At 35.7% G+C, this 72,089-nt stretch overlaps 4 protein-coding genes and 2 long non-coding RNA genes across 6 annotated transcripts; 2 read left to right on the forward strand and 4 right to left on the reverse strand.

Annotated features, from left to right (window-relative positions):
- Window positions 1–10,242: 10,242 nt before the first annotated feature.
- LOC104230713 (PRA1 family protein D) lies at window positions 10,243–10,749 on the reverse strand. The gene has a single exon (XM_009783588.2). The coding sequence runs from the start codon at window positions 10,747–10,749 to the stop codon at window positions 10,243–10,245; it is 507 nt and encodes a 168-aa protein (XP_009781890.1).
- A 1,123-nt stretch (window positions 10,750–11,872) lies between these two features.
- Window positions 11,873–24,101, reverse strand: LOC104230711 (phosphatidate cytidylyltransferase 1-like). Its single transcript, XM_009783586.2, has 12 exons — window positions 23,987–24,101; window positions 23,072–23,194; window positions 22,056–22,309; window positions 18,359–18,510; window positions 18,003–18,144; window positions 17,382–17,538; window positions 16,308–16,355; window positions 16,134–16,220; window positions 12,809–12,937; window positions 12,657–12,713; window positions 12,405–12,488; window positions 11,873–12,317 (listed from the first exon to the last, which is right to left on the reverse strand). Exons 2-12 carry the CDS (start codon window positions 23,138–23,140, stop codon window positions 12,228–12,230), a joined length of 1,269 nt encoding a protein of 422 aa, XP_009781888.1. The 5' UTR covers window positions 23,141–23,194; window positions 23,987–24,101; the 3' UTR covers window positions 11,873–12,227.
- A 2,096-nt stretch (window positions 24,102–26,197) lies between these two features.
- On the reverse strand, window positions 26,198–29,786 carry LOC104230710 (uncharacterized). Its single transcript, XR_011402649.1, has 2 exons — window positions 29,599–29,786; window positions 26,198–27,046 (listed from the first exon to the last, which is right to left on the reverse strand). It is a non-coding gene; the product is annotated as an uncharacterized lncRNA (long non-coding RNA).
- Window positions 29,787–33,628: 3,842 nt separating this feature from the next.
- On the forward strand, window positions 33,629–35,887 carry LOC138891174 (uncharacterized). The gene is made up of 3 exons (XM_070174236.1): window positions 33,629–33,745; window positions 34,961–35,393; window positions 35,487–35,887. The coding sequence occupies exons 1-3, from the start codon at window positions 33,629–33,631 to the stop codon at window positions 35,885–35,887; spliced, it is 951 nt and encodes a 316-aa protein (XP_070030337.1).
- A 3-nt stretch (window positions 35,888–35,890) lies between these two features.
- Window positions 35,891–37,088, forward strand: LOC104230714 (uncharacterized). The gene is made up of 2 exons (XM_009783590.1): window positions 35,891–36,076; window positions 36,792–37,088. The coding sequence occupies exons 1-2, from the start codon at window positions 35,891–35,893 to the stop codon at window positions 37,086–37,088; spliced, it is 483 nt and encodes a 160-aa protein (XP_009781892.1).
- A 20,238-nt stretch (window positions 37,089–57,326) lies between these two features.
- LOC104230709 (uncharacterized) lies at window positions 57,327–58,712 on the reverse strand. The gene is made up of 2 exons (XR_011402650.1): window positions 58,544–58,712; window positions 57,327–57,553 (listed from the first exon to the last, which is right to left on the reverse strand). It is a non-coding gene; the product is annotated as an uncharacterized lncRNA (long non-coding RNA).
- Between the last annotated feature and the right edge of the window lie 13,377 nt (window positions 58,713–72,089).

Genomic DNA, 72,089 nt, shown 5'->3' on the forward strand with positions numbered 1-72,089 from the left:
AGCTGATTCATTATTGTCAATACGACTGAGATGCCAAGTGTTCCTTCTAATTTTAAGCTTGAGTAGTACCTTGAAGAGCATTATAAAGATCAAGCCAACAATCTAAGCTACCCGTGAAAGCTCTAGTCAGGATTCCAAGAAACCTTAAGATGATCAATTCCCTCTTGGTGGTCTTGTGCACTGCTGGTAGTTGCGGTGCTTGAGCATTTCCTCAGTTGGATTTTTGTGCCATTGAAGACCCGTGACTTAACCTCATTTTTGAGTTTTCAGTAAGACAAATGTAATGATTACAAACATAATAATATTCTTTTCGATTCCTCCCTGGTGACGTTGAGTAAATAATGTCGGTTCTTGCTTAAACAAGAATGATAATAAGAGTGATGAAGAGAGATAGAAGAGATAGGTGAATATTGTAGGTGTCCATATAATATATTTGGTTGCACTTGAGTTGTGGGATGTGTGAATTTTTATTTTGTTGTTTGATGTTTCTTTTCGATCTATACCTCTGTATTATATAGTGGAAGAATCTACCCTTTACACATGACACGTCAGATTAGTACCAACCCTTATTCTTCTTCTTCTACTTCTTCCCACACATACATTCTTTCATCTCACCAAACCCCTAAAACTTCTTCGTATATCAAATCTACCGGTCTTTAAAGGTGAAAAGGACTAAAACCTCAATCGTTTATGATTTATAAAATATTCTTTTTGATAGATATTTAATTCTCAAATTACATTGCCAGGATCATAAAATAAATTAAAAGCAGAATTTATTGCATATATTAGACAATCATGAATTTCAATATCCCCATACACGTCATAATTAGCTAGGATGACAAAAATTGTCAAACATTTACAAGTTTTTGATCAAAAACTTTCCTAAAGTATATACACAACATTTTATTTATGGTAAGCAATAAGCTCAAAAATTTCAAAGAAATTCTAAAATCATTTCTCAAACCGAGTATCACCTATAATTTCGCTTCAACTCACATACCGGGTAAGTTCTAGACACAAGTATGATACATGGACTACACAAAAGCCTCACCACACATGGCACATGACTCACTAAGGGCGGGCCCATTCAGACTCTCAAACAATGCAATTATTCACGGAGCCACAAGATAATAAGCATTAAGCATAAAGTGAACATAAGTCAAGAAAATGAGACATAGGCGTCACAAAACACACTATCCAACTAAGCAAGGTATCATCAGTAATTTCAAATCATAGGGAAGATACTACACATGTCAAAGCTCTAAATATGCTACTATCAAACAAGTCAAGGACACTTAAGTTCATAATTTTTCCTCCTTTTATTTCCTATACCTTATCCACTCTAAAAATAAAAAGCTACTACTACCCGGTTCAAACTATATCTCATAAAAAGAACCGATGCACAAAGAAAAATCACGGGGGATTATTGCTACCAAAAAAAGACATGTATTGTGTTTTTTCTATTTTTTACTTTTTTTGTTTAGACTTCAAACCCCCAAGAATACTGTCCACAAAATCCATCGTCGAGAAAAGTCTAAATTTCTACTTTTTTCTCCAATTTTCCTTTTTTTTCAAATATTATTTTTTCTTTACATAAAAACTACTACACTAAGAAAGAATACTACAACTAACCTAGGATAGCACGGAAAATCATCCAAACAATCTCCTCACCCCACACTTAAAATTGTGCAATATCCTCAATGCACATTGTAAATAACAAGAGGGTAAAAGAGACTCCCTAATAGGCCAAAGGCCGAAGCAATAGCGGCTCATGAGATACTCAGACTTCCCCAGGCATCGTCCTTTGTGTGGGCACCCCACACTTAGCTCCAACCACATGGTTAACTTTTGCACACTTCCTATGGCTTTGCTCACTATGCTCAAAATCCTATAAAATAACACAACACTACAAAAATAATACAATAAGAAAAAAAATCAAAAAATAAGCAGTAAAGTTGGGTTGCCTCCCAACAAGCGTCTAATTTAAAATCGCGACACGACTTGAACCACTCTTTGCCTCCACCTTGAACTTATGAATTGAACCCCTAATTTGGCTTCAAGCTTTCTGTTATGCTCAAGGGACAGTGAGACAAATTTAATTGGGCCAAGTAACCAATATCGCATTCTACACTTCTTGGCATTCGGATGAGGTATGTAATTCTCTCTCTGGCACGACGAATTCAAGAATGTAAGCACTTTGTTCCTCGTCTATTGGCTCCTCCAAAGGCTCAGATGACTCGTTTCCATGTCATCATCTAAACACAATATTGAAAAATGTATGGAATGAGGACCAATACGCCCTAACTCTAGAATTGTATTACTCTTACATCCTCATATTTACACACACTAGAGTCTCCAACTATAATATTATCTACTTCCTCACATGACTCTAGAGTGTTTTTCTCAACATGGACATCATCAATAAAAGTACGGTCGAATGATTGACTTTCCACTTTTAGATCCTCAATTTGGCGTATAAGCTCCTTTTCAGTTTCACACAACTCAGAAATATTTTGTTGGGCGTTAGACACATTAACCTTTGCAATCAATTGAGCTCCCAAGTCGTGAACAACAGTGCCAATTTTTCGATCTCTTGTCCCAGTTCAGCTCTTCCTTCTATTAAGTCTTTTATCCCATCTGTAATTTTTTCACATTGAGCCTCATATATTTCCAATGTTTCAGCTTGTTCTACCATCCAAGTTTGACTCATAATCTCCTCTTTTTCAAAAACATTCTCTTGCTGGTACTCGCTCTCTTCATTCGATTCTTCCATATTGGCCTTCATTCTTGTGATTGATGCCCTCATTCTTTTCATATCTTTTTGAGTTCATCTTATTGCTCCGCTACTTGCCTCAGAATGTCCCTAATATATGCATCACGTTCCATATCCTGCACTTCATTGTCCCTATCAAACTCACAAACACTGTTAGCAAGATCATAATAAGGGCTTGGAGAAGGATGAAAAAAATTAGGACAATCGTCCCAATGTCCATCTTGACTTCCACACATATTACACACTCGGAAATATTTTGACAAATTTTCTACCAATGGGGTCCTCCACAATATGGACAAGGATCATCAAAGTAAGAATAATCATTATTCAAACAATTTTCATTTCAAGATGTCATGTTAAAATAAAAAAAGAAAAGACTAACTAAATAAGAAAATTTAAAACTTGAACAAAAATCAACTAAAAGCTAAACTTAGATAATCAATAATTAAGTCCCCGATAACGGCGCCAAAAACTTGTTGGGACCAAACACACATGCAAGTATACGTGGTCGTCAAGTAATAAAGTGACTCAAAAATCAGATGTAGAACCCACAGAGACTTAGATTAACCATTAACTAAGCAAACTAAAATCAATTAAATGTCTAAAATAATAAAAACTATTAATTTTCTATTACAACTACTATTGCGAAATTTAAACATGTAACCAAGGCAGATATATATTCTAGGGTTGTGGTCGGTTTATCAATCCTATTGAGTTCGTAATTACACCTGTTAATTCAAATTATCTATGATGGCTAGTTGACTGGATCGTTTATATCAATAGCATGATCCCACAATACTATCCGTCTATCCATAATATATCAACCTTATATTCCTATGGTCTTGAATCTATCATGAACGAATATAATACGGTATTCAACTAAGCAAGACTGTTAGGTATATTCCTATTCTAACCGCGAAATCTTTTCCCGAGCCACGGGTTCAGAAATAAACCCTCTCCAATTCTACTCTAATCTAAACACGTCTTTCCCAAGCATAGCATAGATAGTAAATAGAACTCAACTGTTGGCCAAACAATTAAGTAATTATGCACAGAATTAGAGAAACAACCAAATATGATAACTCGAAGTGATGTAATTAATAAACTTCAATATTCATGACAACCACAACCGTAGAACGTGATGTTTAGCTCCACATAGACATGGTAGCAAAATAACAAATCATCAAGAAAAAGTAAAGATTACTAAGTTTGATGGAAGAAAGATGGAATCTGATGAATTCTAGCCTCTACGGCGGCTATGTGCTCTCCCTCGGTCTAATCCCTTAAAATGATATTTAATGACTATTTATATATTTAGGGAAAAGATCCGAACGAAATAACCAAGTCCAAAACGAAATAGAAGATGAAATAGGCTTTAAAACTCGAAACCCCCTCGCTACATGCCTCACCTCGTGAGGCAAAACGCCTGGTCCACCTCGCCTCAGCCCTTGCGTCGCACGCTCAAATTCGCTCTATGAATCTCGCGTCGCACGCTGTAACGCGAGCAAGATTGCTCGCTACGCCTGATGCTGCTTTGCTTTGTCAATTTGTTGCCTAACATTTTCACGTTCCTTTTCATGTTTTCTTTCTTTTTCCTTTGCAATCATTTCTGTTTGTCTTCATTCATTGTTTAATTACGATATCATAATATTTCCATTATTAAATAATCACAATTCATTTTTGTAGTGCATAAAATATACGTAAAATCTCTACTTTGCTCCCAATTTCATATTCAACGTATCCACACATAAAATAAGCCCAATTAAGCATAAATATAATCTAGTTTAGCATTAAAGCCCCAAAATATGAGATGAGTAATGCATTAAAAATATGTAATTATAGCCAAACATCAAACATCCTTAATGTTTTTAGAGGTGAACAACTCTCATACTTTTGTTAACCACTATTACAAATAGGGGTGTACATAGGTCGGATTGGTTCGGATTTTACCATTATCAAACCAATTGTGTCGGGTAATTAAATCTAAAGACCAAACCAAACCAATAAAATTCGGGTTTTTCACTCTCGGGTTTTCTCCGGTTTTCGGGCTATTCGGGTTTTTGTCCGATAAAATCTTCGTAGAACAAAACATATAACTTGTGCTCAAAATATTTCTTTAATCCTAGTAAGATACAACTATATAAAGTATTTTTCAAGAAAACAATATGAAATATGAGATGTATCATGGCATTATCCTAAAATATTCAACAATAAAGACAATAAAATTATGTAATATAAATATTGCTAATTAAAAAATCATAATAAAAATAAACATAATATTAAAGTACTAAGTCATGCTAAAGTAAGTAGACTAATAAGGAAGTATTAATTACATGACTAAACGCTAAAGAAAAGAAAAAAATAGGTTATGCATTTAAATCTAAATTATTGTAAACAAAAAATAGGTATTCAATACATTCTCATTCGTAGTATTGACTATTGAATTGAATGTCAGCATTCGTATTGATTTGATTTTGGTTTGGGCTTTTGTTAGCATTATTTAATTTACTAATATTAACGGCTATAAAATTTATTGGAATAGTCAAAAGTTCTAAGTCCAATATTACAATAATACCTTAAAAGATAAAATTATGAAAATTTTTAAGATATATTTATAAATTACATCATAATAAATATATTTATATATTAAATATATCAAAATTTTCTATATATATAATGTCGGGTTGGTTTGGTTTCAGTTTGACTTTCTTTAGTTAAAACCACACCAAACCAATTATGGTCGGGTTTTTTTTTTGCCAACACCAAACCAAATCATAATCGAATTTTTTTTCTCGATTTAACTCGGATTATCGAATTGATGCGGTTTGTCGGTTTCCATTGTACACCCCTGTACAAAACTAATGTCCTTTCTAATAACACGAAACAATACAAGGTTAATTATCTTGTAATTGTTCACGTGGTTCACCCTTATTAATTTTTGTTCTCATATGGTTTAATTAAAGGCGAGGATTAAGCGCGTAACACCTGTGGTAAGATGAAAAAGATATAGTCACAGGCTCACATCGATTTATAAAATATCTTTTCAAATAAATGTTTTTCATTTTTCATTAAACCGCCTTGGGAAAGTGAAGAGAGTTGGTTACACTTACGAAATATGAATAATCGAGTCATAAGATATTTATGTTATGAATTACATTATTAACATTGAGTATGAAATAATAAATTACTAACACATTTTATTGTGTGTGATGAACCAACCAAGAATTGACACGTCGACTGTTTCGTGTCATAAGCGCTTTGATTGGCTTACGTGACAAAATTTTGGTACATATACATATCATTGCTTGTATATATTTTTCTCTTTCGCATATGCCTTACTCTTGTATCAATCAAAATGGGATTGTAATAATCAAGGATCATCAGATATTTAGTTTCAAATTACATTGCTAAGAACGTGAACAAATAAATTGATAACAGTATACTTTGCATATACCAACCAATAAAAAAATCCCATGTCAACACTATTTTGTGTCATATGCGTCATAATCATTGGCTTTATTAATGACAACAATTGCAAAGCATATACGAGTTTTTGACAAAAACATCTCTAAAGTATATATACAACTTAAGTTATATCCTTAAAGTATCCCATAAACAATAAACATAATTAATATTTTTAGAAGTGAACAACTCTCATACATTAGTTTAGTCCACCACTCTCACAAAATCAACGTCATTTTAAAAATCAGAAAACTTGCACATGAAAATTCAAAATTAAACGTCCCTCCAAATATCATTATTCTTTATATTTTGGTGGAGAACGGGAGGATGAAGCTTGATAACTTCTAAAAACCGTTACGAATGATTTTCCCTCTAGAGATACTTCATTACTCTAAGTTATGTGTACATTCAAAAAGGATGTTTTCGGACAAGAACTCAAAGATCAATACTTGTAAATTTTTGTTTCCCGTTTACATTCTAATTGAGTCATTTCAATAAAGAAGTATTACTCATCACCCAGTGTTTATATCAAACGAAGCACGCAGGCCGAATCAGGTGGAATTTTGGAAATACGCAAGTCGGGCAGGCTTGGAGTGGCTTACTGAATTGTTTAATGTCATTATTAGGACGAAGAAGATGCCGGAAGAATGGAGGTAGAGTTCAATGGCCCCGTTGTCCAAGAACAAGGGTGATGTCCAGAATTGCACCAAATATAGGGGTATCAAGTTGCCGAGTCACACCATGAAAATTTGGGAGAGGATAGTGGAGAGGAGGGTGAGAAGGAGTGTGTCTATTTCGGAGAATCAGTTCAGATTCATGCCGGGGCGGTCGACTACAAAAGCCTTCGATCTTGTGAGGGGGTTGATGGAGCAGCATAAGGACAAGAAGAAGGACTTGCATATTGTGTTCATTGACCTAGAAAAAACCTGGGACGAAGTACCTAGGAAGGTTCTATGGAGATGGTTGGAGGTTAACGGCATTTCGGTAGCGTACATTAGGTTGATTAAGGGCATGTAGATGGAGCTAAGACTCGGGTGAGGACCGTGGGAGGAGACTCGGATTATTTTCCAGTGGTGATGAGGTTGCATCAGGGATCAGCATTTAGCCCATTTTTATTTGTCTTATCAATGGATGTACTGACGCGATACATTCAAGGGGAGGTGTCTTGGTGTATGTTATTTTCAGATGATATAGTGTCGATTGACAAGACGCGTTGCCAGGTTAATGGTAGGATGGAGGTGTGGCGGCAGACCTTGGGTATAAAGATTTCAAGTAGTGTTGGGACGCATGAAGAAGAAGTGAACGTGAAGCTTGATACACAAGTCATCCTAAGAGAGATAGTTTCAAATATCTTGAGCCTATACTACAGAGTAACAAGAAGATTCACGAGGATGTCGCACATCGTATAGGAGCGGGGTGGTTGAGATGAAGGCTCGCTTCTGGTATTTTGTGTGACAGAAATGGGCCACGTAGTTAGACCGGCCATGTAATATAGAGCCGAGTGTTGGCCAATCAAGAAATCTCATGCCTAGAAGATGAAAGTAGCATAAATGAGGATGTTGAGATGGCTGTGTGGGCATACTAGAAAAGACAACATTAGGAATGAATATATTAGGGACAAAGTGGGTGTGGCACCTATGGAAGATAAGTTATGGGAATCGAGGCTGATATGGTTCAGACATGTGAAGATGAGAGACTCTGATGCCTCCGTTAGGAGGTGCGAGAGGTTGAGAGGAGGGGTAGAGTGAAGCCTAAAAAGAACTGGGTGAGCTAATCAGGCAGGACATGGCTCTGCTCCAATTTACCGAGGACGTGACACTCAATAGAAAGGTGTGAAGGTTGAGAATTAGGGTGGTGGGTAAATAGACAATTTAGAATTTCACCTTGTCTTACCAATAGTAGTACTAGTCAGCCATCCTAGTCCCTTGTTTTTATACGGTGTGTCATTATTTTTAGTAGGATTGGCACTTTTCTAATAGTTTCATATCCCTGGATTTCTATTATTATTCGTTGTATTAGTTGTTTCTATTGTCTTATTAACTTGTTGTTGCTATTGTTTCTCTATTGCTTCATTTTTACTATTCTTAAGCCGAGTTTCATTCGGAAACAACTTCTCTACCTTTATAAGGCAAGGTTAGGTCTGCATACACATTATCCTCTCCAAACCCCCACTTGTGAGATTTCACTGGGTTTGTTGTTATTGTTGTAACAATTTAACCTCAGTAGTTAAAAGCTAAAATGAAGTTTTATCATAGTTAACGCTAAAAAAGTTACAAAATAAGCTAGTATAACAAAAAAAATCAGTACATACACACAAGAATGCCTGTATATATATATATATATATATATATTTTAATATTTCTCTTTTCATACTAATCAAGTCGTTTAACAAAGACGTGCAGTGCATGTATTGTTCCTTAGTCGAATCAAAACTAGATTATTAGCCTGTTCAGCCAAACTTTTGAAAGGTCAGGTAGTCTTGATTAATGACTAATATTTGTTGAAAATTCTTGTATAATCCGTCAAATTAACTCTACAAACATGTCGCAATCACCAAGGTTTTACATTCGTCTTTACCCATTTTAAGCAACTAATATAACAGCGTACAATTTAGCAAATCAGACTTGGTTTTCCGCTATTTTGACTTTGCTCTTTATTCAGAAATCAAAATCATGGTGACAACATAATTAGAGTATAGTTCAGAAGGAAATAATACAGTAATTTGATTCCATTTGCACGGAACTAAGTTACCAGCTAGTGGGCTCAGCAGGTTAACAAACTCAAGGTTCCAACTTCCAAGAAAAATCTCAAAACTACTCTCAGACAAGTACCTTCATTCTAATGGCAATTTCCATTTCAAAATCATATTTTTCTCATAGTTAAGTTCTGCTCAAAAAGAAAGTAATAAAGGATCAAGTCGAGGAGTCATTGCAGCTCACTGAGTTCAAGAAAAACCTTTATTTAACCAATCCAACAGTAGAAAGATGCGAATTAGCAACTGAAAGAAGCAATCTGACCATAAATCATGCGGATTGGACGACCAAATGTAGATCTAAAACCAGTGCATTTAACCTGGGAAAGTTTTTAGCAACAAGCTATAAAAATAAAGAGAATTTATCAGTAGCCTACAGAAGAAGGCTACCTTTAACCATATGGATGATGGAAAACTTTAGATTAAGGCAAAAAGGTCCTCAACACCAGACCATTTTCGTATAAGAATTACCTTACCCATACAGAGCAAGTGAAGATGGGTCGACAAAGAAAGGGATATAAGAGCTCCAGACGTTGCAAATTGAGGTAGAAGGGGTTTTCGAGCAATAAAAGCTAATATGTACTTTTGCACCAAAATTTACTCCAAGACCGCATGGTCTTTTGATCAAAACGCTAGAAACACTTCCAAGTAAGTCACCAATTATTTGCAGTTTCTTCAATACTTCTCTTAAAAGCCTCGGTTGTCACCCCCGTAATCAAAAGACTTATCTTCTTGATACCCGGAGGAGGGGGGGGGGGAGGAGAGAGTCTTTGACGTTCCAAAGTAGGTGGGAATGGATATAGATGCAGAACAGGTCCTTGAAGTTCCCAAACCAAACTTAAATCAGTTCACGCTTTGGCACTATAAAAAATTGAGTTATCAAATAAACAAGCAATAGGAAAGTAGAAACCAAACAGAATCACACCATGCATGTACCTTTTTTAAAACAAGAAACAAACTATCCCACATTGCCTTCATCTTTCATTCTGTACTCCCTCTCAAAACACAAGTCTAAGAACCTATTTTTCTTTAACACAACTAGAGAAGAGTAAAAACATCATTCTCGTTTACCTCTAGCACATAACAAGGAAATTCAACTACATCAAAGAAGTAAAATCCACATTGTTTCACAAATTCAACTCTCCACATTTCTAAAGAATTCACCAAAACCAATTCCATCAATTTAACAATACTAGTTACACTACCCAGCTCAAATTTTCCCCTAAAATTCAAAACAATATTCAATCATGAAAGTTCAAACAATAGTATATTCCCCTCTGGGACTTTCCGAAAGCAAAGCACCATAAGGTGAATCATCCTGATCTTCCGGAGCCCTAAGTGCACCATGAACACACAGAATCACAATCCCAAAGCCAATTGAAACGAAAACATTCGTCCAAATCTTAGCAACCAGAAGCGCAACGACAGTCACCAAACTTAGAAACCCTAACACGAACCTATCATCAACATCGAAGCCAAAAAGCTCCAACGGCTCATTACGGGAGAAGTAGAGATAAATCCAACCGGCGAAGATGATTAGGAACAACACGAGTAAAATTGGCCGGATAATTAGGGTGATTAATAGGATAAAGAGGATGATTAGTACGTAATTACCGGCGAAATAACGGAGGTTTTTGTTGATCCGATATGTTGCGTCGGAGAATGAGATTGGGAGGCTGAGGGCAGCGGTATCGATGAATAACGGCCACGGTCTAACGGTGACGGCGGCAATTGTTCCAGCGTCCGGCGGAGGAGAAGACATTCGGAAGTTTGATCTTCTTCTTTTTTTCGGGTCGGAAAATTCGAAGCTGATTCGATAAATGAGGAATATAAGGTGAAGTAATTGGATTTATAGGTGGAAGGGTGGAACTAAGATTTATAGTTTTTCTACTGCCTTTCGGTTGTACCCAAATATATTGCTAAATATAAATTTGACCCAAACTTTCATTTGCTTCATACCCCTTTTGCTCCTATATAGTTTAATGAGTATTCGAGTCAGGTTGCGTGCATCTCAACTAATTTCATCGGTACTTATTTTACGGTATACTTACTACCTTCCACTAGTAGATGTCCCGAACAACTCTGTCCCCCAAAACTTTGACAAATAGGAAGAGATCACCTAGCATTTTTGTCTTTGCGGGAATTCAAACCCCGAAACCTCGTAATTTTCGACCCACTTCACTGACCATTATGTCATACGCTTGAGGATAATGTGTTCGCTATTATAGTGTACTCTACGTGGGTGATAAGATACATTTGTTCAAGGATTACATTTCTCGTGAGACTATTTTGATTAAATCATTAAGTGTATCCTCTATCATTATATGACTACTAAGTTTAATTTTAGAACAGTAACCACAATTTTGAAAGCCCCCTCAAAATCAAAGTACTTTATCCACTCATTTGCTATATTTCAACTCTTTACGATGACATTGAACAACTTGGTTAGTCATAAATTACTTTAGATCGCTCACAATAATTTTACCGTGAGACAGCACCTCGACAGGGGCGGATCTAGCTTATTACATGTGGGTTCCGTGAACCCAATAGTTTTTTCACATACTCTATATATATTTAAAAATTAATTAAATATCAATACTCATTGTATATTTACTTAAGGTCGCATTAGGAACCCATAAACAATAAATCCCGGATCCGCCTTTGCACACTTATTACATGTGGGTTCGCGTGACCCAACAACTTTTTCAAATCCCCTATATATATATATTAAAAAAACATTAAATATCAATAAATATTTGGTTGTGAACCTAGTTACTTATTGTATATTTAAGTAAGGTTGCTATAGGAACCCATAAACTTTAAATCCTGAATTCGCCTGTATGAGCAAGAGTCACTACTTCCAATTATTTTGAACCAGAACATGGTGAAGTGACAAAGATAGCACCTGAAAAATTGAATATTATGAAGAACAGTTTTCATAAGCTACAAGAAGCAGAACATGGGAGCTGAATGCATCTTTTGAATCAATCAGTTTTCGTAACAATATCTAGCTTTCTGCAGTTCCATAGATGATGCTTCATCTTGCCTATAATTTGATCAATATAGTAGCAACCCACTGAACTACTAAAGAATATAAGGAGAAAAACAAACCAGCAATACAAAATAGAGAGCGACAGAGAGAGAGGAGGAGGAGGAGGCCGGAGGGTGACAGCACTGTACACTGTGCAAAATGTCAACAGCAGCGACGGTAACAAAAAAGAAAACATATACAATATGTGCTCAGGATTCTCCAAACATTTTCTCCTGGATGATTTGCCCAAGTTTCGAATACAGATCTCGCTGCTCATCAAAGCTCAGGTTCATTATTATCTGTATTATATAGAGCAAGTATATCAGCTCCAACAGAAATACTTCAACAAGAAATTACATGGAATTCATGTCACTTGAGCCACGTACCTGATCCAAGACCATCTCAATTGACAAGTTCTGAGGCGCCACAAAAGACTGATGATAGATATATGCAAAAACAGCCATCACCATCTGCGTGAACGTACACATAAGAAATATATCACAAACTGATAGTTTGGATTACAACTAGAAAGCACTACTAACAGGCCAGAGTAGGAGAAGTGAAGGAGAAATCTATCGGTCTATGGAAATACTGATCCTACTAACAAGGTATAGAAAGCGACAGTTCATTTAGTTCACCTGACAATCCATTCTATCTGTGATGCCACCATGTCCAGGTATACTATCACCAAAATCCTACAGCACCAAGAGAGAGAGAAGATGATTGCAACATAATAGCAACGATCCCACTAGGGTAACTAAAAAAACAAGACGAAGTAATAACATTGAACCTTAATCTTGAAGGCTCTCTTAAAGCCGCTAGCAAAAAAGCCTCCAAACGGCGCTATGATTGATGCAAACAAGCCAAGCCACAAGGCATGCCATTGCACAGGCAAAACAGAGATCTCTCTCCAAGGAAACTGCGCCAGTAAGAATTAGTGAAGGGTTATGCCAATGCTGGATCAACTAAAAAAGGATTTGAATTGACTTCAGAAAGCTTAATAATAACACAAGCATAACGAAGAAGAGGCAAATAACAGGAAATCTTTTTTTTTTCAAAAAGATGAATTGCCGGATAATCTCATGTCGAGTGTGTACGACAATCAAAATGAACCACTTGCAGTTGTATACATTCAACGCCTCTCCAAAAATTACTACTATTTCAAGGCTCAACATTTTAAGATTTTTTTTTTGAGATGGTAACATACCCTTGTGGTCCAGTCCTTCCCCAGACCCCACGCATAAAGGGAGCTTAGTGCATCGGGCTGCCTTTTTTTTTTTTTGAGATGGTAACATAAAATCTTAAGAAATTTCAAATCATTCAGAGCATTTGGTTCACATAAAACTAATCTACAGGCTCTGTCATAATATTTTATTAAAAGTTAATATTATAATATTAATTATCACACACCAACATCATGCTAATTACGCTAAATGATAATGTGTACCCACATTAATATTCAAAGTATGTTCAAAAAATTTGACCACCAGTGAGGATGTTCATTGTGGTCAAAATCGTCTAAACTAGTTTTTGCTTCTAAAAATATGACACATGTTTAGTATTCATTCATATACTTCATAGAATTTTTTAAGTTAACAATGTGCACACCACCAACCTTGTTTCAAGCCCTGAACTGATAAAAATTTTAGATCGCAACCTATGTTGCGCGGACTCTCCAAAATGATGCCGCACCCGTGTCGGATCCTCCAAAAATACACTATTTTTGGAGGATCCGACACGCACCCAGTAACATTTCCGGAGAGTCCGAGCAACATAGATCGCAACCTCTTCTGGTTTTTCTTGTAGCCTCTTATATTTTATTTTTTCAACGTTACAAGCTTTTAGATTATTAGATGATTAAAAGTAAAGGTCTCCAAAATAATTATCCATCTGCAACACTCTATCAACAAAATGAACTATCTGCAATGCACCACTCACATTTTTCTCCTTTCCTTTTTTTTTTTTTTTTTGTTGTTGCACCAACCAAATTTTACTAAAGCTAGTTTGCCTCCAATAAATTCACATTTAATTAGCATTCATTTTGATACTCCTATTTTTGATTCTACAGTTTGCCAATAGTAGTAGTTTTATGATCTTCCAGACATTTAGTTGGTTTAGCATACTCTTCCAGAGGAAGGAGTAGCAGTTAAAAAAAGTAATCCATTATTCATATGCTCTTCAATACTTTTATGATGTCTTATTATTCAAACTAAATCATTGGATCAATTTCTATAATAAAAGATTCAACAAGGTGGTGAGAACAGCCATGGTTCTCAACCGATGGTGAAGGGTGATGTCGTGCCATGTTATGAGAGTGTAAAGCATGAAGGGTGATGCCGTGCCATTTTATGAGATTGTAAAGCACAAAGGATGATGCCGTGCCATGTTATGAGAGTGTAAAGCATGAAGGGTGATGTCGTGTCATGTTATGTGAGTGTAAAGCACGAAGGGTGATGTCGTGCCATATCATTTGAAAGTAAAAGCACGAAGGGTGATGTCGTGCCATGTTATGCAAGTGTAAAGCACGAAGGGTGATGCCGTGCCATTTCATTTATATTATCATGCTTTTATATTATCATGAGTTCATGGCACGATGGGTGTTTCCGTGCAGGCGAGGACGAGGGACATGCATTATATTGTGATATCTATTCCTTGTGTATACGTTCATGCCTTTACATTGAGTTGTTATTGTCGTACTTATGGTTCTTATGTGACTTGTCGTTATTGCCCTGTCCTTGTCCTCTATCTTAATTGTTATTGTGTTGCTCAAGCTTTCTACTTGCTAAACTTGCAAACACCATGCCTACTTCCTGCTATTATAATTACATCCATGTCTTTTCTATTTTGTTGCACTTTAGTACAAGTCTTCTACCATGTTAGTCATTCATGCCCCTACTTATTAACTTATAAAGATCATGTGTTCCCTTTTTATTTGTTATATCTATATCTAGGCCTTCCACCATGCTAGTTAGTTGAAGTTTATATTCCTTTTTCCAAATTGCTGTCATTACTCTTATGCCTTCCGCTTAGTCTATTACTGTTTGCCCATATGTATATCCTCGTTCATTGTTGCTACTTGCGTATTTCCTACTTTGTCATTATTGTTATCGGCATTTTTGCCATCCGTTTGATATTGTTATACGCATATTTGGTGATGATGAGATAAATGCACGAAGGGTGTTGTCGTGTCATTGACTTGATATCTGAGTACATTCATCACGCTATGAAAGTTATGGAGTGACTATCGTGGTTTATTGGTTTTCGCTCTAAGGAAAAGATTGGTCGAGATATTGGAAAATGATAAATTGTGATCTATTTTAGTACTCAGTTATTGCTTTGCATATTCGTTTCGTGTACTCTTTTCTGTTATATCGTAGTAATGTTCTATTGCTAGTTTACGGTACAGGTTTTATCAGTAAGTATCTTTTAACTAAAAAGCCTCATCACTACTTCGACGAGGTTAGACAAGATACTTACTGGGTACATGGGATCGGTTGTACTCATACTACACTTCTGCACCTTGCGTGCAGAAGTGTAAAGTGGAGTTGTTGGTGATGTCGGGAGCCGACTCTGAAGATGTTCGTGCGTTCCGGAACATAGCTGCCACTTGTCCTTGGTAGCTTAAGATTTTGCTAAACTGTTTATGTAACTTTCAAACAGATCGTGTATTTATTTGTACCAGCTTTGTAAATTTCAAATTCTTAGAAGCTCATGATTCGTACTACCAGTCCTTGGGTTAATATGTAAATTTTCACATAATTATTCACTGTTTTCCTATAATTCTCATTTGGATTATATTGACTGTTAGTTGGCTTACCTAGCTGGTCGAGTTAGGTGTCATCACGACTAGTGATTTTTGGATCGTGACACATATGCTCTTCAATACTTTTATGATGCCTTATTATTCAAACTAAATTATTGGATCAATTTCTATAATAAAAGATTCACACTTTTCAGGTTGCCAAAGGAAAGGCCTAATGGTTGAGGCGTGGGAGTAACAACATGAAGATACAAGGTTTTACCAAAGTCACTAGAATAGTAAATATGAAAGTAGTAACAAAGCAGCAACAAAAAAATAACTTGAAATGTCGAAGTTTTGACGGAAATTCGCTTACCCATGCAGGAAACCACTTTGGTACAGTAAAATAATCTGGTTTAAACAGTAGACCAGGATCACAATCAAGCCACCCAGCTGATAAATCCTGCATTAAACAATTTGGAATTTAAGGTTTCCAAAACAGAGGAGCAAATCTTTCAAGCCAATTGGGAGAGACGTTACCCAACATTACCTTCCTAGGGCATGTTAGCCACCTGAAGCGACCAAATATATTGGCAAGCTGCAAATTAACACACAACAGAAAGTAATTAGCAGAACATAGAAAAAATCATACACCCTTCTTAAATCACTGTTTTGAAGATAAATCTTTAGTAGGTGCGGGAAAAACATGAGAAATGGGAGAGAGTACATAGATAATTTGATGACAACACAATACAAGAGATACAATCCTATGTTATATTTGGAGACTAACAAAATACTAACACGTAACACTATCTTTAACATTGTAACTCATTCACACTAACACGACCCCTCAAAGTCAAGGTGAGAAAACCAGCTTGAGTTAGCTTATTCCAAACATAAATAGAAAATAGTCATCTGCATGGTTGGGGGAAAACTTGCCCGAAAATTCTCAAAATTTTCTAATCACAAGAATGTCGCAGGGAAGTTTGGTCATCAAAATCTCTGTGGAAAAGATGTTGCCATAAGCCCATAACAATAGCCGAAAGGGCTATATAGAGGTTTTGTTGCCGAAACTGTTACCGGAAAGAGACACGTTGCTGCCGGAACAATCACCACAGATAAGGTTGGTGCAGGTCATTGAAAAGAGGCAAAAATATTAAGTGACAGAGTAGAGGAAAAAATCTGACTGAACCAACAATATATCGCCACCCGCCGGTAGGCGGAAGCTACCTATGTCTCTGCCAAGATTGTATGGGCTCTTGATATTATGTGATATAATTAAGAGGAGGGAAAAATAAGTAAAGAGTTTGATGACTAGGCACAAGACACCCTTATATTTAACCGACGAGGGACTAACTTGACAATAATAATTAACAGTTGATGCTAACTCGAATATTAGAACAACTAACACTTGACATTCTAACAGTTGTATAGATACATATTTGCAGAAACCAGAACAAATTTGAGTATAAGAGGTCAGTAGCATATTGTATTAGATAGAGTTTATCTTGATAAGCCGGCATAACAACATACGAATAAGACCAATGTGCACCGTCATCAATTCACAAAATTCTAAACTAGAGACAAATCCATGAATTTTTTCCTGAAATAAACAAATACTTACCAGAAAAGCGGAGATAATGGTTGATACTGATGCCCCAATAAAGCCCTCCCAAGTTTTCTTGGGGGACAACTTGATCAAAGGAGTTCTTCCAAAGAAGAATCCAAAAATATAAGCAGTTATATCATTGATGACAATGAGTGATGCTGGAAGAAGGAACCTGCATTATAGAAAACCTTTGTTTCAAGTTCTATATCCATGTCAATTTTTGTTGCATTATTTCAACTTAACATCGCAAAAAAAAGGGGGGGGGAGGGGGGGGGGAAGAAGCAGAAGAAGTTCCATATTCCTGTTAAATTTTGTGGCAAGCTTCAGCAAGAAGAAAAAAAAGATCTAGTGGAACACAAACTTGTGAAAATGGCCCCAAAAAAGGTGGTATAATGTGTCAGTTCCAAAAACGTAAAAGAAGCCCTCTATCTTGCCATTAATGCATGCTTAGGAAAGAAAATAAAACCTGAAGTTGGTCCAAATGATTACTTGCCAAAGAGGATATAACAATTAGAAGAAGCGGAGGGAAGGGTAGAGGCTTCAAAGAACAGTTTCAGCAGTAAAATCCCGACAAGTGAAGACTAATGAAACAGAACATCTGTTCAAAATGGAAGAAATAGATTTAAGCTGTCTTACCAGAAAATTCCCTCGAAAATATTGGCTACAGTGAAAGAGGACTGAGTAAACACTACAATGAGAATCATATGAGTCCAAGCGTACTGGCCAAATTGATACTTGTACCTCTTCTTCTTCAATGTCAATATGAACCACATAAAGCCTGATTTCAAATGAGGGGGAAAACAGTAAAACTCAACCAGCAGAAAAGGTAGTAATCCAGCAGTCAGTATCAAAAAGTCATTCATATTATGAGAAAATAAGGCAACAGTATACAGAACAATTTGTGATTTGATATGCCTTGGGTGTTCTTAAATGGAAAAGTGATTGTCGACATTGCAACATTGAATGAGTACGATAAAATAGCCCCTACAAACCTGCGATATAAAAGAAATAACACGTCACCATGTGATACTTGATAAATCTGCTGACAAGCTTGTATAAAAATTTGTCAGAAGTAACCGTGTTGACTAGCCTCTGGCTCAGGATGCGTCCGTATACAAACAGCATTGCTGTAAAGAAAAAGTGCCTGGAAAGAACAATATAATAAGCAAAAACAGAAAAGAGAACCTGTAAGCACTAAGATATTGCGTCAATCTTGTAATATAAATTCCCAAGCTTCTCAAACTCAATCTACATTCTGCAGATATATATCACTTGTGAAGGGACTCAACAGAGGCAACCGTGAGCTCAAGTGATGCAAAGGCAACAGTTGATTTGCTTATCTAGTTTCCATAGCCTGACAGCTTGGAGGTTTCAGTCTGTGTATCACAGGCCAACTAAAATAGTCCCAAGTCCACACATGAACCAGATTAGCTAAACCAATATCAAGTAATTTCGAGAATTCCCTCTTTGTTCAAAATATACCAAACCTAGACCAGATACGGGTTCAAATTCCACTTGGATCAGGTCCATCACGTGCAAGTCTGCACTTTGGTCCTCACCAGAGCTGGAGGCATATAATGTGGGTGACTTACTATCCAAGATAGCCATTCCGCGTGCTTCACCAAAGTTAGGCTTCACGTGCTTCACCCCTAAGGGTTGTTTCGTATGATGTATAAGGAAAAAAAGCATGGTATAACTTTATCCAATGTTTGGCTTATATTTTGAATCATGTATGACTAATCCTTGTATAACTTAATACACCAATTGGTATATTATTTTATACCACCAACAGCATGGAATAACTAATCTATGTATAACTTATATATGGATAAAGCACCAAAAGGACAAAATTATCCTTGTCTTTTTCCTAGAAGCAATGAAGGCCAAGCATCCAAGGGTATAATTGTAAACTCATTGCTTTTTTATTCAAAAAATAAACAAATATTTTAAATGATATCTTCTATATCCAAATTTAGTGCAATGAATAGAACACCCATTAAGAAATAGTCCATGTATTACTAATCCCTACATAACTAATCCACGCACTATAATCCATGTATAACTTATCTTTGTACCAAATGACCGCAGTATAGGATGGGCTTGGCGCTGAACCTGGCTTTGGACATACTATACTGACCACTTTGTACTCCGATTAAGATTTTCTTTTTCCAAGTGCTATCATTGGGAAGCTGCTACACCTTTTCAATTTTTGAATTTTTTGACCCGTTAAACACGTCTCCCCTCCCCCTCCATTTTGTAATAACCAATGTGGAAAAGAGAATTGGCCTACAGCTATTCATCATCTTCAAGGGTACGGTGTTATGTCATAGATACCAGACTTCCCGGCATTCTGGCTGCATAGTGAAAATCTCCGACAACAACTTACCAATGTTGTTAATCAACCCAAATTGGGACCTCGTATATCAATTCCTCAACTTCTATTTCAAATCTTGCCGGGCACCAGTTATCTAGATGCAGCATCCAACTCCCACATCTGCCAGAAGAGTCACCAGTTGTTCCAAAACTTCATCTAACCAAAGATGAAGAGGTAGTCCCTAAGAGTCTAACCCAGGTGTAGTAGGAGTTCATCTGTTCCCCTAATATCCTACAATGGGACGAGGAAATAGCTGTCACAGAAGAGGAGGGCATGGATATTTTACTTTGATGGCACGACCAATCAAAATGGGAACAGAGTAGGGGAAGAACCAGTTCACTGATAGCTTGGGTTCTCCCAGGTGGCATTCACACACCTTAATATTTTCTGCTTTTAGTCTTAACGAAATTTGAACAGAAGAACATTCTGTTCATATCTGACACATAAACTCCTACTAAAAAACTTTCATGTCCGTTAGGCTCGTTTCCAAATTTTCGAGTAAGATGGAATATCTGATGTAACATCATCAAATACTCCATTGGGCACCTTCAAAAGAAGAATCTACCGGTTTTAGAGAATCCTCCTCGACCAAAAAACATTTCGAGTCCATTTTTACCTTCAGCGTCGTGTCAAGGTATTTCTCCATCTTTGCCACTTTAGGATAGCTTTCAGATGCAGGGATTTTGTTGGAAGGAAGATCAGCCAGACGTACCCTTTTGTACATCCAAATTCAAGAAAGCTGCATTAAGGAAAATTTGGGATGATAGTCACAATTCTCATTTTCCCTTCAGTCGCAACTATTCGAAGGGATCTATCGAACTTATTGAAGCTTTAGAATAAGCAGTACTCATAGCTGGTCTTATTTCCTACATCTTCTGCATAACTCTCCTGTGGCCTCAAGTTCACAGACTGACTATTCTGGATTTTAATAATTGATAGTCTTTGCCAATAGACCTCCCAAACAATCCATATGATTCCTTTCTACCTCAAATAAGTTACTTTCTCCATTCTGAACTTTGTGTTTAGTTTCAATTTAATCACCTTTTACGCCACTATATTCAAAATTTTAATTATAGGATGATTAAGTTGAAACAGAACCTTTCGTGGCCTTCCCCGAACTTCACATCGACTTCTCAAAAAGTTCACTCTTTCCGTTAAATTAAGTTTCAAATATTCACTAACTAGCTATCATCCTAAAATACAACATTGGTTCTTGGCCAACAATATATCTGGGAAGCACAAATCCATCAATATCTTGAATTGAGTTCTCGAGAAAATGGACAAAAATTGGCAAACTAGAAATAGCAGTATATATCCTTAGGGGGAAGAGCCACTCTTAAATATTGTTCCTGATGCTATTCAAACCAGCAGCATGTTCCTCTTTCCAGCAGTGGTGTCAATCTTAACGTGTATTCACAAGATGAGAAGAGATATCCTATGGAATAAAGCAAACAGGGCAACTCTCGATGGCTGGGGAAAATGCTATCAGAAACAGGAAGAATGGGGGTGTTGGGATTAAGAACTTGAAGTCCCATAATGAAAGTCTTCTTTTAAAATGGTATTGGAAATTCAACAGGGATAAGAGCATATGGGGAAGATTGTTGGCTGAAAATCTCACTTTGGATAATCCTCGGTTTACCAAAGAATCAACCGAACCTCATGGAATTTGGAAGCATATGCATTCTTATGGAGGCAACTTCACTGAAAATTATGGTTTTCTACTTGGCAATGGCAGGAAAATTAGATTTTGGGAGGATGCTTGGTTGAGTCTCTCATCTCTCAAAGCACAGTTTTCAGGATTTCTTCTCTTCACAACGCCATGATAGCTTATTTTTCCACTTCACTAGGATTATCTTTTCCTCTGGAGGAACTTAAATGATTAGGAAGTACAAAAGGACATGTGATTTGTTAACATTGATCAGCAACTTCGCTCTAGGTCAACAGAAATCCGATTCCTTCATTTGGAGAGGACAACAGTCTTTTTTCTGTGAAATCTTGTTACATACTCTTTATTTCTCACGACAACAGTGGTACTTTTCCATCAAAGAGTGTCCGGCATAATAATGCCCCTCTGAAAGTCTCATGTTTCTCTTGGCCAGCGGCTAGGGAGGCATGCCTCACCCAGAACAACCTTCACAAAAGAGGCTTTCAGATTTGCAGTCAATGTCCTTTATGTGAAAACCACTCTGAAAATGCCATTCACCTTTTTCTTCAATGCAAACTCACTTTTCGGTAAAATAAATTGCCTTTAGAAGAAGTCCAATGGCAAAAGAAAATTTATCAGGAAAGTAAAATAAAAGAATGATATTGCTCACCAATTTAATAGCCTGAAACCAGGAAGTTGCTTGTCTTCATGCGCTTTCCTAAGTAGATTGAACAACTCCTTTGCCATGAAAATTTGTATAACTACTATCATAGCCCAAATATAAAGATGCCCCATGTAAATGACGAAAGCAAAACCACCAATCATCCAGAGAGTTGAATATAGACGGATCAACATTGATCTATACTTGCTCCGATCGTCAACAAGCAAATGGGCTCCATTTGCTTTGACAACCTCCTGAGGAACCTGAAATTTCAGGAAGAGGGAGAAAAAGAACTTCAGCAACAACTTCAGACACGTAGCATCTACAAGATTCCGAAAACCAAAATCTAGAATTTTCTAGTCGCAAAATTGAATAAGCAATAAATAATAGGAGTACTACTTATCAAAAAAAAATAAGGAATCCCCCTTTTCCAGTTTATATGACAAGACATTCCAAATTGTTTCACACCATCATACGGATAACGTTATTCTACCATCGATACCACTTTCACGATCTTCAAGAGTTGAAACATATTTAATTATTCAAATTTTAAATGTTAATGTGATGTTTTCCTATCAAACAACTTTTTTTTATCACCGAGAAATCTGTCTGGAGCTGACCCTTTGGTCCGAGCCTACGAAACTCGGGGATGATGGACCTGCCCCTCTACCTGTCTCCACTTAAATACCTGAGTTAGTTCCCTTAGTGCGGGGCTCAAATCTGACTATCAAACAAATTTTGAACCACTACTTCATTAAATTTTTTTCACTACCACTAATACAATATGAAAATCAAATTAACATCTTAAACTATATATTCAGTCCATACTATCATATAAGATGGAACAGAGACAGTAATACACTGCTTTTGTCAAAAGGCACATTAACTCTCAATGTCATTCCGTTATTCATCTATACTCTTTCATTCTTAAATTATAGCGATTAAAATCGACTAAGAGCAACCAGAAAAAAAAAATTAGAAAATGCAGCCAGTCACTAAAAAAATTGAAACAAAAGGAAAGTCACCTCATTTGATCCTCTGCGACGACGTAGTCGTGGCGTTCCAGGGGTACCAGAATTACTATCCTTTTGCATTGCTTCAATATCAAATCCTTACTCCACTACTAATGCATGAATACTTACAACCACCTAGAAAATTTCAAAAATAAATAAATAGAAGCTAAAGTAGCTAAAAATAGCCAAAATAATACTCCCTCCGGTTCACAATAAGTGTCCAATTTGCTTTTTCATTTTGGTTCAAAATAAGTGTCCAGTTATGTAATCAAGAAAGAATTCAATTTGTTTTTACAAAATAACCCCTATGTACATATCCCTAAAAAGTTTTCTTACTCCTCACATTAAATGTTTAATTAGGGTAGTTTAGTCATAGTAGGTATTTTTGTATAGAACTTAGTATTTTGTTAATGGGCGTGCTAAAAGCAAATTGGACACTTATTGTGAACCGGAGGGAGTAGAATTTAACAGAGACTAATAATGTTCATATTAAATTTATGATACTCACCTAGCTCCAAGATACAAATACATACAACATAATTTCAGTAACACCATTTCAGTAAACATTGGCATCTTATGAAAACTGAAAAGTTCAAACCTTTATAAACCCCACATAAGAAACACAACTAAAAATTGCAATAATTCATAACCCTAACCAAGAAAAGTAGGGGGAAAAACTCAAACATAGCCAAAAAAAAATTGTATCTTGATTGAACAAACCAACAATTTAGACAGTTTCATTCAAGAAATAACAACAAAATACTATTTTGCTAAAAGGGTCTTCTTCAACCAAACTCCAAAAACGAAACAAACTTAAATTCTTTTAAATTAAATAAGTTCAAAAAAATAAACAGTCAGTGGAAAAATAGCACAGCCAATTAAAATTTAAACATATTGTGTAGAGAGGAGAAATTAAAGAGATTATACCTGTGTTTGTGGGAGCAAAAATATGAACAGCTTTTTTGGTTAAATTTGGAGGGTAAATTTTTTGGAATTATAACAGGAGAATTGAAATTTAGATTTTCGATAAATATAAACAAGCTCTTGAATGTTCCTGATTATATGGGGCTTACAAAACTATACTCCGTACTTAACAATTTATTAATTAAAAGATAAATACCAAAAATATAAGTCCAAAAGTAGCGGCATCACTGTCTTTATTCTCATGCTTTCGATAAAAACAAAAAAGAAAATTTAAAAAGCTATGGTATTGTATTGCATTCTTTGTCTTTTGTTTGCCAAAAGATATTCCTTAATAGGAACATATATTATTTTTATTTCCTAGCCAAGAAAATGGAATTGACCCTTTATTTTAAAAAAAAAAGTCAAGGAACTGAAGAGTTTATTCATGTAAAATTTATGTAATTTCAAGCTAAATTCCAGATTTTTAGGAATATCCAATAGTTAATCTAGAATATCTAAGTTTATTAAAAAAAAAGTGCAATTAAGTATTAATGAGTCATTTGTTTAATATGTCAAAATTAATAATAGAAGTATGATGGGGCAGAATGTCAACACATTATCTATCTGGAGCAATGAGTTAATGATAAACACTTGTCACTTCAGGAGCTTTTGGTTGTTAAATTTCCAGCTAATAGTGGGAAGGGAGTTGGAATTGAAAATCTTGATATTTTACTTAATATAAACAAAATTTAAATGTTTTCTCTGACTATTTTGTAATATGTTTTATAAATTAATTAGAAAATATTTATTTCTGAATTTGATAGAATTGGATGTGCATTTTGGCATTTTATTTCCTTCCTTTTCCTCTCTTTTTCATTTCCTTCTTATTTTTATTCAATTATTTCTTTTGTTTTTCATAGTTTTTGTTCCTTTCTTTTTTAGTGGTTTGTCAAAGGAGAAATACCATTATAGCGTGTTTTTTCCATTTTGAAAAGCTTTTAGAGGAAGTTTTTAGTTTTTACAGATGGCAAATTGGCAGTGGCTTATACTTTTCTCCATAGTAAAGCTAAGCATAAATTTTCATGGCTGAAACTGTCCACTTTATGGCTAAAATAACACTAAAAAGAGAGGAATCTTAGCCTTCAGTTATTTTACTCCAAATGTATTAGATGTTTTCACTTGACTATATTAGTATTAATTTTTAAAACTTTACATTGTTGGAAAACAAGTTATCCCATAATTAATTATTCTGGGATTAGTTATTCCGAGATTTATCGATTATTTGTTATCGGTTTATCGATATCGGTTTATCGATTTATCGATTTCGATTTCGAAATTTTCCTTATCAAGTTATCGATTTCGATTTTGTCCTCTTCGGTTATCGGTTTATCAATAAACCTAGGTAATTTTTTTTTTTTACCCTTATTCTATAACACCCTTTCCTTTACCCTAAGTCCCTAACCCTATTATTTCATCTACCACATTTAAGAAATGATCATATTTAAAGCTCAAGGGAATGAAGTTCAAATTAATGGAAATAGAATTAGCCGTGATGATGTATTTTTATTTTCTTTTTATACCGTTGGAGTGTTGGTGGCATACATTTGATCCCTTACTTTAGTTTCGGTGCATGTGCTTGTTGACACAATTTTTATATTATAAACAGTGTTCGTCTTATTTTAGCTTATTTTTGTCCATATTAGTTAGGCGTGTTTATAGCAATATACTTTCCGTGGAATCCCGCAAATTTTATTATTGGTGTAATCGATAACCGAATCGATAAGCCCCAAAAATCGATAAATCGAAATCGAAAAAATCGAAACCTTATTGAAACAATAATGATAAGCATATGTACAAATCGATAATCGATAAGTAATTATCGATAAGGGTCAAAATCGAATCGATAAATCGAATGCACACCCCTAATTGTTATCCCACCCTCACATAGGGATAAAAATAATACTAGAATCTTGTAAAATTAGTTATACTGCGATTTTATCCCAACCAAATGTGGAATAAACTCATCTCAAATTAATCCCGGGATTAATTATCCCTTGGGCCAAAAGATAGAATCTTGTAAAGAGAAAGAAAACAGAAGATGTTGAGGTCTTCACATGCAAAAAATAAAATAAAATCATTAAGGTACAGCCAAAAAAGAAATTAACATGCTCTTAAATCATTTCTTTCCATATAGTAATAAATAGTAAAGGAAGGCCTAACCATGCAAATAAGAGATATAAATACTTCCAAGATATCCTTTGTTACTTCTTTTGTAATGGTATCTCAGCCATTTTCAGTTCTCCAACATATTCTCAGCAAAGCTGTAACACTACCATTTACAATTATAATCTCACTGATAACTCATTCACATCTAATAATAAAGTAAATCAACCTATACAAAGTTTCTTGTTTTCCTATTTTGATGTGGTAACAGAAACTACTCTAACAATGCACCTTTCTCTTTTCCTTTCCTATAAAGAAATTTACAGCTCTATACCATCTAATCCATTCAGTGAAATTGGCCCAAGACAATCACCTTCTATGCTTGCAAGAATGTTGAAATCCCTAGCAACAGCTCCATTGTTCCATCTCACAGCAAACACAACAAATCGGACAGCCACTTCGTTTTCAATCCTCGACTGATCATCACCTAAGAAGAATGGTTTCTCACCGGAAAAATAGGTGTAATTTGGCATCTTTCGGACACTGAGATAAACAAACTTCATAGGTCCGCATTTCAGAAAGACTCCGTTGCTGACAACCTTGATCACAATACCAACCAAGACTTCCCCAGTTTTTGGTAAGAAGGAGCGAAAACAGAAGGTTACTGGGAAAATGATGTATTCTGATGACTCCATCAACTTTCCATTGCCTATTTTTTCTTGGTACATCTTTCCATTGCCTATGCTCTTCACTTTTGTTATTCGGAGAAAGTATCCGCAATCTTCTGTAACTCTCACACAAGCGAGGTGGTCCAAAAGATGCTTGATGACAACACTTCCCGGGACTTGTCCGCTTTCTTTTATATCTTTCATCGGAACTACCACATAGAAGAGAATTTCGAGGTCGCACAGCATTGAGTCCCTACATTTCAAACATAAAATAAGATAAATAGGACAGAAAACAATGCAAAAATAAATCAGCCACATCCTCTTGTAATTTTCCCTTTTTATTCTGCTGTAAACATTTCGTGAGCGCACCAAATAGAATCATATTGCCCAATGATGTAAATGGCCAGAGGTATGGGAAGAGATCACAGCGCCTAGAGCAAAATGAGTCGCAGCAAATATAGGTAAAATTTATCCATATGTGTAAGCCCGAATCAATAAGTGCACGACATATGGCTATGAAAACTGGAAAAAGATTAAAGAATGGAAAAAGGAAGATATACAACAGCTAATAGCACAGAAGGGAAATGCAAGGACAACGGATAGAGTTGTCTACTGCATAACCCAATGCCTTAATCATGTAATTTGAATAATCAACAATTACCTAAGTTGACACCCTAGTTAACTAATACTATGAGCACAACCATCATTAAAATGGCCAACAAAAAAACTATAGAGGAAACAAGTCAATTTGATAAGATAATTTGGCGTGTGGAGAGTGAGCAGTCTCAAGACCATCTACCATTGATAACGAGATTGGCTTCTACCCTGGGGTAGGGAGTGGATGGTAACCCTACGTAGGAAAAAGCACATTTAAGAGATGTAGAACTGTAAATTACAAACAAAATAGAGAAAGTTACATTGAGGATATTGCATGATCTAACTGTTCAATAAGAATATTGCATGATCGAGACGCCATTCTTCCAACCAGAATGCTCAAGAGAGGCTTCAAACAGGAGCTTTACTTGAAGACAGTGGGCGTCTGCTCAATCGTTGGAGCCAAGCAAATTGAGCAGCAGGCGACCTGGATAACTTAGCTCGCGAGTCGAGCAGAAAATTCAGTTTCTACTCATGGGATCTTTCGGAGTTTCTAAAGTCTTCAGTGTAACTATCCAGATTCTAGGTCTTTTGGACCTCACAAACTAACTAGGATAAAGAAAAAATTCTACCATTGGTTTCACGCCTCACAAACATATAAAATAGCCAACAAAGATCTTTGTGCCCTATCCCTTCTTAGTTCTTAATTGTTGAGAAAGCTAACTTGGAATGTTTTTCAAGAAAGTCCAGATCTTCACTAACATACGAAGTATTGACATACTTTGTTTTGATGAGGAAAGTATTTATATACTTTCTTTGTATTCATTTTATTGAAAACTTTCTTGCCGCCTCCAACAGTTTTATAAAAAGGTTGGAAGCTTTTGTGACAATGAGATCGAAAATTTTAGATGTTGATATGTATATCTGAATCTGATATATCACATTTGCGAGCTGCAATATCACATTTGCAAGCTTCAACATCAAAATATACCTTGAGAGATCAACGTCATCTACTTCAGCTTTTACAATAATATGAAAGGACAAACTTAAACGCAAAATGAAAAGCGGCTGACATGATATCCATCATAAAGCATTACATCTCTTAGCAAATACTCATCCAAATTAAGAAGGAAAGAGAACGCAATAAAGGACTGCGCTTTATTTCCTCTTTTTGCTTTTATTTTCCTTTCTCTTTTAAGGTATCAGTACAGACTTACAGTGTAACAAAATACTTGTTCCTACAACCTATGCATAAACTGAAAGAAAAATCAAAGTCAGTCCATTTCAAGATTTGGCCAACTTTGGATGAAACCTGATAAAACTTCTCCGGTGACGCTGAATGGGATTGCAAATAATTCTAGCCTAGCGGATTTCCCCGGCTCTCTATTGTCTTACTATATCTTTTTCTTATCGAAGCTTCTTAACGAAGCCCACCTTGAACTATGTAGATTCAAGCTATAATTCTCAATCAGAGAGATCCACATTCAACATAAAAAAAATAAAAAAATATCTACTTTTTTTTTAAGAAAAAATGCACTTAATATTCTGAGGTCTGAACCATCCAGATTAAGACCTCAATTAAGTGCAAACAAATGGGCCCTTAGTTCACCTACAGGATTTAAACTTAGGGACGGAGCTAGTGTTTGGTTTATGGGTTTGGCCGAACCCAGTTGTTAAGAAACCCATTGAGTATGTCCATATTATTAATTAAGAACTCAGTGACTTAAAAGGACTAGAATTATGAACCCATAAGCTTTAAATAGTGGCTCCGCCTCTGTTCAAATTCATGACATGTTTCTAGCACACATCCAATGTTGTACCACATTAGCCATTGAATCAAAGCCCAAAAGGCAAACATCCATAGAAAATTCTCATAACGAAAAGAGTACAACAGCCACATAAATCAACGTAATTCAAGACTCACCCACTAAATTCTTCTAAAGAGAAGCAAAACCCAGAGTTCCAAAAGCACATCATTTCAAATGGAAGATAAAACAAAAACCTAAATAAACAAAAAACTACCCCTACAAAAACCTCCGATTTTATTTGTTTTCTGATCTCATGTGAAAAGGGTCATATAACTAAAATTGCATTTGTTATTTTTTACTGATCTCCTGCAGTAACATTTGTAAATCGACAACAAAATCAAATATCTCAAAAATTACAGAAGATAGAATCATTAAAAAGCAAAGATTAGTAATGAATTCTTACACAGAAAGAAGAGAAATTTGCAGTTGCTTTTTTGGGAGCTTTACGAAGAAGAAGTATTGAAACAATTATGGAAATGAAAGGGAGGTATAGAGATGGTTATAGCAACTTTTGGGGTTGGGAATTGGGACGATTCGCTTATTGTGTACTGCCCATTTTTCTGCAACTCTTCCCCAAATTTGCAAATTTTGTAACCTCTTTCTATTTTCAAATATCATGTTTGTTTCAAGTTTTTGGGTGCCAAAAGCACTTTTTTAGAAATAGAAAATTTTACCGTATTTGGGAAATAAATTTTTAAAAACAGTAATAGAAGCATTTTTTCTCATGTCGTGGGTCGAGCATGTATCGGAAATAACTTTTCTACTACATGCATAAGATCTGTGCATACACTGCCTTCCTCAAATCCCACTTGTACAATTAGATTATTGTTGTTATTGTTATTGTAGTAGAAACAGTTTTTTTATTGACAGGTTGTAGTTTTTCCGGATATGGAAATAGAAAGTTAAGATTTTTAGGACAAAAATATTAATTTAAATGAGGTAGTTTTGACTCGTCACGGAATTTTAAAAAACGGAAAAGGGTCATATTTATCTCCGTACTCTTTAAAAATGGTTATATTTGTCCTTCGTTATACTTTTTTGATATATTTATCCTTACCATTATACTTTAGGATCATATTTATCCATGTACTCTTCAAAGAGGGTTATATTTGTACTTCGTCATATTTTTTGACATATTTATCCTTACACTTATACTTTAGGATCATATTTGCCCCTCATCCATTAAATCCCCATGTCCCACCTTTCTTTTCCTACATGGTGCCTATGTGGATTTCTTTTTCCTCCAATTTAAATATGGTCAACTATTTAAGATAATTTAATTTAACCATAAACCATAATTTGGTTGTCTGCACTTATTTGTGTCTTTGGGCAGCCAATATATAAAATATAGTGGCTTCCTTCTGATAATTCACATTACTCTAATATTATTCGTCATTGTAGGTTTATGTTAAACCAGGTCGAAGATAAGGGGTGGAACTAGAGTATTAGGTATGGTTTGAATGAACTCTATAGCTTTTGTTTAGATTTGTGTTTTATTAGGAAATACATTAAATATGTATAAATATTTAATTACGAACTTAATAACTAAAATGAGCTATGAGCAAGATCAGAACCCATAAACTTTAAATCATGACTCTGCCATCCAAAAAGTTGAATTATTTAGATATACTTTTTTAATTTGTAATTTTATTTTATTTTTGAAAAACATGAAAATTATATACCCAAATCACAAAAAAAAAAAAAAGAAACTAGATGTTTTGACCATTGTAATCGAATTCTTTCATATAAAATGAGAGGAGGGAGCAATATTTTCTTTTCGAGAAAAAATATGTTTGAGGAAACCATCCTAGACAATATTAGGCTTCTGGCAGTGCTCTATTTTAAGCACGGACCTTTGTCATTAATTCCATTGTTGTGCAACTTCTCGTAATTTAATTTGGTTACTGCAATAATTGTAAGTTGTATCAGATTAGTGATTTTGAGTTCAAAGTTCTTGTTTGCCAATATGTTGCCGCTGCTATCCGAAAAATATGGAGCTGAAAAAGAACATTATCTTAAATAGGTGACCATATTTAAATTGGGTGGGCGGATTAAATTATCTTAAATAGGTGACCATATTTAAATTGGAGGAAAAAGAAATCCACATAGGCACCATGTAGGAAAAGAAAGGTGGGACATGGGGATTTAATGGACGAGGGGCAAATATGATCCTAAAGTATAAGTGTAAGGATAAATATGTCAAAAAGTATGATGAAGTACAAATGTAACCCTCTTTGAAGAGTACATGGATAAATATGATCTTAAAGTATAATGGTAAGGATAAATATATCAAAAAAGTATAACGAATGACAAATATAACCATTTTTAAAGAGTACAGAGATAAATATGACCCTTTTATCTTGTGCTCTTAAAGCTTAAGGGGGTAAAAAGTTTTGTGGGGTCATGACATTTGTGTGGTTATAAAAGTTTCGCATTAAGGTTAAATGGATAAAATGAAGAGTTTAAAGTTAAATTATTGCTCATTATAAAAAATGTATCATTTTTTTTTAAAAGGACTAATAAAGAAAGTGTGTCATTTAAATTGAAAGAGAGGAAGTATTATTTAAAATACTTTTTCTGTCCCAATTTAATTGATGTACTTTTTTAGCGTGTCACAAATTATGTAAAAAAATATAATTTTTATATTTAAAAATAATTTAACTTTAAATTTTTTCTTTAATATTCTTAATAATTTGTTTTATATGATAGTTTAGGAAACATATCATTATTTATAAAAAAAAATTGCCCATTTTGTTCCGGAAATCTGAAATAGAAGATGACAGATTTTAATTAAATAAAGTTAAATCTTATTTAAATCTCTTAATAATAAATAATTAAGATTGTTTTTAATACAATACTAATTGTAAATTAAAGCTATGCATGTCATTATCTTATTCAAATCTCTTAATAATAAATAATTAAGATTATTTTTAATACAATATTAATTGTAAATTAAAGATATGCATGTCATTTTCGTAATTAGACACCTAAAAATACTTTTTAAAACAAATTTGACCATATACAAACTACTAACTTTTTTCTAATTTGACCATTACAAGCTATTTTATACAAACAAACTTTTCTAATGATTTGGCCAAGCACAAACAGTCTAAAAAATCTTGTTTATCCCATTGAATTTTACATTCACTTGACTTATGGAGAAAAAGGCTAAAAAGAATTAACACCAAAAATATTAAAATCTTGCTTATCACAATCAGTTAAAAAGAAAAAAGAAAAAAGAAACATCTGCAAATCACTCGCTGAGATAAATATTTTGGAGAGAACAAACCCCACCCCAAAACCCTCACATTTTCACTATATCTTCACATATACATATTCATGTTGAATGTCAATGCACTTTATATGTGTCTTTTTGTATAGATTTTGAGTATGGCTCTTGTCCCCAGCCACCAATTCTACCCCCAGGTACAATTCAATTATTCCCTTCGAAAAAACAAATTTTCATACACCCCATAATAAATATTGTCAATCAAGACTGCCTTTTTAAGAAAACCCCACCAAAAAAATCAAATTTTGTGCTGAAAAACAAGCCCAGAACATGGAATTCAAAATCCAAAGTTAGTGCTACTAGTGTATTTAGAAGTTCTTGAATAGGTAAATGGAATGAAACCCATAATGAAATTAAGCTAAAAGAGCCCGAAATTGTGCTTGGTTATAGGAATAATGGGGATACATCTAGTTCTGATTGTTAGATAAATAATGAGACAAAATAATCTAGCTTCAATAGTGTAATCAATGTTCTTGAGGTTGTAGAAAATAAGCAATTAACTCGAATTTTCTACAATAACAGAATTTTTCACAAGAGATGTATATTTTCAGATGTCTAATGTTAATCCCAGGCTACCTAATTGACCCAAAATGCCAAGTGCACAATCTTGACTATTAATAATAGAAAATTTTTCACAAACCACTATTGTTTTGTGGTTATTAGTTAGCTGTAGCTACCATTTAATATATTACTTCTTATAGCTATGTTTTCAGTTTTTTTAGAGTGTATTCGATGTATTTAAGCTACTGTATTCATGAATACAGTAGCAAAAGTCGGCGTGAAACATGGGACTACAGCTGGATAGACGAATGTATATGGGTGTATGTGATTGTATTCGACTGTATGTCGCAACGTAAACTACGCAATTCCAGGTCTATTCAGATTTTTTTTAACGGAAAGTGTACAAATTAACATAATAGACTCCTAATATAACTCAACTAACCCAATTACATCACCCATAATCATTTTTTTACGCGAATAATCTGAATATTTTTTCCTAAAACGTTATATACATCAAAACATAGCATTCGCCGATAGTCTATTTCTTCTCTTTTCTGTTTTTTTTTCGTGTGTGCTTCTGTGTTCAACAAATAAAATAGAGAATTGATACATTCATATACAGAAATCGGTCAACCAATTATATATGGCAAGTTTAACAGTTCTGTTGCGTCATTCTGGCAAGTGGGACAGTGAGAGGAACTATGTCGATTATTCGATTGAGGGGATACTAATAAAGGAGTATGCATCGTATAATGATTTGGTTTCTTCAATTTCTAAACAACTCGACATAGATTTGCGATCAAAGTCAATCAAAATCGAATACAAAGTAGATGGAAATTGCAAGCCAATGAAAATACGTAACGACATGGGTTATAGGGTGTATGTAGAGTTGAAAAAGTGAACAGAAAATTCGGGGTATATCCTTTGTGCATAACTACAATTGACAAAGATGGTGTAGCTGGAAGAAGTTTAATTCTAGGCGACATTGTGCAAATTGATGAAGCAAATCAAAGGTGTAATTTTGATACAGATTATACACTTGCTATCGAGTTTTTCAACTCAGGAGAACCAATCGAGGTGTTCGAATTGGACACGACTTTGATTATTTCAAAAACTAATCAAAGAGAAGTTATGACTGGACAATTATATAAAGATAAGGCTACATTAAATAAGGTGATGGAGCATTATGCAATATCTAAAAGATTTCAATTCCGTATTGATAGATCTAATGATATCAGGTTTGATTGTTATTAACTACAACTTATTAAACGTCTAGTTATATTCAAATTTATTATTATGTAAAGTGAGTGTGAATTTGTATATTGTTTCCATGACAGTATGTTGTATTTAGATGTATTTAGGTTTGCTTGGGTATATTACATAACTTTCAAAATATTAAACATATAATAATTATTAACGTGAATATGGTATACATGTATTTGTCGGGTATTTTAATGATGAATACTAATTACAGTGACTTTCACGTGATGTTTGTGAATGTATTTATATGTATGTGGTTATATATATATATATATAATTATATATTATATTGATAGTAGAATTCTTATTTATATGTATTCAGATGTATTTGGATGTATATTAATGACTTTGCATTAAAGTAGATACACCTGTATTAAATAATATATTACAATGGCTTTCTATGTTTGTTTTTAGATGTATTTATATGTATTTAAATGTATATATATATATATATATATATATATATACAATCTTATTCACATGTATATGTGTGTATTTTATAATAGTATATATATCTATAACAATGTATTCACATTATATTAGTTAATTGTTAATCATTTATACTCATCGTATATATTCCGAAAATATTATTTGCAACTATATATTATTATGTATGTCTGAGGATTGTAAATGGAGGTTTAAGGTATCTAGCATTAACAAATCACAAATGTTCAAAGTGAGAGAGTTCAACGATAAGCATACATGTCCGTTGTAGGATAAAGTGTATGAGCAACGTCAAGCAAGTAGCAGTCTTATCGGTGGTATGATTAGGTACAAGCTTACTAATCATAAGAGGAAATACACCCCAAAAGATATAATTGATGATGTGAAATCAGATTTTGGTTTAGATGTTAGTTACATGTTGGCGTGGCGGGCTAAAGAAAAAGCAATAAAATTTTTGAGGGGTGAACCGGCTGATTCATACAATAAATTACCAGGATACTTGTATACAATGGATATGACATATCCTGGTTCGCACATTAGAATGGTAAAATCCCCACAAAATGAATTCATGTATGTGTATATATCCTTGTTTGCCTTTATAAAGGGGTTCGATCAATGTAGGCCCATTGTGATTGTGGATGAAAGCCACCTAAAATCGTATTACACTGGGATTTTCGTCTCGGCCAACACGTTGGATGGTGCAGGTGAGTATGGGGATTATAATAAAATGTGATAATATTACTGCATATTGAAGATTGAAATACATATTTATAATATGTATGCAATTGTCTTTACAGGTCATATACTGCCACTAACATATGGTGTTATTGATTCAGAGAACGATGCTGCTTGGACGTGGTTCTTTGAGCAATTCAAGGAAGCATATGGTGAGAGGGAAAACATGTGCATCGTTTCAGATAGGAACGGGAGTACCATCAAGTCTGTATTAAGAGTGTATCCAACGGTATCACATTTTGCTTGTATATGGCATCTTTGGAACAACGTATATAAGAAATTCAAAAGGAGTCATTCAAAGTTGAGCGAGATATACTTCTCGATGGCAAAAGCATACATACAGACTGAGTTTGACAGTCTAATGGAGAAGGTGGAGAAGGTAGATATTAGGGTGAAGGAATACTTGGAGTTAGCTGGATACGAAAAGTGGGCTAGGTTGTATGCACCCGTTAATAGGGGATAGACAATGACGTCAAATATTGCTGAGTCAATCAATGCCGCACTTGTGTCAGCAAGGGAATTGCCAATATACGACTTCCTCGAAGAAGTCAGGAAAATGTTTGGACGTTGGAATTGCAACAATCGGAAAGAAGCTTCACAGACATACACAACACTTGGAAAAAAATACCAGGAGATGTTTACCTTGAATGAGGCAATGTCTACACGAATGACTATAAGTTGCCTTTTTTTAAGTCATTGTATCCTATATTTAGCCCTGGTACAAGGTGTATTTATTTCCGATATAATTTCTACTATTCGAAATACATAACTTATGTTCATTGTATCGTTAGTTGTATCTAATGGCAGGGGCAGACCTAGTGCATAGACTACGGGTTTCCGGGAACCCAGTAACTCTTGCGTAGACCATGTATTTATATTAAGAAATTCACTAAATATTAGTAAATATCTGACTATGAACCTAGTTATTACTGCATATTAATCTGAAATTACGGTAGGAACCCATAAGCCTCAAATCCTGAATCCGCCTCTGTATAATGGTTTTGTTTCTAACCATATGTATGTCATAAGTAGATAGTTATTGTATATAACAGTATTCATCAGTCAAGACTCCTCTTTAATATTCTGCCAGCATGCATATAGTATGTATTCCAATGTATTTAACTGTATATACTTATATGTCTTTGTATTTTATATATACAAATATGTTTGTATTTAATTTAATATATATTGTGATTCTGAAAGCTAAATAAAAGTTTAATACTCTATATTAAAATCATATTTAATTTATATATATATATATATATATATATATATATATATATATATATATATATATATATATATATATATATATATGGTTTGTTTTTTTAAATCATTCAAACTAATAGGTCTATGTTTAAATATAGGTGGTGTCATCGACTGAATACTTGCATACGGTGAACGATGAAGGAAGGCATTACACCGTGTGTCTCTTAGAGAGAAAATACAGTTGTGGGCGGTTCCAAGTCGACGAATTACCATGCCCACACGCTTGGGCTGTCTTGAAGAGCAAATTTCTAATGCTAGAAGATTATTGCTCTGACTATTACAAACCAAAGTCTGTTGTAATGACATATGAGGTGCCCGTGTATTCGCTGCCGGACCGGAATGAATGGAATATACCAACACATATATCAGATGAAGTTGTATTACCACCCAAATGAAAAAAATCTCCTGGAAGACCAAAGAAGAAGTGCAATAAGTCGTTCAGTGAATTGCTGCAGAAAAAAAAATCAACATTCGTGTAGAATATGTAGGCAGGAAGGACATAATAAGCGTATTTGTAGAAATGCTCCACATAAAAATTAGTTCACCTTCTGACTTGTATTAACGCTATAACGATTTGTCATAGATTCCGGTGACATTTTGAAATGATACATGTTGGCTTTTTTCGCGAATATATTCTGGATATATTTAGTTGGTGTATTAAATCTGAATACATAATTACAATACAACTATTATATTAATTCATGATCTCTGAATACAGATGATTACAATCTGAATACATAGTTGGTATATGATCTCTGAATATTAATTTTACGTATTCGAATACATCTGAATACAGATGAATACAATCTGTTATATACATACGATATGATTATATTGTAAAAAGATGTAATATTTCATTCATCAAAACTAATTCTTTTTTTTAATACATATAAATACAACTAAATAAAAAACGACTTTTTGTATCAAGGATTATGTATGATCTCTTAATATTAAATACATGTATTTAAATACACCGAAATACATATTAATACAATCTGTTATACACATATGAAGGTCCAAATATGTATTGTATAAAGGTCTCATAGATTAATAATATATGTAAAAACATCTAAATATATATATATGAAGACAACCTGTAAAATACATATGAATAAACCCTGTGGAAAATATGTGAATATAATCTGGTGAATACAAATAAATACAACCTAATGAATATAGATAAATATGACCTGTTGAAATACAGATGAGTACAACCTGTTAAATTAATATGAATGCAATCTGTTGAATCCATATGAATGCAAGATGTGGAATACAGATTAATACAATATGTTGAATACATATGAATACAACATGTTGTAACCATACAAACACAACCTGTTGATTATAGATGAATTCAGATGCACAAAAATATTGAATACACCGACTGAATACTTGAAATGATCATATATGAACACTTTGACATTCTTTGCACCGCCAAAGTATGTCTCAACAATCCGGTTAGGCACATTTGTGTTGAACTGAAAATCTTGTGGGTCACCAACACATATGAGACCAGTGACAAGCGCAAACTCCCTGATTGAGAAGGATAATGTTGTACCATTGACGTATATTGAAAATGTCGTCAGGACTTCCTTCTAACTACAAAACCATGAAGCTTGAACAATTGATGTTGTACCTCACAACGATTCATATCAAGGAGACTTCCAAAATAAGTAGAACCCAATATTTTATACTGCTCTGGAGTAAGTTTTTCTTTGAGGTCGGAGACTATGCCTGTGTTAGTATATGAACAAATATGCGGTGATAAAATAGGTTGTTGTTTCACAAACAGTTTAATTTCCTGCATACAACAAGAATTTAAAAAAGGTTTCATATTCAGAAGCAATACATAAACTCATTAATTGTTATGAATACATATAAATACAATTAAATACAATATGCAAAATACATTGGAGTAAGAAATACATGATGGAAATAGTTGTATATATATAAACACATCAACATACGAAAATCAAGGTCATCCCAGTGAGTACAAAACAGTGAATATCTACATACAATATGCAAGGAACACTGTAATAAGTACAAAAATACAATGAGCGAAATTTTGAATACATCTAAATACATTTAAATAAAAAGACACTAGACTAAGTACGCACAACTCAGTGAAGCCAAATTTTGTATACATCTACATACAAATATGCAAATGTCAGTGTAACAGGGACAAATGAGTGATGAATTTTTTGAATATTTATGAATACATACTACAAAAAAGGCTCATTTTGCGGGGGTCTTTTTGTAAATTTGTGGCAGTTTCCGACCTCCACAAAATGAATTATGGCGGTTTTAAAAAATGTCGTAGTTATGTTCGCCATGAGCATTTCTATGGCGGTTTTCTAAAACCCCCACGACGACCGCCACAAAATAAAATTTCAATTTGTGGCAGTTTCTAAAGGCAATTAGTGATAATTTATAACCCATGTAATTTGATTTCAATGTTTACAAAAAATTTATTTGTGGGGATTTATAACCCCCATAATTTGAACTCAATCATTAAAAAAAATATTTAATACTAGCAGTTTATAAATGATGCAATACCTATTTCAAAATTTAAATTTTAGGACTCAACAAATAATTTTACTAAATAACTCATACATCCAAAAATAAATTCGATTAAAATATCTATTGTATGTTTGTAACATACATTACAAATCAAATTCATATCAAACTAAAGTTTACAAACACATACTAAATGATAACTTTAACATTAGACAATCTAGAGTAGTTCCTCAACAAACAAATATACAAAAAATACAAAGTACTTGGTGATTTGTATTGTTGCCACTTGATGATACTCTTATATCCATGCGCGAAGCAAACTCGCTTTTTCCATCATATGCTGAACTAACAAAACAAAGACATTCGATGAAAAACATATAAATGACTAGCATAGTCTAACAATGGCATTGTACAAAAGTTGATGGACAAATCTAGTTACAGAGATAGACGAAAAATCCAAATCTTCTAACAAATAAATTTGTCACTTGGTCTAACAACAGCATTGAACAGAAGTTGTTAGATACTCTCACATGAATAAGAGCTAAAGTACAAAGTTGTTTCTTCGTATATCATCACAAAACTTACCTCCACAAGCTATTCTACTTGGAAACATAGATTCTAGCTATATATTCATAAAAAAGACCAACTATGTAACTACTAAGTATTAAGTGAACCTCTATAGGCTTTCTAACATTAGAATTAAGGAAACACATTATAAGCTACAATCCAGCCCAATACAAAAGTTAAACTTGCAATAAAGTTGAACGCTAATAACACTGGAACACTAATAGAAGAAATAAACTGATAAAATAGGAGGGAACTAATAATTAGTTAAACAAACAAACCAGTGTCAATCTTCTGGAGCTAATTTCAAGTAAAAGAAGCAAAAATAGTGCCAAAACTTCAACCGAAAAAATTGAACTTATATACTATCAGCTTACTTCAGTATCTCATTTCTTAAGGGACTTAATCAAATTTTATAAGGCATAAATTCCACTATAATCTTTATAAGTAATAACTATAAAAGAATATGAGACAAATTATTCTTGGTTACTTAACATAATCTGGGGAACAGAAGTGCAAGGATTGAAAATGTAGAAGGCTATCATTTCTTTGTAATTTCAACTAGTGTTCGATGCTGCAAATGTTCTTCCAATTACTATAGCTTCCTATAATCCAAGAAATTTATTATGCAAAAATAAGCTTTCTATGAAATGAATACCTGGTCAAGAAACAAGTTAAGAAGCATAACTTAAACCTCAATGCTATCATGCCAGTACAACAATCCGCAAACTTTTGTACACATATTCACCAGTGAAATATATTTTTTCACCATACTTCTTTGCACCCAAACAGATCATGCATTATGAAAAGATAAATTGGAAAGAGTACAATAGAGGTATCTCCTAAACTATAGTAACAAACATCACAAATTCAAATACATATAAACTAAGTAATACAAACTCATATAAGCTAACTTAAACATAACATAACCTAGAGTAGCTCCATAATAATTAATTAAATACACAAAAATGCTAAGTATTTGATCAGTCATTTGTATTGCTGCCATCTGATGATACAAGTAGGCACACTCTTAACGTCACTATGCTTAAACAATTGAATAAAAATATTTGATAAAAAACTAATAGACTACTAGCATTTTTCTGACAGACTAAATGAAAAAATATGGTAACATGAGAAGAAAAAAAGATCCCAAATCTCAAAGATATAAGTCTCGAGCACTTGGTATAGCAATGGCGTTGCACTAAATTTGATAATATTAACATGAGAGATAAAGTACAAAGTAATTTTCTCGTATATCATAACAAATAAAATTTATATACAACTAGCTTACTTCAACATCTCATCTATATCTTGAGGGACTTACTCAAATCTTCTAAGGCATGTATCTTGCCAATATCTGTAAGAATAACAACTGCAAGAAAATATGAAACAAATTACTCTCTGCTACTTTATGCAACTGATATTCGATGTTGCAAATGGTCTTCAATTATTGTAGCTTCATATTATTCAAGAAGCATATTATATAAAGTTTTCTCTGAAAAAGGTCTTGCCAAAATGAGTTAAGAACATAACTTACCCATCATTGCTATCATACTAACCCACCAATCCTAAAACCTTTGCAATGTGCATCACCTTATTATAACTAAATAGAATGTAAAGCACACAAAAAATACTGACTGATAAAAATAAAAATCATGAAAATTTAGTTTATCAAAAACTCATAATTTGAACAATGTGTTTTTTAGCATAGAAGATAAACATCGAAAGGTTAAGAAAAATCAATGGAACAATTGCAGGGAGCCAAAAGTTTTTCAATTCTTCTTTCCCTTCTTAATGAAATCCCCTCCCCCCTCTCCTTTCCACCTACCCTAAAAAAGGTAGTAGGCAATCAGACTGTGATTGTATTCTAAGATGAACTCACATGATTTCCTATTATTAAAATTTAACAATTTAAAGAAAAATTGAAGAGCAAAACACATACTATAAAACCTAGATTGTAAAAAGTATAATCTCATTTGTAATTAGGAACTCGAGAACAAAGCAACTCACACAATAATGAACAACAATTTAACCTCATACTTGTAATAATACATAGATCCACAAGAATACTTAAACAACTTCAGTTTCAAACTCTACATCGGAAAGTAAACAAAGAAGACATAGCGCAACAGAAACTAAGAAAGAGCATGACAAACTTTTATTTTTCGAATTGTGCTGACTTACTATGTAGTGAAGATGATGAAGAAGGGGAATTGAGCTTACCTTTTTAGCGAATTGGGAAGCGAAAATTGAAACTCCTGAAAATTTTCGTGAGTTGGAGAGGGGGAATTGAGCCCTTCTGGAAGATATCGTGCCCTATGAAAAAAAGGAGAGGGAATTTTGCCCGCGTAGTTCTAAAAATTTTGAGTCTAATATCTTAATTACCCCGTAATGTGCATATTAAAAACCAAGAAGATGATGTCCAGTATTGTCTTTTAATTATATTTTTTCTCTTTTATTTATTTTTTACTATTTATCTAGAAAAGAATTTAGGCAATAAATCTAACTTATTACTAATAAAATATACTTAAACATTATTACTATTTATATAGAAAAGAATTTAGGCAATATATATATACTACACACAAAAAAAACACATCCAAACAAATAATAAATTAAAATATAGAGAAAAATCACAAAATGTCATTAAATTAAATCATTTAATTAAAATTGTAAATATCCTTTATTAAATAAAAAGTTACAAAATTTCAAAATTACTAGTATCATTTATTTAATATCAAAACTTCTAATATTATGAATATAAGACATTCATGAGCATATTTTTTGTAATTTTCTTTTAATTTTACACTTATGGATTAGTGTGTATGTAGGTTGAACCATCTCAAGCTACCTCTCATTTTACCGTCATGCATCTTAATATTTGTATCTCTCGAACATTCATATTGGAATATGTTAGATTTTAGTGACTTAACACTCACTACCATATAATATTATCGATCTTATAACTATTTTTTAGAATTTATCTTTTACTTTGATAGATATCCTTCTATCACATAACACTTCTCCATTATAACAATCCGATTTTAATTATATGAGTAACATTTTTATTTGTTATTCTTTTTTCTTGAACAATGAACCCATTGTAACAAACCAATTTTTCAACACTTCTATTACTTCAAAAGTGACAGGAAATTACAACTCAACTCAAACTATTCGAGGAATTAGATATACTAAACTAAAATACAAGGAATAGAGAAGAAGGGATGAGAAGCTCGGACTATGAATGGGGATGAGAGGATACAGACACTCAGAAGGAAGATGAGGAGCAGACACTTCACTCAACAACACACATCCATGTACCTCCCCCCGGGATTCCAAATATAATGTCCTAGCATTCTATTCAATTGTTTAATCATTGGGCTTTTAGCTCCAGGCCCAATAGTCCCAAGTGGATCAGCCTCGTTCCACACTTCTGGCCCATAATTCCTTATTAAGTCGGGCTGGTTCACAACAATACTCTCATCCTCAAAAAGAACCTTGTCCTCAAGGTTCGAGTAGAGCAACACTGATATCGTAGTGCTTGAGGTCCACTTGCGTCCCAAAAACAAACCGCTAGCCCCATAGTTCATAACGACACTAGTGCGTGAAGAGATGCTCAGAGTGTCCATGATGTCGCCCTTTGAGTTGGATATACAGATGAGTTCATATATCAAAGAAATTACTCTTCTAATATCTTGCTCCCAAAATTGTAACAGATGTTCTAGATTGCATATTCCTTTTCCAAGCCTCATTTTTTCAGAGAAGTGAAAGAGAGTATCTGGCAGAACTCCTTTGAGAACTTGAACAGACAAGATCTGTTGTGAAGAAACAGCCATAGTTTCAAGGAAAATGAGAATTTTATGCCTGCAATCACACCAACTCACCTGTTCAAGCAAAGTTATGATCTCATCAACCTTATGTTTAAGCAAACCGAAAAGTATCTCTTCAGCCGCAACACAAGCTTTAGCAAAAGGGAACTGTCTCCTCCCTCTCTTTGCGATTCTCGTGGGGAATTCAAACACTTTCAGGTGAATAGCTTGGCTAACCCAAACAACAGATGTACCAATGAACTCTAGGAGAGCTCCACTTAGAACCACAATCATAAATCGAGCCGAATGATTAGTCACCATATCATAATAATCAAGTTGGTGACCATAGGACATGAAACTCACTTTCACAATAACTGCAACAAGTGTCTCCATTATATATTTTAGATATTTAGAATAGAAATGCATGAAAATGACCAAAAGTCAAGATAAGATTAAGTGGATCCTCTTATTTTGACCCACTCTAATGTATCAAGGGAAATGCATTATCCTGGACAAACTCACTACTGCATGAGTAAAAGTATACCAGTTCCAAAAATCGAGCAATAGATACAACCATAACAAGAGTAATATCATCTCTAAATATATGAGTGGAATTACTAGAGATCTGCTCATTTTGAGCACCAACATAAGCAAGACTCGAGCATCTTATAGCTCCTCTTCGAATTGAGGAATTCACACCAGCAGAAGTAAGTGCAAGAGCAATCTTGCTGGCTTCAATATGTCTCAATAGAAGATACAAGTATTCAATGCAAGCGTCCCACGTGGTTGACGTCAAACCCAATGCCTCATAGAAATCAGAATTTTGTGTAATCCCAAGGCATGTAGCAAGAAAACTAGTGCCAAGATCAAAAGGAAAGTCATTGGCGCTAAATTCAGCATTCATGTTTTCATACTCAGCATCATTAGGTACCAAGGCTACAGATGGTTGTCCGAATATGTAAGAAAAAGATGTTACAACCTCAACACATTCACAGTCTAACTCTGCATGGGTGATAAGTAATAGAAATCCATCATATTGTTTTAATTCTTCAAATTCACTACATAAAAGCGCATTGGAATCAGTCGGATAATCACGTCCTGTATCGAACCAAATGTCCACGCAACTACATGATAAACTAAAATAAGCACAATCAACAATATGATTTCTGGCATATTCAAGCATCTTAGATGCCTCCATGGAAGAGATATGTGTTGCACCAGCCGAAACTACAATTAAGGACACAATGCTGGAACTCGAATTGTTTAACTTCAAGGGTTGCAGACTTAGTGTTGGGTCCCATACATGAAAAAAAACACCGGTTTCAACTAAATTACTTGGGGAAACCAGATTTTTCATGTCATTACCACAACCCTGAGTGAGTACACGAGGCAGGTCCAAGGCACAAGCAATAAAATAGCTAGCATAGTGTCTGCCATCAAAGGCAATTTCCAAGAGAACATATATGTGCCTACTGTTTATAAACAATTATAAACAAGAACCACCCACCTCGATTATTTTCCCTGTGTCAATCCAACTACATTTGTGTAAGCAAAATCATGATGACGAAACAATATATTTTGATTAGCACTAGCAAATGAAAATTTTAGTCCATGAAATCTCCCAATAGCATTCGACATAACATATCCTTGCCTAGCAAAAAAACCTGATAACCAGTTATATCTCTTAGAGGAGATATTTTTAACACCGGAGTTGCATTATCTCTTGAATTTTCCTCCTCTTTACTTTTAGATTCCAGTACTTTTGTCACGTTACCATTGAAACCAGTTAAACCCACTAAGGAATTAATGGGAACAGAGATTGAAGGAGTACCAATCTGATTGACTAGAATCTCAGTAGTATACTCAGTTTGCAAGGTCTCAAAGTGAGACTGGTGCGTGTTGCCATTTTTGTGAGAGCCTTCATCAAATACCTAGACCTCCTTTGATTTTGCATTGTTTAAAGCAGATTTCGTTGTATCAGTAAAGACTTCAACATTTGATTCCTCAATAGCAAACACCTTGGAACAACAACAGCGTATGACATATTGTCGAACACCTGGGCTTCGATTTCGGTAGAATATTCCTTGCTTGTAGCCATGTGACCTTCCGGCGGCTCGAGATGTTGTTTACAAAAATGAATTCGCACCTTTGTAGCAAAGTTTTCCCAATCCGTCAATTGTTTGTTCCGGAGAAGCCATCAGAACCACTCCAACGCCTTCTCGTCTAGGTAAATAAACGCGCATAATAATTTGTTATTTTTTGATGTACCGTAGAATTCAAAGTAACGTTCAGCCCGAGAAATCCATAACTCTGAATCCTCACCACTAAATCGTCGAAATTCCACCAAAGTAGGCTTACTCGTTGCAAAGTTTTCAACCAACTCATGTAACAATGAATGAATTTCAGCGATATCCTTCGACCACGAATCCTTCACCACCTTAATTGAATCATCGATAGTTCAAAATATTTGGTCCTCCATTGAAGACCTCTGGATGAAAGCACTAATATAACAAACCAGTTTTTCAACAATTCTATTACTTCAAAAGTGACAGGAAATTACAGTTCAACTCAAACTATTCGAGGAATTAGAGATACTAAACTAAAATACAAGGAATAGAGAAGAAGGGATGAGAAACTCATACTATGAATGGGTATGAGAGGATACAGACACGCAGAAGGAAGATGAAGAGCAGACATTTCACTCAACAGTACATATCCATGTATCTCCCCATGGGATCCCAAATATAATGCCCTATCATTCTATTTGATTGTTCCATCATTGGGCCTTTAGCTCCAAGCCCAATAGTCCCAAGTGGATCAGCATCGTTCCACACTTCTAGCTCATAATTCCTTACTAAGTCGTAATGGTTCACAATACCCATATATAAATATTAAATTGTTAGAATTTTCGCACCACAATCATATCTAGTCTCACCTCAATTTCTCTCTTCACATGTTGATTAAACTTGTAGTGCGTATATTCACTCTTATTCTATTAATCCTAAAATATTTGCTCTCTAAGATGTTCTTCTATAATTCAAACTTTTGTTTGCCATCCTAAATTTTATGTGTGTGTGTGTGGGGGGGGGGGTTATTAAACACCACAAATTGTATCGAATTCTAGTATTCTGGAAACCCCCACAATTTGTTGCAATTTGTGGAGGTTATAAAAAACCTCTACAACAAATCCCCACAAAAAGAATTATATTGCGGGGGATAAAATAAACGCCACAAAATGATCTTATAGTGAGGGTTCTTATAACTCCCACAAATAAACCCCCACAAAATAAGCTTTTTTTTGTTAACATACATATAAATCACATCAACAATTTTGAATACATATGAATACATCAATATACATATAAATCACATCAACAATTTTGAATACATATTGATAGAACAACAATTACCTTTTTGTCCCGTGTATCCGAGCTTTTTTTTGCATCAACTTCCTTTCCCTTGACACATGAAGCATCATCCATAGGTTTTTTCCTCTTTTCAGCAACAGGAAGTGTTGTTTCTTTTGAAGATTTCTCAACTTGGGCTTCTTTCAATTTGTCGTTGTGTAATTTAGTTCTTCTCTCTGAAGCTGTAATTGTTGATACACCCGCAAATTCCAATTCCGCTTGAATGATTTGCAAAGAGGAAGATGGCCCATCGAAATTGAGCACTTTGGTGGGTATACCTCTTGTAACCCTCTTGTGGGATGTTGAATCCGACATTGGAGAGAAAAACGAGAGCTTTCTGTTGAGTAAACAATAACAATGGTTATTGTTTAAGAAAACAAACAAAATACAAATTCCAAACAAAAATTTAAGAAGCTAAATACTTACCACAACTACTTGTATCAAAATACAACCAAAAGTTGAGAGAGAAATTAACGTGATGAGTGAGAATGGGGAAGACCTAGGCGATGTGGGTGAGAGATAATTTCAGTTGCAGAATCGTGGTTTTGTGGGGGAAGAGAATAGAGTGTATCAAATTAGAGAGAGAACGTGGTTTGAGAATTTTACTGGTAATTATGTGAGAGACAATCTGAAAAAGGAGAGAGAAAAATAATAATTAGCGTATATAGTGGCTTAAGGGTAGGATGTAACCATAATTAGATATTTTGCTATAAAGAGTAAAAGGTAGCTATATAATATAATTTTTTAAAATGGTATTTATTTAAAATAAATAGGGTATTAAGCTTTGCTATAGGGGGTATCAAATTCCAATTTCCCTCTAAAACACCCATAAAATATTCAAACTATATAAGAAGTGTTTTTAAACACTTCTTCCTTTCTTTCTTTTTTCCACGAGGGACAAAACAACCTCTTCTCAATACTGCCATCAGCATTAACTAATCTAACACTGATTATTGTGAAGAAAGTAGTAGTGGTGGTAGTAGTAGTACAATGGACAGAATTGTTGAGAAACTAAAGAAATTTGGGTATCTCAACCATCTTCATTTCTTCAATACATTCTTAGCAAAGCTGTAACACTACCATTTAGAATTACAATCTCACTGATAACTCATTCACATCCAATAAAACCTATACAAGGTTTCCTGTTTTCCTATTTTGATTTGGTAAGAGAAACCACTCCAACACTGCACTTCTCTTTTCCTTAACTATAAAGATTTTACAGCTCTACACCATCTGATCCATTGAGTGAAATTGGCCCAAGGCAATCACCTGTTATGCTTGCAAGAACGTCGAAATTCCTACGATCATCGTTCCATCTCACAGCAAACACCACAAATCGGACAGCCACTTAATTCGTTTTCAATCACATATCAAGAATGGGTTTTCACCCGAAACATAGTTGTAATTCGGCATCTTTCGAACACTGAGATAAACAAACATCATAGGTCCACATTTCAGAATGACTGCACGGCTGAAAACTTTGTAGACAATACCGACCAAGACTTCCCCAGTTTTTGGTAAGAAGGAGCGAATTGAACACAGAAGGTTACTGGGAAAACGATGTATTTTATTGAGTACGTCAACTTTCCATTGCCTATGCTCTTCACTTTTGTTATTCTAAGAAAATATCCGCAATCTTTTGTAACCCTCACACGAGTGATGCAGTACAAAAAATGCTTGATGACAACACTTCCAAGGACTTCTCCACTTTCTTTTATATCTATATGAGGAACTAGAATATTGAAGAGAAGTTCAAAGACGCACAACATTGAATCCCTACAGCTCTAACACAAAATAAGATAACTAAGTCAGAGAACAATGCTACAATAAATCAGCCACATTATCTTGTCGTTTTCCAATTTTTATTCTTCTTTAAACATTTTTTTGCTCCCATACCCCAGGTGCAAGCGCACTAAACAGGATCATGTTGTAATGATGTAAATGGCCATAGGCACGGGGAAGAGATCATACCACAACTGAGTAGCAGGCTCTCTCAGTGTTGGAGTCGGTTTTGAGGAAGATGAAAGACACATATGAGGCCACTCGGTTTTGGGCCTTGGGCCTAATTTTTGTACTCACAATGCTCCAACAATTGAGCCTGGTTACCCTTAGCCCACTTATGGGTCTGCCCTGTCCAACAATTGTAAGAACATAGTGCATAGCACATGTTACTTTATATTTTACTTATTTTTCCCATACCTTTGTATTTTTAATTATTTGCTACATCCTTGTATTTATTTTATGTACAACTTTATGCTAGCTAATAGGACATTTCCACTTGGCAATATAGTATGTTGCCCTAGAAACATTCCTTATGTATATAAAGTTGGGCTTGTACACTTAATAGAGCAGATTATTGAATATACAAAAGAAGAAATCTTCAATTCATTCTCTCATTCTTTCATGGTATCAGAGCAGGTCTAATTCTGCTATCTTTTTCTGCTTTCTCAGTCATAAATCAGTTTTTCTTCTTCTCTTAAGCTTATCTGCTATGAGTACTTCACTGGAGTCGGCTGATACTCTAGCTTCTGCTTCTGCTGTCACCACTAATATTCATGCATCTACAGTTGTCATTGCTTCAGGAGTGATTGACTCTACTCACCCTTACTACCTTCATCCTTCTGACTATCCAGGGATGAACCTTGTGTCCTCAGTTTTTGATGGAAAAGGATATGGAGGTTGGAGAAGGGCAGTTATCATTGCCTTGTCTGCAAAGAACAAGCTGGGATTTATCGATGGTACTCTTATTATCCCTAAGGCTGATTCTGCAATCCAGCAGGCCTGGGGTAGATGTAATGATATGGTACTTTCATGGCTTCTCAACTCGTTGTCCAAAGAGATAGCTGAGAGTGTGCTCTATTCATAGAGTGCAAAGGATTTATGGAGTGACCTGGAAGACAGATTTGGACAGGCAAATGGAGCAAAGCTGTTCCAATTACAAAAGGAATTAAGTTCAGTGGTGCAAGGAAATTCAAGTGTATCAACTTACTTCACCAAAATGAAAAGCCTATGGGATGAACTAGATGCACTCAATACATTTTCTGCTTGTGTTTGTGAGTGTGAGTGTGGTGCAAAAGTCAAAAGCTTGAAAGCACACCAAGATGAGAGATTACTACAGTTCCTAATGGAGCTAAATGATATATTTATTGGGGTAAGGAGTAACATTTTATTGTCATCACCTTTACTTTCCATTGGACATGCATACTCTCTTGTGATTCAAGATGAGAAACAGAGGGAGATACATGCTACCCCTGCATACTCAGGGGAATATGCCTCATTCATTGCTACAAACCAACCAGGAAACTTCAGAAAATTTAATGAGAACAGGATGCAGAAAACAAGTTTTGAATCTAAGAAATATTTAGAATTTGTTCCTATTGCAAAAAGCCTGGACATAGCATACATAAGTGCTATAGAATTTATGGGTTTCCAGCTGATTTCAAGTTCACAAGGGAGAAAAGGTTTCAAGGAGGTGCCCAGGCAAACAAAGCTTCCTTTTCAAATGAAGAAAATGAACAGGGAGCAGAAAGTGCATCAGAAGTTCAGAATTTCACCAAGGAAAATGTGGCTGAGCTGCTGCAGCTTCTTCAGCAAGTGAAAGTGGGACAAAACAGTGCAGGAACCTCTGATGTTGCAGCAAATGTGAGCTTGCTGGTATGACCAATTTATTTGAAGATTTAGCTTGTTTAATTCAAATCAATGATGAGTCTTGGATATTGGATAGTGGAGCAACAGAACATATGTCTTTCAACAAAGATTTTTTACAGATTTAAAAACCTTGGCTAAACCTCTCATGGTAAAACTCCCAAACTCTTACAGAGTTAAGGTCACTCATTTAGGAACTATTTCTCTTTTGTCTAATCTGATTCTTCGAAATGTTCTTTATATTCCATCCTTCAAATATAATTTGTTGTCTGTGCACAAGTTGTGCAAACAACTCAAGCAATATGTTTTATTCACACCCTTTTCATGTTTTCTTCTTCAGGGCCCTTCAATGAAGAGCCCACTGGAGATTGGTAAAGAGGAAGGGGGCCTCTACGTTCTCAGATCCAGCCATACAACACCAGTGTCTAAGAGTTCACCTAAGTTTAGAAGAGTTTTTATTCCAAGAAGGAATTCTGTTTCCAATCATAGTTTGCGTTCATGTTTTAGTTTTTCTAATTCAATTGTAAAAGAAAAGCTGTGGCACTACAGATTAGGTCATATGCCCTTTAACAATATGAAAAATGTTTCATCAATTTCTATATCCAAGTGTTTCAAATTCTCCACTCCATGTGTTATTTGTCCTATGGCAAGGCAGTCCAAACTTCCTTTTCCCTCTAGTTCTATTTCTACTAAGAAAGTGTTTGAATTAATTCATGTGGATACCCGGGGACCATACAATAGTGCTACATATGATGGATTTAAATACTTTCTGACAATTATTGATGACTTCAGTAGAGGCACATGGACCTACCTACTAACCAACAAATCCAATGCATTCACTATTCTAAAAGGTTTTATAGCTATGGTAGAAAGACAGTTTAACAGCAAGGTGAAAACTATAAGGTCGGATAATGCTTTTGAATTGGGAAGTGGTAAAGTTCAATCAGAATTTTTTGAGTCACTAGGTATTATTCATCAAACCACTTGTGTGTCCACACCACAACAAAATGGAGTTATGGAGAGAAAGCACAAGCATCTTTTAGAGACATCCAGTGCCTTGTTATACCAAGCACACCTGCCTATATCATACTGGGATGACTGCCTTCTTACAACAACCTATTTGATCAACAGATTTCCTTCAAGTGTCTTAAAGCTTAAGACTCCTTATGAAGTTCTTTTTTCAAGCAAGCCAAAGTACTCTAACCTTAGATGCTTTGGGTGTTTATGTTTTGCTTCTACTATCTCAAATCAAAGAACTAAGTTTGAACCGAGGGCTATACCTTGTGTGTTCTTAGGTTATCCTCATGGAAATAAGGGTTACAAAGTGTTGAACCTCGAGAATTTGAAGCCCTTCATTTCTAGAGATGTTGTATTTCATGAAGAATTCTTTCCATTTGCTTCTATTAAGTCTAATTCTTCTTCTGAGATTTCTTTACCCACTGCTAAAGTTTCTGCAAGTCAACAGACTCCTGAACCTTTACCTTTTGCTATCAGACCTCACACTAAAGCTTCCAAAGAGGCTACTGAATCATCAAGTGACTTCTATTCTTCCCCCATTTCTTCAAATCATCCTAGTACACCTATTCCCTCTATCTCTCCTTCTAGTTTCTCTCCAGATTCTCCAGTAACATCTAGTCAACCACATACATCTGCACCAGTTTTTCCTTCTTTGGATTCTGATTCTATGATGGATGTTCTAATTAGGAAGTCTACCAGACCACACACAACTCCATCTTATCTCAAGGATTATATCTGTAATGCACTCCAACTCACAGATGTTAGAAACTCTTGCTTTCTCACACCAGTTACACCTACTTGTATATCTTTCAGTGGACTATCTTCTACCAATCAACATATGCTAAACACATTGTCCAATATACAAGAACCTACGGACTATTTACAGGCAACACATCACCCAGGGTGGCAAGAAGCAATGAATAAAGAGATTGAGGCACTTGAACTTAATAAGACTTGGGAAGTGGTTGAATTACCACCCGGGAGGAAAGCTTTACCATGCAAATGGGTGTATAAGGTTAAATACCATTCAGATGGGAGCGTGGAAAGACTAAAGGCAAGATTGGTCATTAGAGGAGACATACAGAAAGAGGGAATAGACTTCAATGAAACTTTTTCACCTGTGGTGAAGATGACCACAATCAGATGCATACTGGCCACTGCCGTAAAGAAAGGATGGGGTCTATACCAGCTAGATGTGAATAACACTTTCCTACATGAAGATCTAAATGAAGAAGTGTACATGAAATTCCCACCCGGGGTTGTACCTCCTTCACCTACTCATGCATGCAAGTTAAAGAAATCGATTTATGGGCTACGACAAGCATCTCGTCAGTGATATGCTAAACTTACAACTGCTTTGAATTTTAAGGGATTCACTCACTCATTCAACGACTATTCACTGTTCTTTAAAAAGTTAGATTCTTCCATTTCTATAGTGGCTATCTACGTGGATGATATACTCTTGACAGGAAATGACACTACAGAACTACATGCTTTGAAAGAATTTCTCAATCAAGAATTCAAAATTAAAGATCTCGGGGACTTACATTTTTTTCTAGGCATGGAAGTTATCCGAGAAACAGATGGACTTCTCCTTTCTCAGCGCAAATTCACTTTAGACCTTCTCCAAGAATTTGACTCTCTCCATTTGTCACATGTTTCTTCTCCACTTGATTCGTCTACTCGTTTGTCTACTCACACAGGGGAACCAGTGAAGGATCCCACCTTGTATCGTCATCTCCTTGGCAAACTTAACTACCTCACTCACACCCGCCCAGACTTATCCTTCATTGTCCAACACCTCAGCCAGTACATGCAGGACCCTCGACAACCACACCTAGATGCAGCACTCCGTGTGCTTTGCTATCTGCTCAAAGATCCTGGGCTTGGGCTTTTTATGTCTGCTTCCTCCTCCTTCAAGCTCCTAGCTTTTTGTGACTCCGATTGGGCCACTTGCCCGGACTCGAGGAAGTCGGTAAGTGGTTTTTACATTTCCCTTGGTACCTCTCCGATCTCTTGGAAATCCAAGAAGCAAACTTCCATCTCGCTCAGTTCAGTCGAGGCAGAATACATATCTATGCGGCGAGTGGTTGCAGAGCTCACATGGTTGGTTCGTCTTTTTGAGGATTTGTCAATTCCTATTTCTCTTCCAGTCCCTCTTCACTCTGATAGCCAAGCAGCAATTCATATAGCAAAAAACCCTGTTTTTCACGAACGGACGAAACACGTTGAAATCGACTGTCATTTTGTACGCAACCAATACCTCGCTGGGCTGATTTCGTTAACCTTTGTTCGATCTTCTGCCCAGTTGGCAGATCTCTTCACCAAACCACTCACCGGACCTCTTCATCGTGATCTTTTGGGCAAGTTGGGTGTGTTTTCTACCCCCTCCAACTTGGGGGGGGTGTTGGAGTCGGTTTTGAGGAAGATGAAAGACACATATGAGGCCACTCGGTTTTGGGCCTTGGGCCTAATTTTTGTGCTCACAATGCTCCAACAATTGGGCCTGGTTACCCTTAGCCCACTTATGGGTCTGCCCTGTCCAACAATTGTAAGAACATAATGCATAGCACATGTTACTTTATATTTTACTTATTTTTCCCATACCTTTGTATTTTTAATTATTTGCTTCATCCTTGTATTTATTTTATGTACAACTTTATGCTAGCTAATAGGACATTGCCACTTGGCAATATAGTATGTTGCCCTAGAAGCATTCCTTCTGTATATAAAGTTGGGCTTGTACACTTAATAGAGCAGATTATTGAATATACAAAAGAAGAAATCTTCTATTCATTCTCTCATTCTTTCACTTAGAGACAAGTAAAATTTATCCATGTTCATAAGCTCGAATCGATAAATGCACCACGCATGGGCTATGAAAACTGGAAAAGATTAAAGAATGACAAAAAGGCAGATATACAACAGGTAATAGCACAGATGGGAAATGCAAGACCAACAGATAGAGTTGTCCACTGCATAACACAATGCCTTAATCATGTAATTTAAACCAACAATTACCTGAGGTGATATCCTAGTTATAACTAATACTATGAGCACAACAATTATTAAAACGACTCAACTGGTGACAATACAACGAGCACAATTATTATTCAAGGTGACACATCAACAAAACTATAAAGGAAACAAGCAATTTGGTACATTAATTTTGTATGTGGAACGTAGAAAGAGCAGCCTTAAGACCATCCACCATTGACAACAAGATTGGCATCTACCCCGGGAAGGGAGTGGGAGGTAATGCAATGTAGAAAAAACACATGTAAGAGATATAGGACTGTAAATTGCGAAGGGGAGTTTTGGAGCAACGGTAAAGTTGTCTCAATGTGACCTATAGGACACAGTTACAACAGTGGAATCAGCCATTGATGTTTGTATCAGGGTAGGCTGCCTACATCACACTCTTGGGGTACGGCTCTTCTCCGAGCCCTGCGTTAATGCGGGATGCTTCGTGCACCGGGCTGCCCTTTTTAGGACTGTAAATTGCAGTATACATATATAAATAAGATAGAGGAACTAATCTAACTTTTGAATAAGAATCCTGCATGATTAATAGACCATTCATCCAACCAGCATGCTCACAAGAGGCTTCAAATAGGACCTTTACTTGAAGTCTTGAAGACAGTGGGAGTCTGCTCAATAGAGACCGGGAATGTAAAATACAGCATGGTTGGATACAAGCAAACAGAGCAGCAGTCGGCCTCCCAAACTTAGCTCACAATAGTCGGGCATGAAATTCTGCTTGTACCTCAATCGCCGAGAGAACTTTTGGAGCTTTTAAGATAGGTCAGAGTTCTTCAGTTCAACTATGACCAGATATTAGGTCTTTGGACCTCACAGCTAACTAGAATAAAGAAAAAATGCAACCACTGGTTTCATGCCTCAGCTTCACCAACATGTAAAGTGGCCAACCTTCTCGGTTCTTAATTCATGGAGAAAGCTAGTTTGGAAAATTTTCAAGAAAGTCAACATCCGCACCAGTGTTATCAAAGGCGAAAAGCGCAAAAAGCTCTAAGATCTGTTGGGGCTTTAAGTGCAAAAAAAGCTTGGGCTTTATTGAAGAAAGGCGCAAATGGAAAAAAAATTCAAATATGTATGTGTAGTCCAGTACTAATAATTATAAGCATGAATAACAAATATATAGACAAAGAAATTGAAAAAAAAAATTACGATAAGTGAAATATCAATTATTTTATATAGTCTTTTCAGGATTACACTCGTTGAAGGAAAAGTATCCTTAGAGCCTTGATGATGATACTGAAGTACCCGCACTAAGCAACGCGAAGCGCCCATCATGTTTTGTGCCTCATTTCAGGGCTTAAGGACGCCTTAAGTGTGCCTTTGACAATACTGATCTCCACTAATAAAAGTATTTAATACTTTGTATGTATTCAGTTGGTAAGAACTTTCATCCCACCTCCCATGGTTTTAAAAGAAGGCTAGAAACATTTGTGACAACGAGGTCGGAAATTATAGATATATCTAAATATATGATATGCCTTTGCAAGCTGCAAAATCAAAATATACCTTGAGATACGAACTTCTTCATTTACTTCAGTTTTCATAGTTACAAGGGAGGACAAATTAAACACGAAAACTATGCAGCTGAGCATTACATCTTGGTCAGCTCAAGAAAATCTCTTGCACAACTTAGCAAATAACAGTACAAATTAAGAAGATAAGAGAAGGCAGATAAAGAACTATGTTGTACTTCATCTTTTTATTTTCGCTTTCCTTTTTTAATTGAAGTATCAATTCATTGTACTGTTCCTGCAACCTATACATAAGAACTGAAAAAGGTACTAAGTGAATGTGATGATGGGGAGAAAGAAAATAGCGGTTGAAGGAAAACGAAAGAGTAAAAGCAATTTCTCAATAGTACCCTACTACTATGGAAAGAGACATGGACATTCAGAGAACAAAACAATCAATAAAAATTAAAAAAAGAAAGTTAAACAAAAGGAAGATGCAAGAAATTGGATGTGACTTTGAGACATCATTAATTAACAAAAACTACAATGCTTTGGTTACAAACCAATAAAAAAACTGGTTCAACTTTTGATTATCAATATTTATACGTTATCGAGCAGAGTTTAGCTAAGTTTATACAGGTCTAGCTTGAGCACAATTTGAAGTAGTTTAGTATTATAGTCAAGCTAACTTGGCTCAACTTAATATGATTATGCATCAACCCACATGATTATTGTGATCCACAAGATACTGTAGAGACAAAATAGAAATAGTCTTAATATTCTTTTGGAAAACTAGACTGATTCATTATATTGCTACCGTTGTGAACTATGTTCCACTATATTGAATGTCTAATGTTAAATAGAAGGTGTAAAGACACAAAAGAAAAGACATGCATTGTAATCTTCGGCATTGAAACCGTATCAATTACATATAACACCATCTCATACTTGCATAAAACTTTTGCTGAGTACTCATTCCATTTCTTTTTCCCTGTTCTTTCTGATCATCAAGAAAGTAAAATGTAACATCGTCTATTCGATTTCTTTTTCTTTATTTCAATCAGTACCTTGCTTGCAGGATCTGTTTTCTCTAGCAGACCAACTTACCATAGTTTTCTTTTGGTTATTTTTGAGGATCTAGCTCTAGGGTTCAATGAGCTAGTACATGTATATTGACACTTTGGTTAAATAAAGAATTTCATTTGAACAAAAATAATAGAACACATTAGTAACACTCCTACAGTCACAAACTGCATATTCATGTTAAACTTTACCGAGTGAATAGACATACTGAAACCTTAAACAGAAATTCAACTAAAGGGCCATTGTGTACAAACAAGCATAGAGTATTTGCAGCCTTGCATCCAAATGACGCTCCACCCCAACTTAATTTCCATATTTCAGATTTTGCCTACCAATTCAACATAATTTGAGAATCTCATCAGACATGATAATTTCATCATTTAGAAAACTACGTTAGTCAAACATAATTAAAAAACACAAGTCACTAATTCAGAGATCTCTTCATTTATTCCAAAATCCAAATCGTGGGTTGATGGAAAATCATGGAAATTGTACCCAATCATCCACAGATTTTTTTCATAACCACGAAATCTGGTGTTTTCAATTTGGATACTCTGTGGATAACAGGAGCACGCCTCTACCCCTCTAAATAAATACTAGACTTAGTTCACCTTCAGGATTAAAACTCAGGAGGTAAGGTGTTCATACACTCTACCCTTCCCCCACCAGTGGGATTCTACTGTGTTGTTGTTGTTGTTGTTGTGTCCAGCACATATCATGATGTTGTCAAGGGTGGATGTAGAATCAAGTTATGGATTCATCCAAACTCAATAGCTTTAGCATAGACATTGTATATGCGTAAGAAGATTCACTAAACAAGTACAAGTAATAGATTTTGAATCGTTAAATCTAATGGGTTGTGGTACAATTTCAAACTCAAACCGATAAAAGATCAAATCCAGGATCTGCCTCTGCACACAGGGGTGTAGGTAGATAGCTTTCAGGATACAGGTTCGGCAGAATCCAACAATTTTGAAATTCTTTAAATATGTACAAAATTTTAATTTTGAACTCAGTTACTAGCACTTAAATTCGTTGTTCTAGAATCCATAACTCATAAAAGCTTAAATTTTGGATCCGCCTTTGTGCGCTGTACTACATTTGCCATAGAAATTCTGATAACGAAAAGATAATAACAACCACATCAATCCACGTAAATCAAGACTCAACCATTAAACCTTCTAAAGAGAAGCAAAACCCAAAAGCACGACATTTTAAATGGAAGAAAAAACGGAGACCCGTCAATCAAAAGCCAACAAAAAACTACAGAAGATGGATGTATTTAAGGGGGAAAACAATAATAATATGAAATTCTTACCCAGAAAGAAGAACACTTTGCACTGGGTTTTTTTGGGAGCTTTTCTAACAGGAGCTACTGAGGAATGAGGATCCGCTTACTGGGTACTGCCCATTTTTCTGCACTTTTGTAACCTCTTTCTATTTTCAAACAAATGTCATGTTTTGCCAAAAATTTGGGAGCCAAAAACATTTTTTTGTTTTTCAATATAGCACAGATTTTATAGCCTATTTGGCCGTGCTTCTCCAAATCAGTAGGTACTTTTTTTCTTTCAAAAAAATACTTTTACAAAATTGAAGAATAAATATATTTTTGAGTAGAAAAATTTTGGAGAATGTAGAAAAATTAACTTCTCACCAAAAAATTTTTTTAAATACTTTTGAATAAAATATGCGTAGAAACACCTTTTTTAAAAGTTTGGTCACTTATTAATTGCTGCTTAGAATTGCTTTTTAAATTAATTAACCAAACACAAACTGTTTCACTAAAAGTACTTCTAAAAAAGTAATTTTGAGAAAAAATACCTCTCAAAATAAGCTAATTTAGAAGTTTCGCCAAATAAGCTACATGTTTGGCCATCTTTAGAACAATACTTTCCCCACTCAATTTACGTGATACACACATATGTGTGGGTGGGGGAGGGTGTTCCCCACTCCCATTTTATGTGGTGCACATTACAAATATGATATTTGTATATATTTTAAGAAATATATATATATATACACGGTCAAAATCGGGCTTGCCCTTTTGTATGACTAATCGAGACCGGAACGTGGTAGGCCAAGGTTCAACCTCGTGTAATATCGAACCATGGTGCAGAATTAGATTGTCGAGCTCGTGACCCAGAGACCGATCAAGATCGAGATCGGCCAAGATCAAGCCGAGCAAGATAAAGTCGAGCGAGATCGAGGGAAACTTACCGAGCCAAATAACGGAAAGCCGAAATATGCGCAATTGGGCGAGGAGCACGGCGTAAATCCCAGCACGTATCAAGAAGAGGCCGATTAATTAGCTAATCATGGGATTTCTTACCTCATATATAATTGTATCAAGAGTAGGACTCCCCTACTATATAAAGGGGGTCTAATCACTTGTAAAACTATCATACTCACGCAATACGAAGCAATATGCTGTCATTTTCTAGTTTTCATTATCTTGTTATTTTGTTCATGAGCCAGTTGAAATATCTTTAGTTTAAGGGTGACTGAACTCGAGGGCCAAGGTTGTTCATTTCGTGTGGTTTGCATTTACTCTTTTATCGTCAATTTCAATACTATTTATTCTTCTTAATTTGTACCAAGTTATATCATGTGTCCTTAAAACCGCTTATAAATTGAATTGCTATCCGATTTTAGGATAAACAGTTTGGCGTCCACCGTGAGGCTAAAGATAATAGTGATTACTTGGTACAAACTTTCGGGACACACACTATTTTACACTTGCTCTTTGAAGTGTCTTTGATTACAGGACTAAAAAATATCGAACTCTCAGTCAGCACCCCAACATATCAACAATGATTTCGGCCACCACGATGAAAATGATAACATAACACCAGGGAACGACGTACCCCCAGTTGGTCTCAATGGAGTCCCGGATGTAGATCCAACCGACGTCAGTTCACATGTAGCCATCAACGAAAATTTGATCATCGATCCCGAAGGCAGCATCTACGGGGATGCTCGATCAGCCGCTCAGAGCGCACGTGGCGGCGAAGATAGCGGGATCGTCCTGAGGGCAATCTTCGAAATGTTGCAGGCTCAGCAGGCACCAATAGCGCAGCTTCAAAACCAGAATCATACACTCGATCCATCCCAGGAAATTGTACACAAGGTCTAATCGGTCTCAAGGAAATCAAGCGAGAAAGAATCGGAGACCAATCCTGTTATCATGAAGATGATCGAAGAACTGACAAAGCGAATCGAGTCAGGGGAATAGAAGATCGACGAAAACGACAAGAAGGTGGAAACTTATAACTCCAGGATCGATCAAATCCCGGGGCACCGCCAATATTGAAGGGGCTGGATATATAATAGTTCGTGAAAAAACCCTTCCCCCCGAGTGCGGCTTTGAAGCAAATCCCCATGAAGTTACGCATGCCCGAGATTCCTAAATCTAGTGGGACAATTGATCTGAACGAGCACGTCACCTCTTACACTTGTGCTATCAAAGGGAATGACCTAAAGGATGACGAGATCGAATTTGTCCTGCTAAAGAAATTAGGAGAGACCCTGTCGAAGGGTGCTATGATATGGTACCATAATTTACCATATAATTCAATTGACTCATTTGCTATGCTTGCAGATTATTTCGTAAAGGCACATGTCGGGGCCATCAAGGTTGAAACCAGGAAGTCGGACCATTTTAAGGTAAGGCAGAAGGACAACGAGATGCTCAGAGAATTCGTATCTCGATTCCAATTGGAACGGATGGATTTGCCACCGGTCGCCGATGATTGTACTGTTCAAGCTTTCACTCAAGGTCTCAACATTCGAAGTTCAGTAACTTCACAGCATTTGAAGCAGAATTTGATTGAATACCCAACTGTCACTTGGGCCGATGTGCACAATCGGTATCAGTCGAAGATTATGGTCGAGGATGATTAACTTGGGGATCCTTATGGGTCCGTTTATCCTATCAGACCCGTCGATAGAATCAAGAGGGATATTGACCGAGAACCAAGGTCGAATAGAGATCGATATCAACCATATAATGGGGACCGTATGAGCAGTGGTTCTGGGCGAAACTCTGCGCGTAATGAAAGAATAAATGATCGAGGTCAAAGCTCACGGGGACTCATGAGCAAGAACGGCTTCGATAGATCTATCGGTCCCAAAGAGGCTCCACAATTAGCAGAGTACAACTTTAATGTTGATACAGCTGCCATCGTATCGGTTATCAGGCGTATCAAAAAAACTAAGTGGCCTCGACCTTTGCAAACTGATCCAAGATAGAGGGATCCAACCAAATTTACAAATACCATAGCACACATGGCCACGGGACGGAGGATTGTCGACAATTGAGGGAAGAAGTAGCCCGGTTGTTCAACAACGGTCATCTTCGAGAATTTTTTGATGACCGAGCTAAGAATCACTTCAGAAACAAGGACTCCAACAAACAAAATGAACAAGACGAAGCCCAGCACGTCATCCATATGTTATTGGATGAGTCGATGTTCCTCAAGGTCCGATGATGAAACGCACCAAAGTGTTAATCCCAAGGAGAAAACGGTCTCAAGATTACCTGCTATAAGGGACTTTATCTTTCAACGGCGAGGATGCAGAAGGAATCATGCAAACCTATAATGATGCACTGGTAATCTATGTACTTATGGATAAAACTCGAGTTAAACGTGTGCTAATTGATCCAAGTAGCTCTGCCAACATCATTCGATCGAGGGTCGTAGAACAACTCGGCCTACAGGACCAGATCGTACCTGCGACCCGAGTGCTAAATGGATTTAACATGGCTTGCGAAACTACTAAAGGAGAAATAACGTTGCTGGTACCACCCAGGAGACCAAGTTTTATGTCATCGAGGGGAACATGAGATACAACGCCCTATTCAAAAAAACATGGATCCACAACATGAGGGTCGTCCCCTCGACCCTGCACCAGGTATTAAAATTTCTAACGCTAGAGGGGATAAAGACAGTTTACGGGGAACAACCCGCTGCAAAGGAGATGTTTGCGTTCGATGAAGTAATTCCAATATTAACACTCTCATCAATAAAGGACCAAGTTCGAAAGCAAAACAGGAAGCCAAATAGCAACCATTGTTGATACCCAATTTTTCCCTATATATTTTTAATATGGACAATACTTTAAAAATAGCATATATATGCATGTATAAGTATGTTTAAATGTTTTATCATTTTTCCTTAATTTTTAAAAGATTTTTAAACCAATTTATTCCCCTATTTTATTCATAAAAATCCAATAATAATTCCTAAAGTTATTATTTTGGTTATTTGTTTATTGGATTATCATATTTATACTAAAATATATCTAAGATATTTTTTGTATATTTTTATAAATTGATTTAGTATTTTTAAAAGCTAAATTGCATATAATGGCAATATTAGCATCGTTTAGATTTAATTGCGTTTATATCTATAAAAATTAAGTCCAGTATTTTAAATTTGATAATTATATACTATAAATTATTTTACCACCTTTAATTTATTTACAGAAATTATTTTATTATTTTTTATAAATCAAATAGGGAAAATTGGCTATTTAAATGTTAGCCCCATTTTATTTCAATTGTAGCCTGATTTGAACCCAGTTTGAAGCCCAATTACCCCGGCCTAATTGCAATCTGAACTGACCCAAACCCTATCCCATTAGAGTGCCCTACTTACCCGTTTTAATCCAGGCCGTTGATCCTTCAAGATCAACGACCAATAATCACCCTTTCCTTTTTTAACCCAAACGACCCCTTCACCCTAACTCATTCCTCACAACACGCCACATCTGAAAACCCTCCTCTCCCAAATCCTCTCTACAACACCCTCAAACACTAGCCGCCGCCACCCTAATCTGCCCTAATCCATGGCCTTCCAAGGTCATCGGAGACCTATATCAGCCTCCCGTGGCTTCTACGTGTTCGTTTCTGTGGTCTCATGACCAGATCATGAAGGGGCTTGGTCCAGATTTTGCTCGATGACTATTCTCCGGTCGTCTCTGATCTTTCTCTGGCCAGCCATGGCCATTCGAGTCAGACCTTTGACTCTCCTGCTTAGATCAATGGCTTTCAAGGCCTTTCTCGTCACTTGGGGCTCTTCTGAAACCCTAATCTCTAAGGTTCTTTTTATTTGCTTCAGATCTATGTTTGCTTTAAACTTCTAAGCATTTTTTCTCGAAGTTTCTTTTAAAACTTTGCTTTCAAAACTCTTTACCTTTTCCGATTAGGGTTTTCTTGTTAAGTTATTTCAAAACTTTTCTATGATTTTTGACATGTTTTGCTATGTTTGCTCGTATTGTCCTTCTATCTGAGTTTGCATGATAAAAGTCCTGATTTATTTTGGGGTTTCTGAGTCTATTTGCTAGTATTTATTTGATTTACTTGTTTATCATCTCTAGACTCGATTGGTGTTGAAAACCCTAATTTTTTGGGTTCATTCGAGTTTCTGAGGCTATTTGTTGTTTGATTTACTTGTTTATCATCTCTAGACTCGATTGGTGTTGAAAACCCTAATTTCTTTTGGGTTCATTCGAGTCTCTAAAGCAGTCTGCTAAGTATTTGTGTAATCTATTTGTTCATCATCTTTAAACTCGGTTGGTTTCGAAAACCCTAATTTCTTTGGGGTTTATTCGAGTTTCCGAAACTGCTTGTGCAATTCATTTGTGTGAAATTGCTCGACTTGATTTGAAATTCCTTTGTTTCAGCATCTCTTTTCTTTATGTGATTCCTTTGGTTCTAGGTTCTTACTATCTTTGAAACTCGACCATGCTTTTCAGAAGGGATTTTCACTTGACCCTTTGCATGCTTCTGATACTCTATCTTTTTCTCTACTACTAAGTCAATGAAACTTGACCTACGTGACTATCATGTTTTGAATGTTTGTTGTCTACTAACTTTGTGCTATTATTGCATGTTGTTTCCTTTTACCAATAGTTTGGCCTCGCATGTCTAGTGTTTGTGCACTCTATTTATATGCTGAGTTTCCTTCTTTGATTGACCTTCAATTGTGTGACTGATTTCAAACTTTTCTTTTGTGAAAATCTAATTTCACTCGTCTGTTAAGGTTGATTGATTTCTTTCCTTGTTTCGCCTTACTAAATTATTTCCAAAACAAGTATATTCATGTACTTAGACTTAATCACTTACTCAATTGTTTTACTACTTTTTTATGCAATAATCAGTCTGCCTATAAATTGATTTCTTTCCTTATTTTGAACCTGTCATTGCCCGTTAAGCAAGTGATCCCTTAATTAAAGGCAATCCTTTGTGTAATTGATTCTGAATAGTGATTGTTTCCATGTTTATGGCTTATTACTTCTCTTTCACTCGTTTTCAAAAAGCTATAAATACCTTGTACTTCTCTTCTTTCAAAGACACGAACACAAGGCATAAAATACTTGAGTTTATACATACACATTTCACTAAAATCTCTCTCTTTTCTCTGTTGCTACTTGTATTGCTGCCTTACCTAGCCGGCTGAAAGCCAAGGCTAGGCTGTGGGAAACCTGTTTATTTTTCTCTGCATTTGCATTTTACTTGTATGTTCTATTTAAGCTTCTGCACCAACAATAACATGTTTCTTTACTGTCTCTTTCATCCTTGTTTGTCCCCATGTTTGTATTTAACCTAGGACCAATATTAAACATGCTTTAATATGCCCTTTCCTGTTCTGATTTAATGTTTTGTTCACTACTTACTATAACTTGTAAATCCTAAATTCCCACCCCAACGTGTTTAATACTTGTGTTTGGTTTGGGGCATGACAACATTGGACATTGTTGTGCATTACCCAAACCTGATTCCTATGGGATCATAACCTCCATGTTTCTTCCAGATGTTGTGTGTTTTGATTGGTTTATAAGAATGTCAACACCTTTTATTGTTGTGCATGCCCAAAACTGATCCATGCCTAAGTGCATGGGCTCCTTGCAATGGACTCCCAACCCTTGACCCCCCTTTGTATGAAATTATCAACTCTATGTGTTATTGATTACTGTCTCCCTATCACCCTTTACCTATCTCCTTATCCCCTCAATTTTTAAACTCTATTCCTGCACTTTTACTATCCTCTTAGAACTTAAGTTCTGCCCTCCTTGTGTGAGCCTTGCCTTGGGACCCATGAGCTCCCTCTGAACTTGGACACATAAGGGCTGACACTTCTACACTGCAATCATCTCTATTTTGGTTATGTAACTTGGGTGTGAGTACTGCCCGGGATCCTATTGAGATCCTTAGGGAACTTTGATACACTCAAGTCTGAGAAAGGCTTTGAATCAAGGGCACTTGAGGTGGTTTATTCCATAACTCAGAGAGGAAGTAAAGAATCAGGCTTCCTCTGGTTGTAACTTTTCTTTGAACTTTTCTAGTGTAATTCATTATTTCTGGTCTGTAATAATTTATGATATACACTTGGGGCTGGCTAGTGAAAAGGGTTGGGTAATCATGTATGCTCAAGGGTAGAAAGCATGCCTATAGGATTTTTTCTTTTTATCCTGCATGTTCAATTCTACATTTTAGACACCATGTCTATAGGGTTTATCTTAATTTCTTCACGATCAATTTCACATCTAGATAACCTGCTTATAGGACTTATTTATAATTTTGCCTGTTTGTTGTCACTTAGATATCATATTTTAGGTTCTAAATGGCTATAAGTAAGTATCATGTTCATAAGGTTGAAATCGGTATAATGTTAGATATAATGCCTATAGGGATTCCCAAGAAAATTCTGTTCGTTTTCGTTAACATTCAATATTAGATATCATGCCTATAGGGATTAAAATCAGCAAATATTAGATACCATCACCTACAGAATCTGAAACTAGTTCAATTTCAAATCAGTTCGATTCCGAACAAGTTTTAAACAACTTTCCTTCTTTATTTAACGAGGTCTAGCAAGCATGCCTATAGGATCCCAGACCATTCATTTTAAGTTGTTACTGTTTTGCCACACTTTGAATCAGTAAATAGATACCATGTGTGAGCACGTGATTATTGCTTCACGGAAACTACTCCAAAAGAAATCGAAAAAGTAAAACAAGTTACCTTCGGGTACAATTTTGAGAATTTGCGTGACATTTTGATAATTGTTCTGTCCGTAAATGCTCGCCTTGCTATAGTTAAAAATACAAAAAATACATGTTGCATGCATTTAGGAATTAGTGGTACATTTAGGAATTAACTAACCATAATTTGGTTAAAAGAAAATCACAAAAAATATGCATGTGTATTTCTTGTCATTGTGTGATTTTCTTTTTTTAATTTGTGTGTTAATTATTATAGGTGTTAAATAATATGTGTGTAATTTTATTTTTTGATTTTACAATTTATTTAGGATTTTTGTTTAATTTTGATAATTAAAGAAAGAATGAAAATGGGTGAAGTATCAAGGAAACTCGGATTGGGCCAGGTGAAACCAAAAATTCAGGCCCAAACCAATTACATTGACCCAGTCCAAACCAGGTCTTCCAGAGACGCCCCCCAAACGACGCCGCATAGCGCGTTTGATTTGAGCCGTCCATCCAATCCAATCCAACGGTGCAAGATCCCTTTCAGCAACCCGTCTTCAACCCGACCCATTTGTCTCTGATTCGAACCGACCCCTGGCTAAAACCAAACGACGCCGTATTATTTAGTTCTGTTAATCCTGGACACTGATCTTAATTGATCCAACGGCCAGGATTGAACCCCCCACCCCATATAAGAACCCCCAATCCATCACCCCACGCCCCAAACCAAACCCCCTCTCACCTACTGTTCATCTTCGTCCCCAGAAACCCCCCCTCACAAACCCTAGCCGCCTTAGGATTCCCCAACCGTAAACCCGGCAACCACGACGCCGATGACCACCAAACTAACACCCCTGAATCACCATGACCCCCTCTCTCCAAATCCACACTCAGTTTACTTCAAATCTTCCCCGAACGTCTCGAATCTTCGTTCGAAGGTTCGAGCAAAAACCAGATCTACACCCACCGACCCCAAATTCATACCACAACACCTCATGACCTCCCTCACACCCTAAACACCGTTGGTTCTGTTCGAATCTGACCAGAGCTGAACGAATCCCAAATCGGACCACAAAGAACCTTAAAAAGACCAAAAGTTGAGGTCTGTCCGAATTAAAAGACAATGCGGGGTCTAATCGACCTTAGTCGAAGTGTTCTCAGTTGAGAACACTCGATTAAGGTCCATTCGACCCCAAAAGTGGTCGAGTCCGAGTTCGAGCCTGGGTCAGTTTTTGATTTCGAATCCCTGAGGTAATTTTCCCTTTCTTTTGTTCTCCTATGAATTCTATCTGTTTTTCATGTTTAGTTTGGTTTGTTTTTTGATTTTTCTGTCAAGTCTGTGAATCATGAGGTAATGTTTAGTTTGTTTTGTGTGTTTTATTGATTGTTTGTTGTATATCATAACTTGTATAGTCGTTTAAATAAGTGTCGTCAATTAATTTGTTTGAAAATTAGAGGAAACAGGACAGTAGCTCAGTAATGTCCTCCATGTATGTTTGCCAGCACCACATCTGTGTGCTAACTTGTAATGGACCTGTTGAATATGTTCAGTTTTGTCTTTGAACTAGACTACTCATTCGTTCAGTAACCTCATGATCTTTATAGTCTGCTATGGAAGCCTGTTCATTACTGCTTTGATCTTAGCCTGTTGGTTGTTGCCTGTTTGCATTTTGGTTCTGAGTTGGTCAGGATTGGCTCCCAATATGACCAACTCATTTGGTTTGATTGACACCCCTTTGTGATCTGATTTTGAGTTGAACTTAGGCTAGGAATTAGATATGGCTGTAGAAATCTAAGAGGTTAACCTGAAATCAGTGTTAAGTTTAAGTGGATATAGTCAGTATTCAGTGATTAGCTAAATTCAGAGGGGTTTATATACTGACTACTAAAGTTAGGGTAATACAGTAATATGCAAGGGCTAAGGGGTAATTTTGGGAGTTTAGTAGGATGTTAACAGGTTGTAAAGCTAAAGTCTGCCTAGGGGTCATTTGTTAAACTTAGTTTAATTGTCAGTGGGGTACACAACATGAGGGCATGGATTTATTTGAATACTATAACCCCTCCCATGACTCTTGATTAAAACAAATAGGACAAGCATGGGGAACAATATAGTGGGCATCAAGAAAAGACATTTAGGCATGAGGAATTAAGGGGTATGGGCAGAATAAAGGCTGAAGGTATCAAGGCAGCTTGGCTGGCCTGGATTTGCTTATAAATAGGCTGTTTTAGAACAAAAAAGGGGCTGGGACATTTTTAAGTTTTCAGAGAAAAAAAAAAGCAAAAACAAGGTCGGTCTTTCAACCTTTATAGGACAGTTTATTTTCAGAGTGATATAGAGTTAAGAGTGTGCCGGATTTTGAACATAACAATCAGAGGTTACTGCTGTTTACATCTGTTTCCTTCTCTGCCTTGCCTGTATCTGTTTTGGGTATTGCTGGGTTGCAAATTGGGTTCTTGCTTGGGTTTTAAAGATTTGATTGCGCTGGGTTTTGTTGCTGCTGATTGATGTTTTTCTGTTGTTGTTGTTTGCTGTGAATGCTACTACTCAACTGATCATTCCCTTCCTTCTTTTGGCTTTCCTAATACTAGGTACACCACTGATACACTGTCAATGTAAGCTGAAAGTTGAAACAACAACAACAACAACAACAACAACAACAACCCAGTATAATCCCACTTAGTGAGGTTTGGGGAGGGTAGTGTGTACGCAGATCTTACCCCTACCCTAGGGTAGAGAGACTGTTTCCAAATAGACCCCCGGCATCCTTCCCTCCAAGAACTTCCTACCTTGCTCTTGGGGAGACATGAATACAAAAATGAAGAGCTGAAGTTGTTTTTTTTTTTTCGAATCTGTTTCAGTCTGTATATTGAACATTAAGTTGTATATATAATAGTTCATATCTTCTATTAGGATAATGAATGTAGTCATCATGTAGAACTAGCCATCACGTATGGCAACTTAATATCACATTATTTATGTATGTTGGTAGATAGAAAAGAAGTGATAGTGTAGTAAGCAATATCCTGAAATTTAGCTGCGTTTGTGGTTAGCATATCTTCTAATGCATGTTAAGTGTTAAACTGTCCATTGCTAGTTAATCTCACTCCATTTAGTAGGATGCCTCGTTATAACTTGCAACAATACCGTTAGAATAAAATAACACCAGTTTCCATTTCAGCCTTATAAATGTTGGGCCTGAGCCGAATGAACTAACAGGCCCTTATCGGAAAAGGAATGGCCCAGGTCCAGTCCATACAGTATGCACTGGGCCTGGGCCCATAATATCCAAACGACTGCCCATATACGCGTTCATGTTTCGGATTTTACAAATCATATTCGGAACCCAACTATAACTAACTTGTAAGCATGTAAATAAAGTCGGACCATTTTTCTTCTTTCATTATTAGAGACCAACTTAATAGAAAACATAGCCACAATAGGACGACCTTTTAAAATAAAATGAGGCGCGCCTCGCCAAATAAATCACACATCGCTGGGGCCCTCAATAAATACATAACCATGGACTAGACTTTGGATTTGGCCATTTAGTGAATTTTTCACGGCCTTTTTTCTAAAATAACAATACGTAGTTTCTTTAGGACGCGTTTTAATTAATCTTACCTTCTTAAATACGGGTGCACATTTATGTGACCCAAATCCAAATTTCAACGGAGTCGAAATATGTCTCTAATCACGGGTACATTGATTGTGACGTGGCTCGAGATGCGTTTCCACAACGTTGCAAATTCCCTAGAATAACAATAATAATAACAAACAATAAATAACGAATGAGACGAGCCTCGACAAACAAGAATACCCAAAGTGCGGGGCCCTCAACGGATAGTTATCTCGAGTACTTAGATTCCGGGACGGGCCGTTTAGCAAAATTCACGGCCCTACCCAAAATAATGATACGCTAGTCACTTTAGGCGCGTATTTAATAATGTTATCTTCTTAAACTCGGGTGCACATTTATGTGACCCAAATCCAAATCTCAACAGAGTTGAAATGTGCCAACAACCACGGGTGCATTGATGTGACGTGGTTTGAGATGTATTTTCACGATGTTGCAATTCTTGATAAAAATCGTAATAATGACAAAAAGTGGTTAAAATTAAAATTCGCACATAGGTTCAACATGTATTAAATCAGAAAATCAAGCCAAATATGACAGTTGAGCGACCGTGCTAGAACCACGGAACTCGGGAATGTCTAACACCTTCTCCCGAGTTAACAAAATTCCTTATCCGGATTTCTGGTTCGCGGACTGTTAAATAGAGTCATTCTTTTCCTCGATTCAGGATTCAACCGGTGACTTGGGACACCCTAAATCTCCCAAGTGGCGACTCTGAAATAAATAAACAAATCTCGTTTCGATTGTCCTTTAATTGAAAAAACTCCTTCACCCCTCGCGGGTGTGAGCACGTGATTTTTGCCTTACGAAAACTACTCCAAAATAAAATCAAAAAATAAAATAAATTTCTTTTACTGTGTAATTTTTGAATTTGCGTGGTGTTGAATATTTGTGTTATGTCCGTAAATGTTTACTTTGTCATAATAAAATGAAAAAATAAAATAAAATACATATTGCAGGCATATAGGATTTAATTATGCATTTAAGAGATAATTTAAATAAAATCACAAAAAATATGCATTCGTTCTATTTTTAAATGTGTTACTGTGTGATTAATGTTTTGACTATGTGTTAAATAGTTGTTATGAAGTAATTAATATTTTGTGTAAGGGTAAAAATTGTTTTATAATTTTATTAGGATTTTTTTTATTATTAATAAAATTAGAAAATAATTGAAAAGGAAATAAAAAAAAAAATCGGACCTGGATTTAAATCCAGGCCCAAATCAAATCACCCCCCCACAGCCCAATCCAAACAGCCCAAGTCTGATCCAGTCCCAAGCTAAGACCAAACGACGTCGTTTGGTCACCTCTCATCAAGGGCCGTTGGATTAAATCCAACCAACGGTCAAGATCCCCTACCCTTACCTGCAATCCATAACCCGACCCATTGACCAGGTTCAACCCGTCCCCTAACTTAAACCAAACGACATCGTTTGGTTAAGTGAATAGATCCTAGCCATCCATTCTACTTGATCCAACGGACGATACCAATCCACCCCACCCCGATATAAATCCCAAGCCTTACCCCGGCCCCTAACTGAACACCCCCCCCCTCCTACACTGTTCATCATCGTCCCCCAAACCCCCACTCCTAACCCTAGCCGCCCTAGGATTCCACCGCCTGAAACCCGGCGGCATCAACGCCGCCGGTCACCATCTTGACACCCCAGAACCCCCTGAACACCCTCTATCCGGATATGTTATCTGCTTGGTTCGAATCTCCCTGAAGGTTCTCGAATCTTCATTTGAAGATTCGAGCCAAGTTCAGATCTAAACCAAACAACACCTAGTTAACACCATAGCTTCTCCTAGTCATCCTGAGTATGGATCTGTAGTTTGTTTGGTTCGAATCAGTTCGGAACTTCTCGAACCTTCTTTTGAAGATTCGGACCAAACAAGAACAAACTCAGATCCGTTTCAAACTAACACCAAATGACCCCTAGGCTACCCTCACCCTTGTATCATGTTTGGTTCTCCTCGAATCTGACCAGAAATGGTTAAAGCCCAAATCAAACTTTCAAGAACCCTAAAAATACCAAACTTTCGGATACCGTTTAGATTGAGTAAAGATTGAGGTTTAATCGACCTTAGTCGAAGTATTTTCAGTTGAAAATACTTCGACTAAGGTCTGTTTGATTTCAAACAAAGTCCAAATCCAAGTTGAGTTCGAGTCGGATTAAAATTGAAGATTCAAAGGTATTTTTTCTATTATTTTGTGTATTCTACGTGTGTTGTTGTT

Source organism: Nicotiana sylvestris, chromosome 1 (assembly GCF_000393655.2).
Source record: "Nicotiana sylvestris chromosome 1, ASM39365v2, whole genome shotgun sequence".
Lineage (NCBI taxonomy): Eukaryota > Viridiplantae > Streptophyta > Magnoliopsida > Solanales > Solanaceae > Nicotiana > Nicotiana sylvestris.

Bases quoted from the DNA above. Each gene is read 5' to 3' on its own strand.
- LOC104230713 (XM_009783588.2), bottom strand. From the start codon at position 10,749: ATGTCTTCTCCTCCGCCGGACGCTGGAACAATTGCCGCCGTCACCGTT.
- LOC104230711 (XM_009783586.2), bottom strand. From the start codon at position 23,140: ATGCAAAAGGATAGTAATTCTGGTACCCCTGGAACGCCACGACTACGT. The intron at 18,511-22,055 runs GTGAGCAATATC...TGTTCTTTCCAG, and splicing joins GGTTTCAGGCTATTAAATTG to GCACTTTTTCTTTACAGCAA. The intron at 18,145-18,358 runs GTTTGTAGGGGC...ATTTGAAATCAG, and splicing joins TTATTTCTTTTATATCGCAG to GCTTTATGTGGTTCATATTG.
- LOC138891174 (XM_070174236.1), top strand. From the start codon at position 33,629: ATGGCAAGTTTAACAGTTCTGTTGCGTCATTCTGGCAAGTGGGACAGT. The intron at 33,746-34,960 runs GTTTCTTCAATT...TGTCCGTTGTAG, and splicing joins ATGCATCGTATAATGATTTG to GATAAAGTGTATGAGCAACG. The intron at 35,394-35,486 runs GTGAGTATGGGG...TTGTCTTTACAG, and splicing joins CAACACGTTGGATGGTGCAG to GTCATATACTGCCACTAACA.
- LOC104230714 (XM_009783590.1), top strand. From the start codon at position 35,891: ATGACGTCAAATATTGCTGAGTCAATCAATGCCGCACTTGTGTCAGCA. The intron at 36,077-36,791 runs GCAATGTCTACA...GTTTAAATATAG, and splicing joins AGATGTTTACCTTGAATGAG to GTGGTGTCATCGACTGAATA.